This window comes from Haliotis rufescens, unplaced genomic scaffold (assembly GCF_023055435.1).
Source record: "Haliotis rufescens isolate VD_foot unplaced genomic scaffold, xgHalRufe1.0.p SCAF_5, whole genome shotgun sequence".
Taxonomy (NCBI): Eukaryota; Metazoa; Mollusca; class Gastropoda; order Lepetellida; family Haliotidae; genus Haliotis; species Haliotis rufescens.
In genome coordinates, this window is record NW_025964223.1 from 14727803 (window position 1) to 14799891 (window position 72089).

General features: G+C 42.5%; 4 protein-coding genes across 4 annotated transcripts; 3 read left to right on the forward strand and 1 right to left on the reverse strand.

Annotated features, from left to right (window-relative positions):
- Positions 1–9571: 9571 nt before the first annotated feature.
- On the reverse strand, positions 9572–18655 carry LOC124138332. The gene is made up of 4 exons (XM_046504923.2): positions 18550–18655; positions 12511–12625; positions 11714–11826; positions 9572–10179 (listed from the first exon to the last, which is right to left on the reverse strand). The coding sequence occupies exons 1-4, from the start codon at positions 18578–18580 to the stop codon at positions 10109–10111; spliced, it is 330 nt and encodes a 109-aa protein (XP_046360879.2). The 5' UTR covers positions 18581–18655; the 3' UTR covers positions 9572–10108.
- Positions 18656–27406: 8751 nt separating this feature from the next.
- LOC124138285 lies at positions 27407–41026 on the forward strand. The gene is made up of 3 exons (XM_046504871.1): positions 27407–27525; positions 37576–37664; positions 39295–41026. Exons 2-3 carry the CDS (start codon positions 37586–37588, stop codon positions 40764–40766), a joined length of 1551 nt encoding a protein of 516 aa, XP_046360827.1. The 5' UTR covers positions 27407–27525; positions 37576–37585; the 3' UTR covers positions 40767–41026.
- Positions 41027–48976: 7950 nt separating this feature from the next.
- Positions 48977–52891, forward strand: LOC125373043 (the record flags this gene model as incomplete). Its single annotated transcript, XM_048383852.1, has 2 exons — positions 48977–49024; positions 51941–52891. Coding segments are annotated over 2 exons (999 nt in total), but the record flags the coding sequence as incomplete, so codon positions are not given.
- A 6490-nt stretch (positions 52892–59381) lies between these two features.
- Positions 59382–60446, forward strand: LOC124138306 (ice-structuring glycoprotein-like). Its single transcript, XM_046504894.2, has one exon. It carries the CDS (start codon positions 59382–59384, stop codon positions 60444–60446), a length of 1065 nt encoding a protein of 354 aa, XP_046360850.2.
- Positions 60447–72089: the final 11643 nt, after the last annotated feature.

Sequence of the window (72089 nt, forward strand, 5' to 3'; positions counted from 1 at the left end):
TATGTTTATAGTGTTTGGACATATAAGGTTTCTCATATATCTATCCATGGTGACGTTTCTTTTGCGGTTCATTATAGTTGGCTGTTGTGTGAAACAACATTCACTCATTCACTCAAAAAGAGGTCTTACTCATCCACTGTCTACAGGACGGACGGGGGATTCATTTGTTTTCAGTGAATATATTGATTCGGGAGGATAGATCACGAATGAACCAAGTCCTTTGCGATTGCACTCACTCACTCACTCACATTGTCTTGTAATTTAAGAAAAGCTTTACAAACTTACAGATGCACTATCCGTTATATTCATCTAGCTGACTGTCCTGCGTCGCAAGGTTGGCGATACCGTCGAAATACGAACTTCTGTTTCATACTTCGCGGACCTGAGACGTATCACACTGCCGAGTCGTGGTGTGAGGAGAGAGGAGGGGGACTCGTTGTTGCGGACTCCAGTGAGAAACTTGACTACCTTCAGACAGTAGCTCCGAACAGAGGTAAGAAAAGGTCAATACGAAGCCCATTAGGACCATATTGGTATTTTGTTTTTTCTCTTTTAAAAGTCGTAATTACGAGAAATATTCGTAATTACGACTTTTCAAAACTTGTAATAACCAGAATAGAGTCGTAATTACGAAACGAAAAAATAGTTTATAATAAGATTATATTTATTGCTTTGTTATTATAATACGGTGAGTTTGTAATTGTAAAAGTCGTAATTACGACTTTGTGTCTTGTAAGTACGACTTTATTCTCGTAATTACGACTTTTAAAAGGGAAAAAAACAAAATACCAATATGGTCCTAAGTTGTAATTGAAATTGGATCATATGCTCAGTTCAGATAGAACATTGCTGTAACAAACAAAAAAGAGTAGTCGTAATGGTATTATGTATTCGAACTATTATCTTTCTTTTACAATTTGAAAATTGACCAAAACAGGTAATTGTGCTGCAATTATTTATAATTTTAAGGGGTAACATGCATAACAGAGTAGTATGTTTGGAAAAGTAGGAAATGAAAATTTGTAGATTTTTTTCCTTGAGGAGAGGCTACGACACGATAAGATCGCGAAAGACCAACGTATAAGGTCAATGTTAGTATGTTTGTGTATTTTGTTTATTTGCGATACATGCAAACACTTTTTAGTTTAAATATAGATTTATTTAACTCTGATCCAGTTGTTTTTTTTAAATTACTGTGGTGTATTTAACTTAGAATATTCTTCGCACTCTGGTAATGTCACTTTTATTATATATTACTTGCTTTTGTCGTATTATGGTTGTCATTGACAGCATGTCGTGAAGTGTAACTTATGATCACTCAATTCATTTAGCTAATTGAACATTTTAGGGGTAGTGTAAGATCAAACTAAAGATATGATCCACATTACAGTTAAATGGTCACGACACATTGGCATAATTGTGTTTTGTTATGGTAGCATTATCAATTACAATAATATGAACTAAAGTTAAAAACCATAGTGATAAAACGAAACACGTGTTGTTGGTATAAATGTTCTAAATGGACAATGCCATAATTTTCTAGATTTTTGGATTCGTCATCCTGATATTGGAAGCACGGATGGACAGTGTGAAATGATGTCCGGGTCAACTGGTCAGCATACAATCGAAAATTGCTTATCTGCTGCAGACTTCTTCTGTGAAAGAACCAACGATGGTGAACTGTTCTTACCTTGCTGAAAAGTGTACGGTTTAAGAAACTGGGTTGTTTTAATGAACATTTGTGTGGTGTTCATTCTTTATTCATCACCTTCAATTTTAGTTCAACTGACATAGAGTCACGTGAGCAAATGTCATGGACTGGTTGTCCGTCATCTGTATATCCTTCAGTAGTTGTTGTTTGTTGTTGAACGCCGCACTCAGCAATATTCCAGCTATATGACGGCGGTATGTAAATAATCGAGTCTGGACCAGACAATCCAGTGATTGACATCATGAGCATCGACCCACGCAATTTGGATCGATGACATGCATCAACCAAGTCGGCGAGCCTGACCACCCGATCCCGTTGGTCGCCTTTTACGACAAGCATAGTCTCCTTTTACGGCAAGCATGGGTTGCTGAAGACCTATTCTAACCCGGATCTTCACGGGTCCACGCCATTGGGATACGATGACATGCATCAACCAAGTCAGCGAGCCTGACCACCCGATCCCGTTAGTCGCCTCTTACGGCAAGCATAGTCGCCTTTTACGGCAAGCATGGGTTGCTGAAGAACTATCCCAACCCGGATCTTCACGGGTCATGTAAATGAGTACTTGTCTTGGGGCATCCAGGTAAAGGTCGTGATGGGGATGCTTCCGTTGTTGTAAATGAGTGGTGAGTGTGTGTGGTTTTACGCCTCTTTTAGCAATATTCCAGCAATATCACGGCGGGGGACACCAGAAATGGGCTTCACACATTGTACCCATGTCGGGAATCGAACCCGGGTCTCCGGCGTGGCGTGCCAACGCTCTAACCACTAGGCTACCCGACCGCCCCTGTTGTAAATGAGGTGAATGCAAACACCTTTTTTTAATTTCTGAAACATTTTATCAGATACAGTCTACTTTTTCCGATACTTTATCTGGACGCTTGTCACTATGGTAAAGTGTTCTTATTTCTGAAAGGCAAAACAAGAGTTTACACTTTTCATAAAGGAAATTGAACTGTTTGGCATTGCAACAATTTGATACAATATCACAATATACAATATGCAGAACGTATATTTGTCAGAAAAACATCGATAATTATTCTGACAATGTGATAATAGCAATAGTGAAAGCAGCTTTAAAGGTGCCTGATTGTATGACATTTTAAACTGCTATATGTCCAGGTGAGCTTCAGAACCACTGGCACCATGTCTGTAAACCTGAATTATTTTTTCAATTGAGTTTTGTCAGGTATTTTATTTCTCAGTATATGTACAGTGTATGCATGTAGATGTCTTAGATGAATCTGTCTCTTCTGTCCCTTCGCGATATGTCAACACATGTACGTGTATTCTGGTGTCTACCTTTTTAATATGTATGTGTAGAAAGAGTACGGTGTTCCAACAAACATATTTTGTCACCGTACAATTGTCAAATACTGCGGCTGCAGTATAATTCGAAAAACATGTTACCTGTTTTGGTGGTGACCTATGTGTGTGAAGAAACTGTTTCTATTACCTGTTTGGCGGATTTCCTAACCAAGCAATTGGGTCAGTGGTTGACAAGATTCCGTTTGGTTTATATGAGAATTTCACGTTGGATGAAATAAAGAAAGAATACATTTTGTATCATGTTAAGCTTGTCATTTTTTCATCATTTCAATTTTATTAAATCTTCCGGACTGTAATTTATTAAAAGAACACTATTCCATTTGAGGAAGCTACATTGTGTCGTCGAGTATGTAAACCATGTAATAAATGGAACCTTGTCATATTCATAGTTACAGTAAAGTACGGTTATAACGAACTCAACGGGACTACTAATTTTAGTTCGTTATAACCGTAGTTCGTTATAAGCATATATACAGCATAATTACAGCAAATAGTCGAGACCAAAAATTAAGTTCGTTATATCCGTCAGTTCGTTTTAAGCGTGTTCGTTATAACCGTAGTGAACAGAAGGATGACAAATCATTCAGAAACATTCGCGCGAACGCAACACTTGTTAAAGTGTGGTGTTCTGGACAGCACGTGGCGCACGGGCTGCATGCGCAAATGTGTGCGGCGGGGAACTCTGTCCCTAGCCTTGTCACTTTTACAGTCATGCTTGGTAGAGAGCAGCCACGTTGCCGGTGGCTGCCTCTGACAGTGTCAAATCAGGGCACAATGGTCGTAATTCTAAAGTCAAATGAGGACTTTAATAAAACCAAATAAGGTTTTTTTCATAGTCAAATAAGGACTGAAATAAAGTCAAATAAGGACTAAAACATTGTCAAATAAGGACAAATCGTGGTAAATAGTTATTTTAGAAATTGTTTCTGAAATCGTGGGTTAATTCAAATATGGTGTAAATTTGAGTTTTAGTTATTAAACAGACATTAACTTAAAGTTTTGTTGAGTTATATTTTAAGACTTCCACTGCGTATAACGTAGTATACTGTATTCATTTCCACATGGTTATTAAATAAACGAAATCGTACAACGGAGTCAGCATTTAGCTGGGCGCTCTCCTGATGATGATTAAAATTGTTGTGTCGCTTTTATCTTTTAACAAAACACTCGTGTGTATATTTCAACACGTCCTAAAACAGTGCTTGCAAAATAATATGCATTGAAGTACATCAAATCATTCAGCAAGATCTGGGGTTAGAATAGGTCTTCAGCAACCCATGCTTGTCGTAAAAAGGCGACTTTGCTTGTCGCAAGAGGCGACTAACGGGATCGGGTGGTCAGGCTTGCTGAGTCGATTAGTTACAGACCACCGTCATATAGCTGGAATATTGCTGAGTGCGGCGTTAAAAAACAAACCAACAACAACCAATATTTCAGCGTTTTTAGACACACAACTTGATATCAGACAGACCAATTGTTCTCTTTTGATTGTTTGATAAAACCTGTCCTTGATCATGCATTGTCACAGTTGGAAGTTTTCGACAATAGGCTCTGCTATCATAATATCTAGCTCAATACAATTTACTATACGGCCGATTGTTCAGCACTCTAGACCTACTGAACTAGCTGTGTTTGTAAAACCATGGAGCGCATGGTAAATAATCAGTTAGTTTGGTTTTTATAATTAGAAACCAATAATCTGATTAGTAACATCCAACGTGGTTTCCGTAAAAACAGAAGTACAATTGACCATTTGGTTCGTTTAGACTGTGTCTTGGTGCTTTTAGAACTTCTCCTGTTGACAGCCTCTATGTCGAGGCTAATGAACCCTCTTTGAAACAACGCCGTGTTAAATTCTCTTCAATATATCACTAAATTACATTCTAATACTTCTAATCCTGCTTATGACTCCGTTTTTCAACCCCTATATGAAGAGCTGTTTCAGAAAAAAACAAAGCTGATTCCACCACTTGGAATTCGGATGAAACCACATATTATTGCTGCAAATATAGATCTAGATATTATCTCACAATATCGTCTCTTGTCTACTCCTCCCTGGCAGCTGGTGAGGCCAGAAATAGACGTTTCTCTCACCCGTTTTATTAAATCTGACACAAATCAACTTATATATCAACAGTGAGTGAGTGAGTGAGTGAGTGAGTAAGTATGGTTTTACGCCGCTTTTAGCAATATTCCAGCAATATAACGGCGGGGGACACCAGAAATGGGCTTCACACATTGTACCCATGTCGGGATGCGAACCCGGGTCTTCGGCGTGACGAGCGAACGCTTTAACCACTAGGCTACCCGACCGCCCCTATATATCAACAGGAATATGTACAATTAAGAAATAAATATGCCACTCACCGTTCAGTGTTTACTGATGGATCCAAGGATGGTGGCAAGGTGACATGTGCCACTGTCGTTGGATCAAAACATATATCATCTAGAATACCAGATAATAGCTCTATTTTCACTGCTGAGGCCAATGCTATTCTTACAGCCTTAGTATACCTTCAAAAGCAGTCTACATTTATCATCTTTTCTGATTCTTTGTCTTGTCTTCAGGCACTAAAAACAGTCTCTTCTAATCATCCAATTATTTTAGATATTTTAGAACTTTATAATGATCTTTCAACTGGCCAATGCGACATCGTCTTTTGTTGGTTGCCCAGTCATGTGGGCATAAAAGGCAACACAATGGTCGATGCTGCAGCAAAAGCAGCACTCAACAAATCTGTGACACCACTTCTCATTCCACACAGTGATTGTAAACCTGTAATCAGATGTTACATCAAAGATCTTATGCAAAAGAAGTGGGACACCCAAGTTGGTATCAATAAATTGCATCAAATTAAGCCAACCATCGGTTACACCTACTTGGGTTGTCAGTCCAGATTTAAAGAGGTCATAATGCGACGATGTCGTATTGGCCATAGCAGATATACACATGAACATATACTGAAAGGTGAGGATCCTCCATTTTGCATCCCTTGTGATGAGAGAATCACAGACAAACATGTCCTGCTTGAGTGTATTGATTTTTCCATCACAAGGGATAAATATTTCAGTGCAACATCAATAATGGATCTTTTTAATAATGTTTCGTCTCATTTAATCATAAGCTTTTTAAAATAAATAGAACTTGCACATAAATTTTGATAAATGTGTTTTGTAATTAATAAATGGTCTTTTAATACTGGTCGAATAAATTGGATAACTAAGATTGTCAGTGGCTGTAGCTCGAAGGGGGTTGAAGTAGTGTAAAATGATTGTCCCCCGGAGATGGTACGTAAGTCCCCGTCATTCACAGTATATTTATTACTACCATGTTTTTTTAATCGCAGAATATGTTCTTTTAATTCGGCTAAATTGACAATAATCGCCAACCACTGAAGGGATGGTGTAAATCCTGCTGGGGTCCATGCAGGTAGCAAAAGAACTGTAAGTCCCCATGGACCCTAGTTGTTGGCGATCTATAGCCTGTTTTTATGTTGTATTGTCAAATGTTAATATATTTTTACATGCTATCTGATTAGTTTTATGTAAATCTGTGATATTCTAGTTATACTGCCCTTCGTCGGCAGAATTGTATACAGTTTAAAATATATTGTTAATGTCAAATTTTGTTTCGTCACGATATGGCTGAAATATTGCCGATGTGACGTTAAACTTTAACTCACTCACTCACTCTAGACATACTGCCTTCGTTACGATATTCCAGCTTATAGTTAAATAGTGTGGCAACGTTCATACAATACAAACGCTACACCAATGATGACGTAAAGAACGTTGCTTAAAACCAACTTGGAGGTGTTTCCGAAGAGCCGACTTAAAACATTACAAATCAACAATAACTAAATAACGTTTGAATAAAATATTTTGAAGGTAATGTGAGGATTTCGTAACGTTTACAACGTTATTGTGGTCTTCCGTCCTGAAATATTGTGGCAAAAATGACACAACAAAACGTCGAGTTTAAATCGTGTAGTCATCGTTGGACGTTAAAATAAATCTTATTGTTATCTTTGAAAAAGTCATCGCCTGTTTTTGTTGCTGTGTTTAGCGCTTTTAACATTTCATGTCAGGAAGAAAGGGGATACTTTTTATTGTTTGTTCGTTGTTTAACGCCGCACCCAGTAATATTCTAGCTATATGTCGTAGGTCTGTAAATAATCGAGTCTGGACCAGACAATCCGGTGATTGACATCATGAGCATCAATCCACGCAATTGGGATCGATGACATGCATCAACCAAGTCAGCGAGCCTGACCACCCGATCCCGTTAGTCGCCTTTTACGACAAGCATAGTCGCCTTTTACTGCAAGCATGGGTTGCTGAAGACCTATTCTACCCCGGATCTTCACGGGTCACTTTTTATTGTAAAATAAGAATAACCAATACGGGGCGTTCGGTTCAAAAGTCAATTTAGCGTTGTTAAATCTACAGCCAATTTAGCTCTCCATTGAACAATAAGTATGGTTATATCCTTTCTACCAAGACAAAGTTAAACGCGACTCCTTGATGTTAGCCAAGAGTGATTGAGTATGATTTTAGCAAGTGAGTGAGTGAGAATGGTTTCAGCAATATTCCAGCAATAGTTGAAGCATTCCTGTCTGAGTAGCATCGTTACATACCTAAAAGAAAGGCGAGGTGAGTTGAAATTGGGATTCACGTCGTGTTCAAGATTATTGCATATAGCGACGTGCATGCACGTGTGTGTGTGTGTGTGTGTGTGTGTGTGTGTGTGTGTGTGTGTGTGTGTGTGTGTGTGTGTGTGTGTGTGTGTGTGTGTGTGTGTGTGTGTGTGTGTGTGTGTGTGTGTGTGTGTGTGTGTGTGTGTGTGTGTGTGTGTGTGTGTGTGTGTGTGTGTGTGTCCGTGTCCGTGTCTGTGTTGTGTGTGTGAGCTTGTACTCGCCCGGACTAATGTCGATTGTATAGTGCATGAATACCCCACTCAGACACAGTACACTGACTCCGAACCGATCAGTACTTCTTTCAGTTCCATAATGCCGAGCGCCAGGCAAGGTAACAACAAGTACCATCTTTTAACGTCGTTTTGGATGACGCAGCGAACCCGACCTTCCGCACCCCGGACAGACGCTCTACCGTTAGACCACGGAGGCGGTCCTCAAAGAAAGAGTTATAAAACAAATAATTCACAATGTAAAACACGCCTGTGTAAAGTCTTTATTGTTTCACTATTCTTGTGTGTTTATAGCATTGTTGGCTTAGCCATTACGCCTGTTACCTACCTATACATGCATATAATTTCGAAAATTTGAAATGATAATAGCTGAAACGAAAGAGCCATGTCTCGCTCTAGTAGTATGCCAATATTGACAGAAAAACATATACGACGTCGCTGCTAAAGAATTCAATATTTCATGAAGAAATTCACTTCATGACCAGTACTAGACAGTGGGAGTATCTAAGTAAGACACTGCCTTTTGCAAAATCAGACATGTTTTACAAGTCCCCTTCTGTCATTACGTCATATCAAATCCATGGGGAGACCGGGTAACAACATCAGTCCCAGCAACGTCGGAAGAGGCGACTGAATGGATCGGGTGGTCGGGATCGATGACTTGGTTGATGCAAGTCATCGTATCCAAACTGGGTTATCACTGGGTTATCTGGACAAGACTCGAATATTTACAGACCGCCTTCATGTAGCTGTAATAGTGTCGAGAGCAGCAAACAAACAAACATGACCATGTGTGCATGAATAACTATCAAATACCATTACCTTAAGTTTGGAGTTTACATGTCTTTATACAACATAATACCATACTAACCAACACATCACCTAAATCTTTAATAGCCCAACCCCTCTGGCTAGTTAAATTCAAGAATCAAATGCAATAATACTCGAATGACATCACTTAAGGTTTGAAAAACACGTCCAGTCCTTGTGTTCGTTTCACGCCGCAGTATTCCAGCCATATGTGTATGTAATAAATCGAACCTGAACCAGATAATACACAAATTAACATGGACTCGTGCCTATTACAGAAGATAAACGATAACTAAAATCAGGACGTTGCTACACATGATATGTTTATGTTTTGACCCTAACACATATGTTTCTGGGGACCTCTGTTCTTATCCGGACGATGCTACACATGATATGTTTATGTTTTGACCCCAACACATATGTTTCTGGGGACCTCTGTTCTTATCCGGACGATGCTACACATTATATGTTTATGTTTTGACCCTAACACATATGTTGCTGGGTACCTCTGTTCTTACCCGGACACCCGGTTACACATGCATATGCCATACCGTATTCGACGTAATAAGCGTCCACGGCGATATTTGCTAATATATGGGCTAGTGAACAATCCCAATTAGCACGCTTTCCGATTGATCCATGTACACAAGACTTATTTATTCGCGTATAATACGCACTTGTGTTATATGCACCCTCAATTACGGGCAGTTAAACTCTGGAAAAATATATCTGTCGTATATAAACATGTCAGGCTGTCAGCATAAACCACGACATTTATCTTTCAACTCTGTTTTTTCACCAAAATAATATTCTATTAAGAGCCCCCTATTTCTAACTTTGAGAGCGCCCTGGGCGCTTATTACGTCGAATACGGTAGTCGGAATCGTACTATGGCTTTATACTATGGAAGTGCTTTGTGATTTTTAATTCATCAATATCGACAAAATATCACAAGTGCTAAGAGTACGCTTATAAAAATGTCCGCCCCTTCAGGCACTGTTGCAGCATATATTAGAGCCTTCACATTTGTAAGAAAAACTCTAAACCTGAATTATGCTTTTTGTGAGAAACAAAATGTAATGAAGTTCCATACTTGAACTTACTTTTTATATATATAATAAATCAGCATTAGATTTAGTATATAGAAAAGACGCAACAATTCATGTATGGCTCCAGTATATTCATCTTATTTAACAGCAAATATTTAAGCTTTGAATATATTAACACGATACCTACAGATTGTGACACATTGTTTACCTAAAGATATTGAAAAACATCACGAAACCACATTATACATCTGTAACAAGGCGTTCAGTGTGTTAGTTCCTTTGTCAGAGAAGGAGTGTGTTGATCGCTGTCAGGATAAACAGGCTGATTGTCGAGGTCAACTCCCCAGATGAACCTGTAACACATGGTTTCACGGCAACACATATAAACAGTTAATTATCAATGTATCATGGTTGTGTAGTGTTCGTTAGGTAAATACACTTTTTAGCTTCAACGTAGCTATGTTGTATTTGTTATATTGAAATGTACCTAATGCCACACGTACATATAAACATCATTAACATAGGGTATTCTTGTTTGTAAATATGTTAAATGGTGGCGACACATTCAAAACTTTAACACCAATTAGTGTTTGTGTGTTAGATCTGTTTTACGTGTACACAAATCAATCATGCAATTTTCTGACATAAAAACAGGTTCGGGTCATTATCAATCATTGTTGATTATTATATAGGACAACAGTATTAGTTATTTGTTTGTTTGTTTGTCTGATTGTTGTTTAACGCCGCACAATATTCCAGCTATATCACGGGGGTCTGTAAATAATCGAGTCTGGACCAGAAAATCCAGTGATTGACATCATGAGCCTCGATCCACGCCATTGGGATACGATGACATGCATCAACCAAGTCAGCGAGCCTGACCACCCGATCCCGTTAGTCGCCTCTTACGACAAGCATAGTCGCCTTTTATGGCAAGCATGGGTTGCTGAAGACCTATTCTACCCTGAATCTTCACGGGTCAGCACTTAGTGAGAGGGTTGGGTTTAATGCGTCAGTGTTCCGTGTAGCACGGCGTGTCAGATTTAGCCCACATTGATCCGGGTCTCAGACGTCGACCATTTTGATTAAACCCACGAGCACGGGTAAGGTGCTGACAACCTAGAAACATAATCGGGGCGAACAGGGATTTGAACCCACGATCAAGTGACGCAACTCTGCACAGCAAATTGCGGCGCCTTAGACGACTGGGCCACCAGTGAGAGTGACCCTTTGTGTCAACCTGGCTGGGCAGACTTGCATAATGGGCCACTGTCCCACAGCTGGAGTGACCGTGAGTTTAGCCGCATATGTGAAACATAAAATATCTTGTATGCGGCGGTCAGTTGGTGCATTCGCTATACTGAATTTACTTTAAGAACAGTCAGATTATTTTACCGATATAGGTTGATTGATATATATTATCTAATACGAATTTGGTGTTAGAAGAAAGCTATGACACAACCAAACACCAAGTAACAACTGTTAACGTGTGAACGTATCTTTACATAAAGAGACCGCCTCCGTGGTCTTGTGGTAGAGCGTCCGCCCGGAGAGCGGAAGGTCCAGGGTTCGATCCCGGGCCGCGTCATACAAAAAGACGTTAAAAGATTGTACTTGTTGTTACCCTGTCTGGCGCTCGGCATTAAGGGGCTAAAACAAGGACTGGTCGGCTCGGAGTCAGTATACTGTGTCTGAGTGGGGTATTCATGTTAAACTGCGGCATGGTATCTCAGTGAGCTAGCACTATAAATCGGCATCAGTCCGGACTAGTACAAGCAGCCACACACACACATACACGTGCATGCACGTCGCTATATAAGTGCAATAATCTTGGACGCGACGTTAAACCCAATTTCACCTCACCTTTACATAAAGAAAATGTCTTACCACACCCCATTTGTTCCATCTGGTATTTCGTTTCTGCGACGACGTTTACAATACGAGTTGTCCGACAATCTAGAGGAAGTTTATTCAAACAGCCGGTGTATGGCACTGCAACTCTGGAATAGTAAGTGACGACTTAATGTCGCGCGGAAACATCTAAGCCATACATTGATGAGAACATATTATTCATTCATTAAAATGATCTACAGTAAAACACAAATAAATACAAGTTCAGTAATTCCACATGAATTCAGATAGTGTAATAATTGTAACATACTTTATGTGGTTTTGTTCGTTATTATATAGGACAGCAGTATTAGTTATTTGTTTGTTTGTTGTTTAACGCCGCACTCAGCAATATTCCAGCTAAATGACGGCGGTCTGTAAATAATCGGGTCTGGGCGTGACAATCCAGTGATTAATATCATGAGCATCGACCCACGCAATTGGGATACGATGACATGCATCAACCAAGTCAGCGAGCCTGACCACCCAATCCCGTTAGTCGCCTCTTACGACAAGCACAGTCGCCTTTTTACGGCAAGCATGGGTTTCTGAAGACCTATAATATTCTACCCCGGATCTTCAAGGGTCTACTTTACGTGGTACATTTTAAGCTGGATATCATTATGAAACCTGATACGCCTTTTTATCAAGACAGGCAATAAGTTTGGTTTTTAAATTTGTACAATTACAAGTTAGACAAGTCAATGTGTCAAATATTCTGCCTGACATTTCAGTCAACTTGTAAACTGACTGAATTTTTCCAATTTCAATGTAACATATACAAGAGTACTCACTCGCACCAAAGACGGATGTGATCCTTATTATCCATGACTATGGCATCCATCCTGTTCTGCAGATTGTCGCATGGTGACGGGTAACAGGCACTTTGGACTCCAGGCAGGCAAACAACTGAAACACAATGCCCATACAGTGAACGAGTTGGTGAGTCAGTTTGGTTTTACGCCAGAAATGGGCTTCACACATTGTACCCATGTCGGGAATCGAACCCATGTCTCCGGCGTGACGAGCGAACGCTTTAACCACTAGGCTACCCGACCGCCACCATACAGTGAACGAGAACAAGTGGGTCGGTCCGAGACCAACACATGTTTGTGTGGTTCATTTCATTCAGATTTTCTCCCCTCACTTTCCCCACCCAACCCCAGCCTTCATCCCCGACGGGTGGATAAAACTATCACGTGCGCCCGTGTGCTGTCCAGATCCCATGCTGGGACCACTGACCAGACTATGTTTCAAACTATTTCTGCGTTTCAGTTTATTGATTATTGAATCTATTTAGTGTACACTCGACAAATTTAGAGGACATGACATGTACAGGTGACTATATTGTTTCGAAAAGTGAATGTTATATTTTATAAGTCCTAATTATGAGAGTGATCTCATTTTCCAAGACAAACTGAAACCCGCTATTTCCTCTCTCAGTGATTCTTTTCATATCAACAGATTATTTTAATAAAATGCAAACTGTGAAAGTTGGTGGATATGGTGATCGTGTGATTGTGCAATCATGAACACAGAATATAGCTCCAAGAGATACTTCTTACTGCATTTCAAGGTTGACATACATGGATGTCCATTCGCATTTTCTCTCCTTTGGTTAATCGGTAAAACACAAAACATACACTGAAGCAACATTATTCATCGTTATATCTCACTGAGTTAGCCTTAGGATACAAGATGGTCTGGTCTGATTAAGTCCAAACCACAGGTATACTCTGTCAGTGCACTATTAACCAGAACAAATAAATGGTCTACATCAGTTTGTTAAGAAAAACACACTAAAGGTTCACAATCCGCCACATGTTCTATTTATAGACCAGTGAAGATCCGGGATAGAATATAGGTCTTAAGCAACACATGCTTGCTGTAAAAGGCGACTTTGAAATGGTAATATCCGAAACGAAAGCACCGAGAGCCATGTCTCGCCCTAGTAGTATGCCAATATTGGTAGAAAAACATGGTTGTGAAGAATTCAATAACATTTCATGAAGAAAATCACTTCATGGCTAGTACTAGACTGTCTGAGTATCAGAAACTGCCCTGTCATCGCCGTCCCAGCGCAGCGTTCTGAACGGCGTACGCCCCGTGATGGTCATTATTATTTTACAATAAAAAGTGACTCGTGAAGATCCGGGGTAGAATAGGTCTTCAGCAACCCATGCTTGCCGTAAAAGGCGACTATGCTTCTCGGAAGAGGCGACTAAACGGATCGGGTGGTCGGGATCGATGACTTGGTTGATGCATGTCGTCGTATCCCAACTGCTCGGATCGATGCTCATGATGTCAATCACTGGATTTTCTGGTTCAGATTCGATTTTTACAGCCCGCCGCCGTGTGGCTGGAATAGTGCTGAGTGCGGCGTTAAACAACAAAGAAACAACCTATAACCAGAAAGTCCAACTTCCTGTTTCAGAAAACACATTTTCATGCATTAAAACCTTAAATCGGAAAGTCCCGAAGATCGATGCTCATGAGGCCAATCACTGGATTGTCTGGTCGTCTAATATCTTTTCGTTTTAGTTTATGTACTGCCAAAGGGAATTGAGAATAAGAACATCAACATATTTTGTTTATCACTGTCACAAGTACAGGTAACGGAGCGATATATTGTCATTCCTCATTCTTCCTTGAAAAACCCCCAATGTATTTGGGGTCAGCGACAATATTTAGTGATGCAGCATGGATTCAATAGGGTGTCGATTGAGGTTGAGGAATTATTGCCTTTAAAGTATAAGGCTGTACATGTGTGTGCACATACAATACTCGAATATATGAGAGGCACTGAAAGTGTATAGTACATGTATTAAATAAGCAATTATTAACTGGACATCATTTATTCATCTTTTTAAGCAAAGATTATTTGATAACCTTCAACAATCATGGTGTAGTTCTATCAATAGTATATCTGATACCTTTTATTATAAACATTTTAAATCCCTGTTAAATGTAGAAAAATATCTTAGACTCCCCATACCAGTACATCTGAGAATATGTATGACTCGTTTCAGATGTAGCAAGTTTAAACTTGCAATTGATTTGGGGAGATACACTCCCATACACTGAACGATTATGGAAATATTGTAGAGAAAATGGTATATCTTTTATTGAAGATGAATTTCATGTTTTACTTGTATGTGAGCGTTATTCAGCCCTAAGAAATATGTATCTTAAACAGTATATCAAGTTTCAAACTGTAACATCTTTTACTGAAATTATTTCATCAGAAAACTTTGATGTTGTATATAACACATGTTTATATCTATATAAAGTCCAACGGCTAAGAGAAACTTAAATCGACTACTTCCTTGGCATGCGTAGTTCATGCAATCAACCATTGTCTGTATTATGGGCCTATGGCCTTCTTACTGAATAAACTGTCTGTCTGTCTGACATCAATACAAAATGAAACAACGTTGCCGGGTTTGGTTCTACACCACACAGACCGCCTCCGTGGTCTAGTGGTACAGCGGCCGCCCGGAGAGCGGAAGGTCCGGGGTTCGATACCCGGCCGCGTCATACCAAAATACGTTAAAAGATGGTACTTGTTGTTACCCTGTCTGGCGCTCGGCATAAGGGGCTAAAACACACTGGTCGGCTCAGAGTCAGTATACTGTGTCTGAGTGGGGTATTCGTGTTAAACTGCGGCATGGTATCTCAGTGAGCTAGCGCTATAAATCGGCATTAGTCCGAACTAGTACAAGCAGCCACACACACACGTGCATGCACGTCGCTTTTTAAGTACAATAATCTTGGACGCGACGTTAAACCCAATTTCACCTCACCTCACCTCTAGACCACACACCACACACCACTGCTATTATTGTGTTGCAACATAATTATAGGACGGCAAATGGACAGTCAAAGATATATAACGCCAAATTCAAAGCTCTCTTTTTTCCCTAAAGTTTGAAATACATTCTCCTTGTTGGTTTCCTTTGTGAATCAGAGTTGTACAGAGTCCATGGCTTGTAAGGGTTCGCTCGTCACGTTTGTTCTGATCTGCCGTTTCATAGCATGCGTTCACAATTTCTTTTAATATCATTGATTAGGACGACACATGACGACCGACCGACACAACGAGTATAAAGTCACGAGGGGGCATGGGTGGCCCAGTCGTCTAAGGCGCCGCGATTCGCTGTGCAGAGTTGCGTCCCTTGGGCACGCCAGAAACCTATGATTGTGGGTTCGAATCCCGGTTCGCCCCAATTATGTTTCTAGGTTTGTCAGCACCATACCTGTGCTCGTGGGTTTCACCTAAGTGCATCACTTCGGGCTTTCATCCTACATTAATCGGACACGCCGTGATATAACTGGAATACTGTTAAAAGCGGCGTTAAACCCAACTCACTCACTCACTCACTCACTAAAGTCACGATATCCCTTTGTCCATGAAAGATGAAAAAACTGATAACAGTTTCACTATGACTCACCTAAAATAACCCCGTCCTGCCTTAACGATTTTTTCATTACGTTGATTGCCACAAACAAATACGTTAAGACGATGTGTTTATAACTTTATTGGTTTACGACTCATTGTTCTCTACTTTAACCAATGGACAGACAGGTTGACACTTTTACACACCTAGCCATAAATATTGAACGTCAGTGCCCGATAACAATCAGTCTCCATGATCTGACAAACATTTTCCAATGGGCGTTATAGGCAAAATAGCGATGAAAATTGCATGAATGGTGAGTTGAGGTGGGGTTTAACGTCGCGTCCAAGATTATTGCACTTATATAGCGACGTGCATGTACGTGTGTGTGTTTGTGTGGCTGCTTGTACTAGTTCGGACTGATGCCGATTTATAGTGCTAGCTCAATGGGATACCATGCTGCAGTTTAACATGAATACCCCACTCAGACACAGTATACTGACTCCGAGCCGACCAGTCCTTGTTTTAGCCCCTTAATGCCGAGCGCCAGACAGGGTAACAACAAGTACCATCTTTGAACGTCTTTCGGTATGACGCGGTCGGGGATCGAACCCCGGACCTTCCGCTCTCCGGGCGGACGCTCTACCACTAGATGACGGTGGTGGTCTTGAATGAATGGATCACTGAAAATCAGTAATATTCGTGAAAAGGGTAGGCATGTCCTGCCCTACACAGTTTGCATAAAAATGACATGAAGCTTTCGCCATGGACAGAAAATACATATTTTGCAAAATATTAGTCGCTTAACGACGAATAGTATTGTTTGTTTCTTTGTTGTTAAACATCGCAACCAACGGGATTTAATCCATCAAAACAAAAATGGTAACAACACAATCACAAAATTTCCGAAACATCGTTTGTTGGAAACATTTACAGCACAAGGGCTTCACACATTGTACCCATGTCGGGAATCGAACCCGGGTCTTTGGCGTGACGAGCGAACGCTTTAACCAGTAGGCTCCCCGACCGCCACACACACACACGTTGATGTGGGTCACGAGCATTGTTTGGTGCTGACAAAGAGACTACCCATACCCCTTTTCTGTTACGACAGGATGTTAGAAAAGCTTCTCTTTATAAGCAGCGATGCGAAATCCAGTTGATGCTTGGCGTAAGTTACACATAGCCAAGACAGACTATTACTAAACCTAATTCGGTGTGCTCCTTACCTTTCATCATTGCCCCTCGGGTTTATTTGGCCATAACAATGGGGTTTTTTCTGAGGCTATGCAATGTAAGATCGTTAAAAACTGTGTAAGATTATTTATATTATCAGCAATTATTCTCAATAATTATATCTAAGTCAAAAATATATTTATGTATCTTCCCGTAAAGTGTTCTGTTTTGTTCTAAAAACGTGAGCAAAATGCACATACAAATAAAAAGATCGTATCCAAGAGATAGAATAAGCTAGCGGAACGAAATATGATATTAATTGCCAATGCAAGAGAATATCTAGTGTAGATTATTCGCCGCAGCAAATTCAAATTGGCATAAAGGGCTTTGTTTGTTTGTTTGTTTGTCGCTTAACGCTGTACTCGTCAATATTTCAGCTATATGATGGAGGTCTGTAAATAATCGAGTCTGGACCAGATAATCCAGTGATTGACATCATGAGCATCGATCCACGCCATTGGGATACGATGACATGCATCAACCAAGTCAGCGAGCCTGACCACCCAATCCCGTTAGTCGCCTTTTACGACAAGCATAGTCGTCCTTTACGGCAAGCATGGGTTGCTGAAGACCTATTCTACCCCGAATCTTCACGGGTCTCCATAGCTGTGAAAATTATATGAATTGACCCCTGAAAATCAGAGAGGACACCAGGTGTTCGTGAAAAGGGTATGCATGTCTAAACCAGTTACGGCTGCATGTTTTGTAAAACGCCACAATCTGCAATATTCCAGCATTAAGAACGCGTGCAAATAACCCCGATGTTGCGCTGGACGACGTACGTTGCTCATAATATCAATCACTGGTTTCCACTTTAAATCAGTGATGCAACGTCGACATCCCACAACACTATCACAACATCACCGAGCTGATCAACCGTGCTGTTACGCCCCTGTTACATCTTGCTGGGAACAGGGGCGGTCGGGTAGTCTAGTGGTTAAAGCGTTCGCTCGTCACGCCGAAGACCCGGGTTCGATTCCTGACATGGGTACAATGTGTGAAGCCCATTTCTGGTGTCCCCCGCCATGATATTGCTGGAATATTGCTAAAAGCGGCGTAAAACCTCACTCACTCACTCACTCACTTGCAGGGAACAAAGGCTAAACCTGCTTCGTGTGGACTTCGAGTTCTCGGGGGCGCAGCACAGGCGTAGACACAAAGTTTATAAGATCGAGCATAGATATACAATTTGTAACTTACGTGCAAACACAAAACCCCAAGACAGCATCATTGCTTCCGTGAATGAGCACTGCACCTGTTTCCACCATGAAGGAATCACAAGTGACCTGAACGTGTTGACGGTGGGGTGTTGTTATATCAGTGAACAGCAATAAATCTTATCCACTAGAGACTCGGAGCAATAGACATGCAAAGGTTCGCCATGTGGTGTCTTATCTGGTTTTGGGGCGGTCGGGTAGCCTAGTGGTTAAAGCGTTTGCACGCCACGCCGAAGACCCGGGTTCAATTCCCGACATGGGTACAATGTGTGAAGCCCATTTCTGGTGTCCCCCGCCGTGATATTGCTGGAATATTGCTAAGAGCGGCGTAAAACCATACTCACTCACTCCCTTATCTGGTTATAAATGTGAGTGAATGAATAGGTTAGACTCAGGGCCGTATTTATATTTGGCGTATTAATTAGAAAGTTGTTTGTTGTATGTGTACATAATCGTGTCTGGATCCGACGGCCAGTGGTCGATATTGTGAGCAACGATCCACGCCTTCGGGGTGCGATGAAACGCAGTGAGCCAATTCATCGAGCCTAGTACCCGATCCATTCCCTTCTTACGACCTGTGTATCTTGTCGGCCACCTTATTCTAACCCTGAGAATTATTGTCCCCCTGAGAGGGTATGTAAGACCACCTCTTTCATTGTATATTTATATCTACCTCTATTTTAACTGCAGAATATTTGTTGATTTTAATCTCTGGCTAAACTTGCAACAATCACCGGTAACTTGGGTAATGGTGTAAATCCTGCTGGGGAACCATGCAGGTAGCAGAGGTACAGTAAGTCCCCTAGTGTGGTGACCTTAACCTTGTTGCTGGTGCTCTATAGCCCCATTTTTATATTGTGTCGTATCCAACTGTTCAAATAGTTTTAATGTTCTACAACTAGTTTTCAGTCAATCTGTGATATATTGCTAGTTATTCTACTGTCCTTCGTCGACAGCTTTTTATTAATCTTGTCCAACTCTTTCAAGTCACATTATGGCTGAAATATTGCCGACGTGACTTTAATTAAACTCACTCACTCACTAACCCTGAGATCTCAGCCAACCACAGGGGTCTATGGGTGTTGGTTGGTTGGTTTGTTGTTTTATGCCGCACGCAGCAATATTCCAGCTATATGACGGCGGTCTGTAAATAATCGAGTTTAGACCAGACAATCCAGTGATTGACATCATGAACATTGATCCACGCAATTGGGATCGATGACATGCATCAACCAAGTCAGCGAGCCTGACCACCCGATCCCGATATTTGGACATGTTGTAGAAATTTACGTCAGTGTCCACATCGTCCACTATCCTGGAAGGTGTATCTTGCCACATATGTTAGCGGGTGGAGACAACAAAATAAAGACATGACACATGTGTATGCATACAAGTTGGAATAATATGGACAGTTTACAATCCTAGACACATTCCACAGTAAGCCATGTTAGATCATGTTTTCACTGCTGTTTTATGTATGGGAACACAAGAAAGTACGGATTTGTCAGTCATTCAAATCTCGGGTTCAGCAAAAGTTTTCGTATCTATTTTTAGTATACATCGTTAGGAGTTTTGCGATCAGGGTGTTAGTTGTCAATTTTAGGTGCTTAAAATGCACTTTAATGAATCCTTGGAGTCTGTAACCTTGAGAAACGTTGTAATGTTATCAATACAAAAATCAGTAAAAAGAAAAAGCAGTAAAGCATATATTATGTTCGACGTAAAGATTACGTTTTGTGTACCATCAAAAGCATGACAGTGATGACATTTCTTCAAAACATGACAAAATCCCTATCAGCCACAACATGAGAGATATTTACCACGAATGTGTGTACCGAACTCTCGAACCTTTTCTCCGATCACGACCGCCTCACCATAAAAATACATATAGATTTGGACCTGTGAAGATCAGGGTTAGAACAGATCTTCAGCAACCAATGCTTGCATTAAAAGGTGACTATGGTTGTCGTTAGCGGCGACTAACGGGATCGGGTTGGTTGTCAGGCTATGGCCAGGCTATGAATTGGTTGATTGGACGAATGTCATCTCATCCCATTTGTGTTGAATGATGCTCGTGATGTCAATCACTGGATTGTCAGGTCAAGACTTGATTATTTGCATGGCCTCCGTCATATAGCTGGCATATTGCTGAGTGTGGCGTTAAATAAAAAAAACAACTAACAAAACATATAAATTTAACCGCTTATTTCAAATTCGAGATAAAAATACTTAGCGCCATCTCGGTCCCAACCCGACTTTACAATAGAACTGTGTACCATGATATCGAAGTTTGAATTTGCCACCGTGACAGCTTTAAGAAATCTTAATTAGAATTTTACTTAACTGTAAACAACTCTCCTCGATACAGGTACAGGAATCCGTAATGAAGTCAAAGAAAGTCATTATTTGCAACATTGTCAAACTTAGTTTCATCAACAGAAACCACGAAACATTTTCGCAAAACCAAAATTCAACTCAATCAGCTGTTGCCAATTTTTCACTTGTTCTGTCACAATGTTTATTGATTATAACCTGTAAAGTACATTTCAATAAGTCATCGAGATACATTTCAATTAGCCTCACCTAACACCTGTTGTATTCTGAATTGATCGTCTATGCAATCGTATTTCTATGGATCTATAATACAGTCTGTTACTCATTTTATTTCGCTTATTGACTATTTTACATGCAAAAAACATGTTTATTCAGACAGGAAAAAACAATTACATCATAGGGGTTTGTGAACACACAGATAATCATCTATACAAACACTTCTACCTTAAAAAACATATAAATTAGCACACACAAATGGCTTTTACAAACAATAGTTGATTTTATGCTTCCAAACAAACCACACGAAAGCTGTTGTTGAATTTTCAAATATATCCAAGGTAAATGTATCCAATAAAATCGTATTTCATCACAAATATCGTGAACTAACCATTTCAGTGCATTTCAACATGGACAAAACTGTTGGAGAAGTCCAATGAGTGAATGTTTATTTAATGAAATAAAAACGTTTTGGTAATTACATGTAGCTGTACATCTTATAGATGTTCCAAGAGAAAATAATATAATATCTAATAGAGGAAAAAGGGCTTCACTTTGAGCACCTTGTTTTCTTTAAGTACCGCGATCAGAAGTGGTATATAGGTAGATATAATACTGGTCTATAGATGTGAATCTATTTCATGATACATATGTGAGGTTTGATTTGATTTTCACAGCCCGGGCCTAGTCGGACCGAACACTTGTGTAACTGTTGAGAGTATAGGGGGAAGACGTCTACTTTAACCAACGTGTCTGCTTTAAATACGATGAACAGTGACATTATAAAGTGGTATTTTCTTAGATATAGTACTTTATCATATAGTGGGTAGGTTTCTCGGCAAGAAAAGCCAACGGATAAAAACGATATCCGTTGGGGTCATATGCGGACAGAGATGCAAATATCAAAGGTCAAGTGGGGACTACTTTCAATGTTTATAAACATACATGGCGTCGCCCTCGTCATTCGGCGATCGAGTCAAAATTTACAATCGGGAATCTGGATAAACTACAGGGATAATTGCTATCATTATCAAAAGAACAGTCTAAAATAGTGAAAATCAGTGTCTAACTGTGACGTAGCTAAGGCATTTTATAAGTTTTGGCAACTTTGGAGATATAATTTATAAATTTCGAAACAATTTTGCGAGGGCACTAGGCTTAGCCAAGTGGGATTAGTAGCCAGGTCTGTGCTTGTAGACCTCTGCGGCTTGAAACCTTCTCCACAAATTAAAATAGTTGGCTTTGGCCGAAATATGTTTGAATTGTTACCTTGTTTCGTTATGTCACTGTGTGTAAATCTGACTACACTTCATTACACAACGAGTTGACAATTGTTTTAGGTATGCCGGTTTGCACCAAGACGGAACCCGGTCGCAAAAAATGGCCGCGAGAGGGGCACGAGTCGCTATTCGGCTTGTCCCGGAATAACACGAGTTGGTCACGAATGCGACTGACACATCAATTCCCTGTGACGTAATAAATATTAACGCGCGCATTCCTGGAAAACTTGCAATGTTTCGGTAATGTTTGTGAGAGAGGGAAAGCGATTTTGAAGCACAGAATTAAAGAATGACATTATATGATAAAGAGGTTATCACGCTTGTGTGTTTGGGGATGGTAAATATCCTACATTAGGAATAAACACTATGTATTTAGCTCGCCAAGGCTCGCTAAATACAATGTTTATTCCTAATGCAGGATATTTACCATCCCCTAACACACTCGCGTTATAACCTCGATATCCTATAATTATAAACGCTATGCCGACAGATGGAAATTGGTTTCGCTATAGCTAGAAGTATTTAATACGTTTCAAATCTTATTTCGTTTAACGATTGCTCTTTCACATGTTACCTCGATCAGCGACGCTTACACACAGCTCCACTTTCTGGTTTTCAAGCGATTTACTCCGAATTACTTAATTATGGTGCACGTTTTTGGTTGGTGATTGTTTAATAATGTCATGTGTGTATGTTGCATCGATAATATGTAGGTATGGTCACCGATAACGATGTAATTAGCCAATAACACTTTGGCCCGTCTTGGCCCGGCCGGCCCGACTTTTAGGCAATGGCCTGTCTATCTCATCCGCAAATAAATAAAGCGTTTGGGGTGGTTCAAGAGATCACATGGTGTTCAATAGACATAAGCACATCGAGAAAGAAACTGTTGCATCGGAATAAAAACAAATATTTTGTCACGGTCAGAGGTAAAAGTGAGTGAAAAGTTTGCAATATTGCAGCCACATAGCGATGATACAAAAATAATAATGAACACATTTAGAATATTTTTTTAATATATAGAAACTGTCGACAATTGACAGTAAAACAACTAGATTATCACAGTTTTGTATTGTTCCGGTCGGCTAAAAGGCAAAATGGCGTAATTCGATATGCTTAGTTGTATTCCTTAGGTCCTACTAAATACGTGCCCTACTGAATACGGTGCACCGGTGCACCCGAGTACACCGAATTAGGTTTAGTAATATTCTACCTTGTCTATGAGTAACCTACACCAAGAGGGACACGGGTGGCCCACGCGTCTAAGGCACCGCGATTCGCTGTGCAGAGTTGCGTCCCTTGGGCACACCAGAAAGCTATGATTGTGGGTTTGAATCCCGGTTCGCCCCAATTATGTTTCTAGGTTTGTCAGCACCATACCCGTGCTCGTGGGTTTCACCGAAGTGGTAAACGTCTAAGACCTGCATCAACTTCGGGCTTTCCTCCCACATTAAGCTGACACGCCGTGATATAACTGTAACACTGGTAAAAGCGGCGTTAAACCGCTCACTCATTCACTCCTACTGAATCCAAGATTTTCCGTGAGTGCCATTGTTTCGGTGAACTTATGTTGGAGTGTTGACAACACTCGCACAACACATCACGTGCATCTTACATCTCTCTACGCTGTGTTGGAAGTTGATGAGTTTTACGACGACCACGTTGCTGATGACGATGCCGTAGGTCATAATGTTATTGCTATTGGATGAGGATGCTGTGCCCTGGGTGGAGTTTTTGGGTTACTGGATCGCTCTGAAAGTTCTACAGATGCAAAGAGTTGGGAAACACTGGCGGGAAACGTGTCCCAAAAGATGCCAGTGTCTGCAGGCTGCTTGGCAAGTCATTCAATGTGTTGCAATAACCGAAATTCAAGCTCAATGTACGCGATAACGTTTGAAACTCAAGAACGGCGTTTCTTGTAGCATTTTTCAGCAATGACATCGATATGGCTATTTTTGCTTTTACGTTTGTTTGTTTGTTGTTTAACGCCGCACTCAGCAATGTTCCAGCTATATGATGGCGGTCTGTAAAATAATCGAGTCTGGACCAGACAATCCAGTGATCGACATTATGAGCATCGATCCACGCAATTGGGATCGATGACATGCATCAACCAAGTCAGCGAGCCTGACCTCCGATCCCGTTAGTCGCCTTTTGCTTTTACGTGGTTGATGGCGTGACAACGTCCTCTACGGCGTGGATCGCAGCTCATAATATCAGTCACTGCATTGTCTGTTTGACACTCTCTTTTTTTCTCTTTTGTTGTTGTTTAACGCCGCACTCAGCAATTTTCCCGCTTAATGACGGCGGTCTGTAAATAATCAAGTCTGGACCAGAATGTCCAGTGACATCATGAGCATCGATCTTCGCAACTGGGATACGATGATATGCATCAACCAAGTCAGCGAGCCTGACCACCCGATCCCGTTAGTCGCCTGTTACGGCAAGCATGGGTTGCTGAAGACCTATCCTCACCCGAATCTTCACGGGTCCTTTTCTAGGTTTGTCAGCACCATACCCGTGCTCGTAGGTTTCACCTAAGTGGTAAACGTTTGTGACCTACATCACTTCGGGCTTTCCTCCCACATGAAACCGACACGCCGTGATATGAAGCGACGTTAAACCCAACTCATTCGCACACCCACTTCGTTATTACGGGGTACACTGGCTCTGTCGTCTGTTTTATTTGTATAAAAAAGTATGCGTTTGTCTGTTGGCTGACGTAGCACAGAATTACACCTGTCGTGCAACGTCGGTAACGAAGATAACTTTCCAAAACAATTCTTATGTGAATATAATTGATAGGGATAAAATCGATGATATCTGTTTTGGAGTGAGTGAGTGAGTTATTTTTTAGCCATATGGGCACTATTTCAGCCATATCGTGACTATCAAAGGTTTACGATTATAAATACTTTGAAAACGTATAAAAAACCTGCCAACGATGGGCAGTAACATAACTAGACTTATCACAGAGAAATATTTAAAACTAGTATGGAATCATAAAATTGATATTACGATACATAACAATACATTATAAAAACAGGCTATGATGTCCAACAACTGAAGGTAGATCACCATACTAGGGACCATACTGGGGACCATGGGGACTTTTGCTACCTGCATGGACCCCAGCTGGATTTACATCATCCCTTCAGCTGTTGGCGATTATGAACACAGTTAGCCATATTAAAACAACATATATTCTACGGTTAAAGGATATGGTAAGAATAAATCTACTTTGAATGACGTGGTCTTACATACCCTCTCCAGGTGACTAAAATTTTACACTACTTCAACCCCCTTCGAGGATACAGCCACTATCAATCTCAGTTATCACATTTATTCTGCTAATTATAAAAAAACTATATTATATACACAACATATTAATCAAAATTTATGGAACAATTCAATTTCTTTTAAAAAAACTAACTGAGAACTGATATTAAAAAGATCCTTCATAGATGTAACCCTTGTGATGGAAAAATCAACACAGTCAAGCAGGACATGCTTGACCGTGATTCTCTCATCACAAGGGATGCACATCGAGGGATCCTCATCTTTCAACAAATATTCGTTTGTGTTACGAGAATGGCCAATACGACATCGTCTTAATACGACCTCTTCAAATCTGGACTGACAACCCAAGTAGGTGTAACCAATAGTGGGTTTAATTTCATGTAATTTATTGTCTACCCGGGTGTCCCACTTCTTCTGCATTAGATCTCGGATGTAACGTCTAATAACAGCTTTATTCTCTCTATAGGGTATAAGAAGTGGTGTCACAGATTTGTTGAGTGCTGCTTTTGCAGCAGCATCGGCCATTGTGTTCCCAGTAATACCAACATGGCTGGGTAACCAACAAAAAACGATGTCGCATTGGCCAGTAGCAAGAACATTTAATAATTCAATGATTTCAATTAAAAGTGGATGTTTACAAGACTGATTTTTAATTGCCTGAAGACAAGAAAGAGAATCTGAAAATATGCTATATTGCTTATGTTTGGATTGTTTACTTATGCCAGGGTATGAAACTCCCAAAAATTTCAGCCAGACCACAGGACTGGCTAGCTGAAATACTTGCCAGCCCTGACCAAAACTTGCTTGCCCACTATAATCATATGTTTCTTAACGGGGTTTCTTTTTGGTTACATTTTATCATTCATCTTTACATGTGAATTAATGCTTATCATCGGGAAATATTTTGAATATTTTCACATATGAAATATAACCCGACCGTCGGGCAGGGGGATTTGAAAATCTGGCAGCCCGAGTTGAAATCAACCCGTCTCGGACGGTCGGGCAGGCAGGTATTTCGAACACTGCTTATGTACTCTGATGCTGTTAATGTGGTCTTGGATTCGGCCGTAAAAATGGAACAGTTATCTGGAAGTCTGGAAGATATAGTCCTGGATCCAATGAGTATCTGTTTTGGAAGATTAATGTGCACAAGAATGATGATAATAATGAGTCATTCCTATGTTGGAATGTAAATGGTCTTTCTTAAGACCTCATTTAAATCTAGCAATGTTATGTAATACATATGAAGTACTTGCTTGGATAGAGACCCGTGCAAAAACACGAGGCTACGCCTGCTTTCAATGTGTCCTAGCCTTCTCATAACACCGACTTTCTGTTTGGCACATATCTGTAAATTAATATAAATATTCTCAAGATTAATGTAATGCATTAACTGGCCGCCGCAAACCAGATATTTCATACTCCACATGTGTGGCTGAACATACTGTCACTCCAGCTGTGAGGGCGGGACCCAATGTGGAGGTCTCCCTAACACCCAGGCTGACACAGAGGATCACTCCTTCGGGGAGTCGGTGATTGGTGTATTAAATTAACGTTACAGAGTCGGCACATATGGGCAGTCCGACTGTGAGATAAGGGTAAGTCAGGCAAGATAACAACCTACTTGAATGTATTTTAAATAAAGACAGTTATCCATAGTTACTCGATACACCCCTGACATGTAGGATGTGGTGAAATATATAGGACTTCGTCATCTTTAATTATGTTAATGAAGGCCTTGGTTGTATAAATAGGGCTATTGATGGGAGCTACTTCACTCTGCCTCCGGTGATCAAACGCGAACGCAGCAGACTTCTCCGGTTTTCAAGGTAAGAAACCATTTCACTTTCGAGTTAATATTCTGCAAGCTGCGATCAAAATACTTCAGGTTTAAGTGAGATGTATTTAGACTATAGCCCCGTTCCACAAAGTGATCGTAGCGCTACGACTGTCATAAGCCTATGTTAAAGAATGGGAGTTACGATCATCTTAGTGCTAAGATCGCTTTGTAAAACGGGACCCTGCTCTCTACCCGGATCTCGATACACCCCTGACAAGTAGGATGTGGTGAAATATATAGGACTTCGTAATCTTTAGTTATGTAAGTTAATGCAGGACTGTGTTGTATCCATACAGCTGTCGGTGATAGCTACGTCACTCTTCAGCCTTCTCCGATTTTCAAGGTAAGAAACCATTTCACTTTCGAGTTAATATTCTGCAAGCTGCGATCAAAATACTTCAGGTTTAAGTGAGATGTATTTAGACTATATAGTTGCGTTGTGACAATAATCGTTGAGAAAATACCTTGTTGACAATACTCCCTCTTGTGAACATACTCTAAATGTATTATATTATCTGGGTCTGTGCCTACGTCAAAAACTTGTACGTTCCCACATTCAGTAACACATGATCATAACAAAGGTTTGCCTGTTTGTTGGTTGTTTAAAGTCGCACTCAGCGATATTCCAGCTATATGACGGGGGTCTGTCAATAATCGAGTTTGGACCAGACAATCCAGTGATTGATATCATGAACATCTATCCACGAAATTTGGATGCGATGATATGCATCAACCAAGTCAGCGAGCCTGACCACCCGGTCTCGTTAGTCCTCTTACGGCAGCATTGGGCCTGTTCCTCAAAGCGATCTTAGCGCTATGGTGATCGTAAGTCCCATACTTTAACACAGGCTTACGATCATCGTAGCGCTACGACTGTCATAAGCCTATGTTAAAGAATGGGAGTTACGATCATCTTAGTGCTAAGATCGCTTTGTGAAACGGGACCCTGCTCTCTACTCGGATCTTCTCGGGTAGTTAACGTTCTTTACTTTGATAAGTCAATCGTCAGGATCAGTGAAATAGGTATGATGTACTTGCTTTAATAGAGATATTTGTTACTTCTGGAGTCAATTGCAAATAGTTGTGTAGGAACCTGATGATTTGAATTTTAACCGATTTGGTGAGGTGAGGTGAAATGGGGTTTAACGTCGCGTCCAAGATTATTGCACTTATGTAGCGACGTGCATGTACGTGTGTGTGTTTGTGTGGCTGCTTGTACTAGTCCGGACTGATGCCGATTTATAGTGCTAGCCCACTGAGATACCATGCCGCAGTTTAACATGAATATCCCACTCAGACACAGTATACTGACTCCGAGCCGACCAGTCCTTGTTTTAGCCCCGTAATGCCGAGCGCCAGACAGGGTAACAACAAGTACCATCTTTAAACGTCTTTTGGTATGACGCGGCCGGGGATCGAATGTTTGCCCCCACTAAAAGATACTGTGACGTAAATGCACGTGTCACAAAGGACTTGAGAGTAACAGCTGACCGCAGCAAAATAGTAACTGTTCTCCACAACGTATCATGGACAACGTTTCTTCTCGCCATCACCCTCCGGAAGGTTATATAACCCTCTTAGAAATGTCGTCAGAAACGGTTTATCCCCAATTCATGATTCTAGGTCTAGCACCATACCCATGCTCATGGGTTTCACCAAAGTGGTAAACGTCTAAGACCTCCATCACTTTGGGCTTTCCTCTCACATTAAGCTGCCACGCCGCGATATAACTGGAATACTGTTAAAAGCGGCGTTAAACCCAACTCACTCACTCACTCACTGATACAAAGGGCATACTGTGCAGTTCAAAGCGGCGTTGGGGAGTTGCGTCCCTTGGGCACGCCAGAAACCTATAATTGTGGGTTCGAATCCCGGTTCGCCATGATTATGTTTCTATGTTTGTCAGCACCATACCCGTGTTTCACGAAAGTGGTAGACGTCTGAGACCTGCATCACTTCGGGCTTTCATCTCACATTAAGCTGACACGCCGTGATATAACTGGAATACTGTTAAAAGCGGCTTTGATCCCAACTCACTCACTCACTCAAAGCGGCGTTATTCACAAGTCACATACTCACTCCTTTGAAATTTGAAGAAAAGTCATGAATAGTATCTTTCAGCTGACACAATGCAAATCCTGGTTTCGGTAATCGTACAGCCAGATGTATTTTCAAAGACACCATACCCATTCGAATCTGAGCAATGTTCATTGGTTAATGGATCCGCCGACCCTAATGTCAACAGTGTTGAAACAGAATTGATAAAATTTAAATTAACCACTGAGCCTCATAAGTTTCTACCCTGAGGAGTATGTGGCATTGAAAGGGAAAAGCTTTAATACTTGTCAAATTCTCCCTCTACTCACGCCATTGTCTTAAAAATAGCAAAACGGCTCTTATATTGTTTTAATTTTATTTCGACCACCCCTAAGGTTTTAAGAAAGGAATCCTAAGAAACAACGAACAGATAAACATATCACAATAGGATTATCTAAACATGCACAGCTCTTTGTCCTAGGTGTCGTATATCCATTTACACGTAACGGACCCATAGAATATTGATCGTGAACAATATATGTATTAACGCACTCATCACCCCTGTGACAATATGATATGCCATGACACCATGTAGCTAATATCTCGCCTACCAATCAGAACGCTTGACACCAACATTATTCAACATCTGCAGCATACAACTGGATGTCATAACTTGTATCCACATATCAAATACGGACAATGCACCTGTACGTACTGATGAAATATTATACTACTGGCAGAAATTAAAAGTCGAGCTTGCGAGTGATTCTTTGGTGACTGGATAGGTTTACATCCCATTAGTAAGACATCCCATTAGTAAGACATCCCATTAGTAAGACATCCCAGTAGTGAGACACCCATTGTTAGACAGTGGAGTAGGTGGGATTAATTAAACAAACACAGACAGTCTACCCACTTAACAATGATTTTAACTTTAACTGAACTCTAAGTGGCGAATACGTTAAAACAATGGATTTAAGGGATGGATGAATTAAAATGTTGAATGAAATGAAGTAAAAGAGGGTATCAAGCATCTTGAGTCATTTCTTTTGTCTATAATAAGACACGTCCATTTTCGTGATAGGGGTTAATTACCTGATTAACATGTGCAACCAGGTATGACATTGTTGTTTTAAGGTGTCTCACAACTGGGCTGTCTTACTAATGGGGGGAGACCACTGGATATTTATCATTCCGAATTCAATCCATCACTGTTTATTGTTTCAAGGCCAAATGACACTGACATCATATCACCTCGAATGTTTAAGGCACTTAAATATTTTCCTCACATGACCTAAATGTTACTAATAATGACATCAAACAGGGTACAGCCTGTATGTATATAAATGATCACAGGAGTTCGTAATTCTTCATATAGTGGTCAATGAAAAATAATGTTTAGCATCTTTAATGACATTACACAATCAACAATTTGCCTCGATATCTTCAATTCCGAATTGTGATACATAGAGAAAGTAATATTAAAAAAATAAATGCACGTTAGAATACACATGCACGCACGCACGCACGCACGCACGCACGCACGCACGCGCGCACACACACACACACGCGCGCAGGCACGTACGCACACCGAACCATGGCCACAATGTTTGAAGCCATTATGCCAGCGTATCAATGACTAAATATTACAACATAATACGTCCATGGACCAAAGGTTAATATAAACATATTTTGAAATCTCTATTCAAAGACTTAAACTCTTCGATGAATCCGGACATTTGATAAGGGTTCGATATCTAGTTGATCAGTGAGTGTATGTTTTGTTTAATTTTGTTTATTATAGCTATATGGAGGTGGTCTATAAATAATCGAATCTGGAGCAAACAAACCCAGTGATCAATGTTATGAGCAGCTATCCACGGGGTATAGTGACACGTAATCAACAGTCACCAAGCCTGACCACCTAATCCATTAATTTGACGGGGGCACGGAGGGCTCAGTTGTCTGAGGCGCCGCGATTCGCTGTGCAGAGTTGTGTCCCTAAGGCACGCCAGAAACCTATGATTGTGGGTTCGAATCCCGGTTCGCCCCGATTATGTTTCTAGGTTTGTCAGCACCATACCCGTGCTTGTGGGTTTCACCGAAGTGGTAAACGTCTAAGACCTGCATCACTTCGGGCTTTCCTTCCACATTAAGCTGACACGCCGTGATATAACTTGAATATTGTTAAAAGCGGCGTTTAACCCAACTCACTCACTCACTTACTCATTAATTTGACTATTACACCCAGCATAAGTTGCTAGGGACGTATACGGAGCGTGATGCTGACAGAAATGTGGCTTTCGAACTCACAATTGTTAAGGGCGTCACTGCTTGTCCCAGGCACGTGCAGGGCGATAGCATGGCGATGACGTGAGGAACTTAAACAACATCCAATTCGGGAACAATTCTTACGGTTAGTAAACACAGATCAGATTCAACTTTGAAAGACAGTCAAGTAGATCTATATCGCGAATTTTATCAATTATAAAGCGGCACGGGTGGTCGTCTAAGGTGCCGCGATGGGCTGTGCAGAGTTGCGTCCCTTTCAACGGTATTCCAGTTACATCACGGCGTGTCAGCTTACTGTTGAAGGAAAGCCCATTGTGATGCATGTTTCAGACGTTTACCACTTCGGTGAAACCCACAAGCACGGGTATGGTGCTGACAAACCAAGAAACGCAATCGGGGCGCACCGGGATTCGAACCCACAATCATAGGTTTCTGGCGTGTCCAAGGGACGCAACTCCGCACAGAGAAATGCGGCGCCTTAGACGACTGGACAACCCGTGCCCCCTCGACGGCATAAACACACTACTGATTCTTGAATCAACTGACAGTGTACAGTGTTCAAAGAAATATCATTTTTTTCAAGGGGCGGTGGGGTAGCCTAGTGGTTAAAGGGTTCGCTCGTCACGCCGAAGACCCGAGTTCGAATCCCGACATGGGTACCATGTGTGAAGCCCATTTCTGGTGTCCCCCGCCGTGATATTGCTTGAATATTGCTAAAAGCGGCGTAAAACCATACTCGCTCACTCATTTTTTTCAAAATTGTAGCTTGTATTTGTCATTGCTGCTGGTTTACGAATTCTCTTTTTGTCAATTACTCCTACACTGATCCAGTAAACCAGTTTGTGTTGAACGTGACCGTCAGAGTCGTGCCCATGTCATTCCCAGCTGTTTCAGGGACGTGGTACGTGGTTTTCCGGAACCGTAGAGAATGTGTGAACGTGATTTACAGTATATGAGCGCTGTGTGAAACAAATGCGTTACGCCTGTAAACCAATATGTATATATATAATAGACGGCTTTCTCCAGTTGAAGTTCCGGCTCATACTCGGGGCAGACGATTGTTTAACCGTGAGTAATACGTGTATCATTTTATCAGTTTGTTTTGCTCGTTGTCTAACGCTACACTAGGCAATATTCCAGCTACGTGACGGCGGTCTGTAAATAATCGAGTTTGGCCCAGACAATACAGTGACTCTTGATATCAATCTATGCAATTGGGATACAATAACATGCATCAACCAAGTCAGCGAGCCTGACCACCGATCCCGTTAGTCGCCTCTTAAGACAAGCATTTGATTTGCCCGTAAATCAGTACTAATGAAAGACGAGTCGGCTCCCTTCTGATTATATTCTAAAAGATGTTTTGTCATTACTATATGTTTGTATATTGTGTGACTGTATACCATTCTATGGACAGGATTCTAGTGTTAATCGGCAATTATAAAACTATCTGTTCATCCCTAGAGTACCATGTGTTGTACAACTACAATATATATTTAATTCATTATCGGTTGTGTACCATTTATATCCTTGTGATGATTGTGTGTGCGTGTCAGGGAGCCTGAATCCCAGATTCCGGCACTGGCCTCTTACGACAAGCATGGGATGCGGAAGATCAAATCTAACCCGGAAAAAAGCTCCCAATGTCAACAAAATGCCCCAACAGCGTGGGCCTCCAATAGCCCCCGACAGCCAAGTCCGACTCCTGGCCTTCATGTGGCAAAGGGGGCGGTCGGGTAGCCTAGTGGGTAAAGTGTTCGCTCGTTACGCCGAAGACCCGGGTTCGACTCCCGACATGGGTACAATGTGTGAAGCCCATTTCTGGTACCCCGCCGTGATATTGCTGGAATATTGCTAAAAGCGGCGTAAAACCATACTCACTCACTCATGCGGCAAAAGTGTTCTCTCTAACAGGAGACGGTTCGAAAGGTGCTATCTGTCGCCTTAAAACTGGACGCCTCGGACAGAGGTGGCTCGTCAGCCTTGGTTGGCTGCTCTTCTAGAAGAAAAACTCTCATTCCAAACATCCGCTGCCTTCTAAGCTCCCACAACAAATCCCGGGTCGGTGTCCTTCAGGCAGTTGTCTTCAACACCCTTCCGTCAGTTCCTGCAACATCTCCAATACCTTTTTTCACCGCGGAGGAGGGTTGGGTGGCATGGCTGCTGACTTGGGCAACCCTGTTCCTACAGCGCCGATTTTGTTGGCTCGGCCACGTCTGTCGCATGGAGGACGGGATGATCCTATACGGCGTCCTCAAAAGGGCACCTAACGTGCTCCATCCCCGCTTTAAAAACTGCTGCAAGCGGGTCTTGACGGCGACAGGCATGGACCTTTCGAGGTGGCAGGAACTTGCCGCCGACCGTGGAGAATGGAGCCTAGCAGAAGACTCATGGGAGGCGAGGTTAAGCTGCAGCAATCGGCTTTGGGAAGAGCGGAATCGGCCGAACAGCAACCAGAGTACAACTCCTGTAGACTCCATGAAGAAGCGCAGCCACTGCAACAGGGACTACCGTTCCCAAGTAGGCCTGTACAGTCACAAGAGGCGCTGCTTTGCCAATGGCAACTGACTGTCCTTCCACCAGGCCGCAGATCCAGTTAGTTTCTAAGGCGCTGTTACGTACATATTTTCCAACTATTATGATAATTTTATTTGATCTCAGTTGCCAATCACCTTATGGTTCCACTACTTTCTTGTATAAACTTGTCTATACCAACTCCGATAACTACAAAGTATGATACAATAAGTTTAGCCAACTGACTCACGTGTCATAATGACTCGCTGCTCTAACATGACATCCTATTGAAATGTTATTATTCCGCTGTGGACTGACTATAAATGAATATCATCAATATGTTTGCAGCTCGAGCATCCAAATAATGTGACCTGACCCCCTAGTGTAAATCCTTGTGGATATTGCATCCGACAGCTAGATTATTGTTAATATGTTTTATGTGTTTAAGCCAGAATCATTGGGGGCGGTCGGGTAGCCTAGTGGTTAAAGCGTTCGCTCGTCACGCCGAAGACCCGGGTTCGATTCCCGACATGGGAACAATATGTGAAGGCAATTTCTGGTGTCGCTGCCGTGATGTTACATGAATATTGCTAAAAGTGGCGTAAAACCATACTCACTCACTCACTCATAATTCTTGCTTAATTATTACGTTACCTGTTCTTTTCCCAACCTAATGATTATTACCAATAAACGTCTAGAGTGACTGATATATTCCTAAAAACACGGTCCCGTATCTCCTTTCACGTTCTATATACTGAGAATTGTACTTGCTGGTGTGTTTGACCGCTAACGTTTCTATTCATTCACTATGTGGTTTCAAGGATGGAGATTAATTATCTCCCTTGGCCCACCTTGAGTCAAATGTTGATAAACGCACCACGACGATACAGATCAAGCTGGTCAGTGGAATTAACTCCATTACCAGATGATGTACATGTGTGTTAATTCAAACGCACACTTGACATTTCGTTCATTTCAAATTAAAATGAAACAGGAACGAGTTTGTTCGGAGAGCTGACATTTCGCCCTTCAGGTTGAGGAATTCCTCTTTACCCGCCGGCTCCGGGTGCTGTCAAATGCCAGATCGGTTCAGGAGTTCACACGTTGTTTGAAACAACCTGTCTTACCTGGGTCATCACAATCATAGCGTAGAGACATGACCAGAAGGAGTTATAGTCGATTCGTTTTCAGGTATGTTTATACATTACCATTACTTTAGAAACTGTAACCACAGATATTTCTTTTTAATAACCATACATCCTTTATGTTTGTGGGCCATGCGATATATACTTAAGGATTGACTATGGGTTTTTTTCAGTTGAGGCATTAATCGAAAAGCTGATGTGCACACTGTATGAATCCGCGTAGGAATCAATGCTTATAGTTGAATTCGACGACGAAAACATATAATAGTTTAACCCAAAACAGTTCTTTATATCAAAGCAGACAAAAATGGCGAGACTGATAAACATTCCAGGTGTAGGAATACACGCTGTGGCGTGACATGAATCAGGTGATTGTTTAATTTATGCACATAACTTGACACGCCACAAGGTCAGTAGCCAATCAACGGAGAGTAGGATTAAAACAAAGTTTAATAGGACCTGTCAATCAAGGCAAGAGGCGAGAAGAACTGCAACCGTCAGACGAGCCGGAACAAATATATCCGGGAGAAGGCGGCTGTTTCAAATGACATAGTCAGTTACCGCCAGATTCGAACATTAGTTCCCTAAGAACGGGAAGACCCAGTTGGAAAATTGCTAGTTAGAATTGAAACCCGAAGACATGAAAGTTGTGGAACCGAGGCGAGCGGGACAAAAAAAAGACGAGCGAACCTGCACTAAGCTGTTTCGTTCCTTCTCGGCCTTCAGTCTCAAGGGTTGTATGAACAAGGACTATGCATGAATTTCGCTAAATGCCCAGTGCATGGCGATACACGTGAGCAGAAAGGGAATTTCCTCGCATGTGATATTAGGATTCCCCGACATTCCATAGTAATAAAACCCCGTGAGGATTCCGAGGTAGAATAGGTCTTCAGCAGCCCGTGCTTGCCGTAAAAGGTGACTATGCTTGTCGTAAGAGGCGACTGACGGGATCGGGTGGCCAGGCTTGCTGACTTGGTTGATACATGTCATCGATCCCAATTGCGTGGATCGATGCTCATGATATCAATCACTGGATTGTCTGGTCCAGACTCGATTATCTACAAACCGCCGTCATATAGCTGGAATATTGCCGAGTGCGGCGTAAAACAACAAACCAACCAACAACCGTAGTAATAAAGGTAGTCCGCTTCGGTGGGCGCGGCTTATTTTTTTTACATTCATTGGGAAATGAATGCAATAACACGTAACCAATTCAACTAAACAGAATGCAGCCATTTCAATGATCATAACAAATTATAACAGTTGAAAGTGTAATACATACACACATTATATATATGTGTGTGTGTGTGTGTGTGTGTGTGCGTGCGTGCGAATCAGTGTGTAAAATGCTATTCACTTGGGTAATTTTTATAAAATACCTTAAGAGTTCAGTCATTTGACAAATTAACTGATACACCTGTCCATTTATTGGACAAATTGACTAAAATTATTAAGAACTTCAAAAGGGCTTAGAAACACCACCACAATGTTTGGGAATTGTTATCCTGATAAGATATATAGACAGCTTTGTCAGTCAATTTGTGAAATGACTGAAATATTTAAGCGATATTCAAAAGTGAATTGCATTTTACACACTGACTCTCACATATATATATATATATATATATATATATATAATATATATATATATATATATATATATATATATATATACATGTGAATTACGTGCATGCACTTCGCTATGTAGAAGTGCAATAATATTGGACGCTTTGTTAAATCCCATTTCACCTCACCTCAAATGACAATTAATACTAACCTTATTATATCACACAATAGTCATGTATGGGTCGCATACAGGTTCATTCTTTTCTTTGTCGTAAGAGGCGACTAACGGGATCGGGTGCATGGTCAGGCTCGCTGACTTGGTTGATGCATGTCATCGTATCCCAATTGCGTGCATTGATGCTCATGATTTCAGTCACTGGATTGTCTGGTCCAGACTCGATTATTTACAGTCCTCCGTCATATAGCTGAAATAGTGAGTGCGGCGTTAAACAGCAAACAAACAAATCCATGTATTTTCATTGCAGGAAACAAGCTATGAAGTATACCATCCTATTGCCTCTGTTACTGTTGATGTCAGCGGATCATCTCCATGGATTTGACGAGCATGATGAATGTAAGTAAAGATGAGCCCTGTAGATTGGGGGAAATAGTATCAATGATTCTTTATATACATTATCTGTTTTGCTTAGTGCTGATTGGCTGGTTCGTTTCAATTGATCCACTGGTTTCATTGTTTTTCCACTTACTGAAATCGAAAAACCTCCATTTTTGTACATTTTCCAAGAACAAAGACTGTGGTTAATATAAAGAATTCTCGGAATTCTGGATAATGTGCCCATCGTTCATAACGTTAAAAGTTACTCGTCAATGCTCGGAAATTACAGAACGAATTCACTTGGAAAAAAATCCGTAATTCCTCGAAGATCGTATGCTTTTCTGTAATTGGGCCAACCGATGAATTACTGACGCAGTGTACATTCACTTTTCAAGGTTTCAATATGAGTGAGTGAGTGAGTGAGTGAGTGAATGAGATTGGTTTTATCGCCGCTTTTAACAGTATTCCAGTTATACCACGGCGTATTTGATTAACGTGGGAGGAAAACCCGAAGTGATGCAGGTCTCAGACGTTTACCACTTTGGTGAATCCCTAGAGCACGGGTATGTTGCTGACAAACCTTGAATCATAATCGGGGCGAACCGGGATTCGAACCCCCGAACATATGTTCCTGGCGTGCCCCAGGAACAGCGATTTGCGAGGACTTAGACGACTTAGACAACCGTGCCCCAGTTTAAAGATGAACAGGACTGATTATTTGACGAACAGGTATTCTGGTTATTCTAGCTAGAACACAATTAAAAAGTATTCTTCGAAATGGTACCACAAGTAAAAGCATTGTGGAAATATGGTTTATGTGGAATGACAGTGGGTGTTATGGTGTTGATGTGACCTCTCACAATTAGATTGATACAACATTCTGAACGAGTTTTTAATAAATACCCACATTCCCTTTCAAACAAAGTTTATTTTAAAGAAAGATAGAAATAATACAGATATAAGTGTTGGGTACATTTTGATTAGTATTTAAATAACACTCAGGCACACTATTAGACACTACTAGTTGAAATGTGTTTTTACTATTCCAAAGAATAATCACAATATCCACAATTATCCATACGTAAATATCTAAGACCTAAACAATCACACATTCGATTTCAACTTCGTCAAATATGTTTAAATTTCCTTTCCTGCGAAATATGTTTGTCGTATTAATGACATGGCTTACGTTTGATAAATCAACTTATTTGATAGTGCTTCGTCTACCATGTATCTATATATTGTTTCCAGAAGATAACTGTGACAGATAGCAATAGTTACTGTTCCAATTCGATAGACAGGATTGTTTGTTGTTTAACGCCGCACTCAGCAATATTCCAGCTGTATAACGACGGCCCGTAAATAATCAAGTCTGGACCAGACAATCCAGTGATTGACATCATGAGCATCGATCCACGCAGTTGGGATACGATTACATGCATCAACCAGGTCAGCGAACCTGACCACCCGATCCCGTTAGCCGCCTCTTACGACAAGCATAGTCGCCTTTTACGGCAAGCATGGGTTGCTAAAGGCCTATTCTACCCCGGATCTTCACAGGTACTTTGGTTAGAAATAAATAAACCCATGGCTTGTAAACAATCTGTTTGTATCATCAGTAAAAGAAGGTTCTGTTGTATCGTTGTAGGTTTACACGACAACAAGGAATGGGTGAAAGTTCTAGAAACTGCCAAAGATGGGGCCGTGGTTTCTGGAAGAAAAGAGGCTTTACAGGAGTCGGTAAAGCACGGCGCAAGGATAAAATTTGGCACTAACGATTACTTTGCCGAAGTTGACAACTGTCGGAACATAAACGGTGATGTATGCTGCCAGGCACTAATGCATATCAGCAAATCTGGATGGAATGCATTTCAAGGAAATGCCTATTGGTGGATGAGCAATATTTGCACGACAGGCAACTGGCACATGATCAGATATAATGTCGGAAGCACCAACCTGTCTGAGTCACGGCTCACGTCTGCCTTTAAGTGGTTTGTTTTGAAAACGAACTACCAACAACCTGTTTACTCTACCTTTGCAAATGGAACTTTTAAGTTGGGTAGTGTAGACACGCTTCTTTCAGCTGTTCTGCAAGGAAAGTCGATTTCTGTGTCGCAACAGCAGAATGTTGTATTTCATGTACAAAATATTGAGATCTTCAACACAGGGTCTGATGGGAAAGCCACGGTAAGCGCTGAACATATCTGGAGCGTCAGTCAGAGTGTCGCAGGAAACCATCTGGAGTTTCAAGGCAATGCCTACTGGTGGTTCTTGATCCTCAACACAGCTGGTACTCGGGATATGTCCAGGTGGAGTGTGGGCTCTCACACACCAAGAGGCCAGTCTCGGGATAATGTGGACACTAACTGGTTTGTGGATCCTTGTTGGGTTCCAGTTCATACCTATAGCGGTCTGGGCTCAGATTCATTGTGGACGAGGTACATCCTGAAACTTCTCATCGAAGCTGGACACAATGTTCGTGTGAAGTTCGGTGATACGATCGTTGGAGCAGAGAGCATACGGCTCACAGAGACGCACGTGGCAGTCCAAAGCATATCTGCATTGGCTAGAGCTGACTCCAAAACGTTCGAAAGTGACTTGAACTGGGAGTTTAGAGTTCTGGGAACGACTGGAGCTGTTCGAACATATCGCCCCCTCGTCGGATCATCTTCAGCAAGCCCACTAGGCTACACAATTGACAGACAGGAGATGACTTGGTACGTTGACACTAGGAAATGGCGTTTATTGTTTCACTTGTTGACGGATGGCACAGTCGTTAAAGGGTCGGCCTTGGATGTCAGAAATGCTGTCGAAGACGGAGCGGACATCAGAGTAGCGTTCAAACTGCCCGACGATCCCGGATTCCGGTATCACAAAGCAGACAATCTTGCCTTGGGACCCACTCCAAATGTTGCAGCACAGATTGTTCGGGCACTGCGAGATAACCAGACATCCTGTGATGAGTTTGAGTTTGACCAATCACCACAATGGTCCTTCAAGCTGATCACTACAACTGGGTTTGTTCTCAATTCAAACTGGGTTGTTGGAGAACACGTCAACAAAGGTCGCACGAGTGAACGCGCTGAAATGCAGTGGTTTGCAAGTGTTAAAGGAGCCTAACCACCTCCCAGAAAGAAAAACCAACAAAAAAAACCGCCCGAAAGCACACAAGAAAAAGAAAAACCTCTTCACTGCAGTTTAACGTCGATATTGTTTATTCTTTCCTTTGACTCCAAGAACTGTCCAAGAAATATCCACATTAGATATGTTACATGTAAATTTCTGAAATGTTTACATTTGGTGACTGTGTATTAAAATCACGTTGTATAATCTAACTGTATATGGCTAGCCGTTCCTCGATGAATAAATAATTGCTTGGGCTCTATGTTGCGTCTCCATGGTGATATAGTTATAGTTTAGTCTATCGCTGACGAAGTAGTGAGGAGTGTCAGCTTTTCATGACTCGGCTTAGTATAAAGCTACAAGAAATACTAACCATGATATACATTCATCCATAACAAACGTGATACTTTCTTGGTAAAGTACAGATTCTCGTACTTTTTGTGGTTGAGTCCCGTCCGGGATTCGAACCCACACTGCCAGGGTGAGGCACCTAATCGCCAGGACACAAAGTCAGTGATCTAACCCAATCGGCCACCGGTGCTTCCATAAAAATGAAATTCCGTCAACTGGGAGTCTAGATCTCGTACTTTGTGTACCCCTCTGACAAGTGTAAATTGGCCAGACTCCCTCTTTTCATATTGCCAGGTGTGTGGAGGTGCACCCATATAAGCTTTGGCCACGGCTGAAAGAATGGGGTCATATTCCTAACCAACATTTGTTTCCTTTTCACAATTTACAACCTTGGTAGAACCCACAAACATGGGGTACAACCAAAGGAGCGCATGAGGGATTCTGACACTTAATGGAAGTAACTCTCAACAACAAGTTGCGACGTCTTAGACCAGGGGGCCGTCTGTGCATCCGGCATCTGGCAGTTTGGGGCATCAGAATACCTCAGACAGAACACTATCTTAATTTATACCTTAACATCAGAGATGGTGAACCTTACTTATTTTGAATGGATTTTAGGGTATAACAGTGCAGCGGCAACCATAATACTAACATGTATTGCAACAGGATATACACAAAGAAAACGGTTAAGAACACCCTAATATATTTCATTATTGTTTGGTCCCAGTATTTGTAACTGTCATGAAAGATATACTGAACAGCATTGAAATTGCACCAGCAATAAATCTTGAAATATTACAAAAACAACTTGAGCAATGACCGATTTTGATTAGAACAGACATAGACGGATTATTAAGAAAGACGACAAAGGAAACTGGAATACCACACAGTAATTACAATTATGTCATCAGTGTAAGGAAGACAAATAGGGTTAAAATGAAAAGTCAATATCTGGTATGTCCGCAATTGACAGCAACACAGGCCATGCAACGTCTTCTCATTGATCGAATAAGTTTGCGAATAGCGTTCTGGGGTATTCCACTCTTGACGTAGTGTATCTTCAAGTTCTCTCAGGTTCTGTACTTGACCCAGGTAATCCCATAGATGTTCAATTGGCGATAGATCAGGTGACAGGGCTGACCGCAAGGTACTGTGTTGAAACACGTGCTGTGTGCGCTCTTGCATTATCTTGCTGGAAGGTGTGCATATCCTGGTGCTGATGAAAGAATGGGATGACGTGATTTGCCAATATCATATTCCTGTAGTAAAGGGCATTAACTCTTCCACGACAATCATGGAGCTCTGTTCGATGGTTATGACTGATGCCGCCCCACACCATGACACTCCCTCCCCCCCCCCCCCCCCCCCCCCCCACACACACACACACCATCGATCTGTCTGTACAACGCAATCATTGTGGTAACGTTCTCCACGTCGGCGACACACTCGCAGTTGACCGTCAGCATTCCGTAAATGAGAACGGTATTCTTCAGAGAACAGCACACCATGCCACTGCCGCAATCTCCAATGACGATACCTTTTGGCCCAACGCAGACGTTCATTTCGATGTCGATCAGTGAGTATGGGTCCAACATATGGACGTCGAGCACGTAGCCCTGCTGAGCGGTTCCAAACTGATGAAGAGTTCCAAACACGTAACTGTTCCATTTTTGCATTCTCTCTTTAATGACATTTTCAACAAAAGTATATTTCCGTCAACTTGGTCAAAATCTATCATTGTTCCCCTATTTAAGAAGGGTGATACAAGCGATCCTGATAATTATAGAGCAATTTCATTGACAAGTATTTTAGGTAAAGTTTTTGCTATAGTTTTAAACAACCGTTTAACGCTCTGGTCTAATGTTTATGATAAAATTCCAGAAAATCAGGCAGGCTTCAGACGATCATATTCACCTATCGACCATATTTTTACACTTGATTCTATTGTACAAAAATATCTTGGATGCCGGAAGCGAAAACTGTATGTTGCATTTGTGGACTTCAAAAAAGCTTTTGATAGTGTTAATCGATGTAAACTTTGGGATTGTTTGAGAAAAAAGGGGAGTTGGGGGTAAAATGTATAAAATGTTAAAATCTATATATGCAAATGTCAAATCATGTGTTCGTCACAAAAATGGTGTCACTGATTACTTTGATTGCCCTATCGGTGTGAAACAAGGCTGCATTTTAAGCCCTCTCTTTTTCTGTTTCTTTGTGAACGAATTGTCCCTTGAAATCCAACAAAACGTAAAACACGGTGTCCAACTTTATCCAGATATGTATGAATTGCTAATATTACTTTTCGCAGACGATGTTATACTAATTTCTTATACTGTTAATGGGCTTCAAATTTAAAAAGACATATTGTTTCAGTATACCATCTCCGGAAACTGACTGTTAATACAGATAAAACGAAAATTGTTTTAGAAAGGGGGGTCCTCTTGCATCCAGGGAAAAATGGTATTTAAATGGGCAACAAATTAATGTTGAAAAAACTTATAAATACCTTGGTGTCATTTTTCCTTTTAATCTGAAACTAAATCACCTCGTCAACGATCTTGCGCTACGTGCTAAGAGAGCCCTCATTACTTTATTTGTTGTTCTTGATAAACTCGGTGTGTCTTCCCCGTCTGTTTTCTTCAAACTTTTTTATTCTCAAGTTAAACCAATTCTGTTATATGGTTCAGAGAGTTGGGGTCTCGAAAAATATCACATCTTGGAAATAATTCACTTAACTGCAGGTAAACGATTCTTGAATGTTGGCAAATCTACCCAAAATTGTATTGTGTATGGTGAATGTGGAAGACATCCCTTATATATCTGTTCTTATGTACGCGGTCTAAACTATTGGTTAAAGATAACAGAAATGTCACCTGATCGTATTCCACGTAAATGTTATGAAATGATGAAATACCGCGACAATGTTGGTTATATAACATGGGTCACTAAGATCAGACAACTTTTATTTCTTCATGGATTTGGATATGTTTGGATTTACCAAAGTGTTGGAGATAAGACAGCATTTCTTAGTGTATTTAAACAAGTTGCATCTGATATGTTTATCCAAGAATGGAGAGCTACATTGAAAAATAGTTCAAGATACGACCTTTATAAAACATTTAAATCCTGCTTATCTCCAGAACAGTACTTAACAGAAATAACACAGAAAACTAAGAGTGTGTTTTACACGTTTTAGATTAGGTTTGAACAATTTAGTATGTAATATGGGTCGCCGCAATCTCCAATGACGATACCTTTTGGCCCAACGCAGACGTTCATTTCGATGTCGATCAGTGAGTATGGGTCCAACATATGGACGTCGAGCACGTAGCCCTGCTGAGCGGTTCCAAACTGATGAAGAGTTCCAAACACGTAACTGTTCCATTTTTGCATTCTCTCTTTAACGACATTTTCAACAAAAGTATATTTCCGTCAACTTGGTCAAAATCTATCATTGTTCCCCTATTTAAGAAGGGTGATACAAGCGATCCTGATAATTATAGAGCAATTTCATTGACAAGTATTTTAGGTAAAGTTTTTGCTATAGTTTTAAACAACCGTTTAACGCTCTGGTCTAATGTTTATGATAAAATTCCAGAAAATCAGGCAGGCTTCAGACGATCATATTCACCTATCGACCATATTTTTACACTTGATTCTATTGTACAAAAATATCTTGGATGCCGGAAGCGAAAACTGTATGTTGCATTTGTGGACTTCAAAAAAGCTTTTGATAGTGTTAATCGATGTAAACTTTGGGATTGTTTGAGAAAAAAGGGGAGTTGGGGGTAAAATGTATAAAATGTTAAAATCTATATATGCAAATGTCAAATCATGTGTTCGTCACAAAAATGGTGTCACTGATTACTTTGATTGCCCTATCGGTGTGAAACAAGGCTGCATTTTAAGCCCTCTCTTTTTCTGTTTCTTTGTGAACGAATTGTCCCTTGAAATCCAACAAAACGTAAAACACGGTGTCCAACTTTATCCAGATATGTATGAATTGCTAATATTACTTCTGTGTCGTTTTTCCTCAGTTTTCCTCAGTTTAAAAAGATATGCGTTTTTGTCCTTTTTGTCCCACATTTATTGAAAACGAATACCATTTTATGCTTATCTGTCCATGTTATGAATCGCTCAGAACAAAATATTTCCAAGGTTTACCCCAAAACATCAATACACTAATCAAGCTCCTCCGTAATGAAATATCTAACGAGCAACAAAAGAATACTATCCTATACATTAATTATGGTTTACGACTTCGCAAATGTACAAATGATGTTTAATTATTCTTGAGGTTATTTGCCTTTATTAATCAAATGCTTTCATCTCCTCTTGTTGTGATGCGATTTATTTTTCACAAAATTGTACACGTGCACATCTCTGTGCATATGCCTGCATGTTTCTACTTGTACAAAATTGTATATATATAATATTATTGTATGTATATCGGCCTATGGCCTGAATACAATCAATGATGATGATGATGATGATGATGATGATGAGCGGAGATGTCGACGCACGGTGGCAGCACTGATCAATTCCGTCGGCCTTGTACGGTTGCTGCAGTCCTGGTAGCCGGAAGTGTACGATCACGAAGATGCCGACGAACAATATGGCGATCCTGACGTGATGTAGTTACACGACGTTGACCCGGACGTGGTCGTTCTCTGGTGGTTCTTGTCTGCTGGTATCTGCTCAGTAGCCTGAGGACTGTTGAATGATGGCATTGAAACCGTTGTGCAACGACTCTACTTGACGTGCCAACTTGAAGTATGCCCAAGGCACGTTCACGTTGGTCTGCTGTTAATCTTGGCATTTCTTGTGTCAGTACCTTTTACGTCTGCAGCAACAAGTGATGTGGCTTTTAAAAGTCTGTCTTTTATAGCCCTATTCTGCATGCTTCCCGTGAAACAAAACACGTTTTCCATGATGTGCACGCATTTGTTGCGTTTTGGCGATTTCGCTCACAAAAAAATTTAGAATGTGTTTTGACGAGCTGTTCTTCTTCATGCTTCGTCCAGAACGTCGTATATTACTCATTCACTTATATATTTTAATATGACTTAAGCCCGGATAAAAATACACCCATTTTCATGGTGGTGCGTTTTCAATGCTGTTCAGTATATAATTACGTGAAGAATTATGTTTTCTCGAGATGATGTAATCAGTCATGCGTGACGAAAGCTCACGTGCCATGCCTGGTATACCCGTGCAACATGCTACCCTCGAGTATCTCTAAAAGCAGTATATCTAAATGTTAAAATTGCTTTCTTAAGCTCGGTTTTAAACAGTTATTCCATGACATCGTGTGACCATGTCACGAAGGTGATTATCAAACGCCACAAGATGGCAAATAATCAGCATACATAACGCAGGAATGTCTTGTAATGTCATTGGTCGGAATTTGGGGTATACTCACACTGTCGTAAACCGTTTAGTCGAGAAACATGCTCAGCCCGGTGATGTACAGGACCGCCCAAGATCCGGAAGACGACCTGTGACGACATATCGCGAAGACAGGCACCTTCTTCGTCTCATGCGCCAAGAACCCTTATAACAACTACTCGTCTGAAACAGCTGTGGTTGCCCAATCGTCGTTTCAGCATGGGAGCCGTCAGGAACCGGCTGAAAGCAGCAGGACTGAGGGCTGGTCACAAAGCTGCTCGTTTGGCATAGTATATTGCGCGAACTGGAATCTGAGAACTTGGATCCATTGGTCAGACGAAAGTCGCTTTCTGCTCCACGTCACTGATGGAAGAACGAGAGTTTGGAGGCACCGGTACACGGCCTACACCCCCAGGTACATTATACTGACTGTTGTATACGGCGGGGGCTCGGTAATGGTTTGGGGCTGTATCTCTCATGATTGCAGGTTTGATTTGGTCACCATAAGGGGCAACTTAACAGGAGCTCAGTACATCCGGGATACAGGGATGACAATGCCAGGCCTCATCGTTCGCATGCAGTCGTTGATTACACGAGGGCCAATGCATTAACGACTCTACCCTAGCCAGCAATGAGCCCGGTTTTGAACCCCCTTGAACATGTTTGTGATATTCAGGGGCGGCGCATACAGGCACGAGATCCTCCTGTACAAGATTTACGCCAATCGGAAGCAGCATTGCATCAGGAGTGGTTGTTGTTGACCCATCAACAGATCCAACGTCTGACTGGTGGCATGAGACGTAGGATGGAATATGTCATCCGGGCACTGATACATTTTTTAGATATTGGCTAAGGTCAAAAACAGTACCTGTGTTGCCATGATGTTTTTGTCAGTAAATTTTAATCACAACTCACCAATATCTTCTTTATTTGTTGTCAAATTTTTGTTCTATCCGATGACATTGGTATCGCCGAGCTCTTTGGGTCAGTCATCCCATGCCATGATTTTAGCCATTTGTCATGGTTCAGAAATAGGAGTGTGCTTAACTTACACAAACGGTGTACCTGCATCTTCTGTGGAATTCAGAGCGCCGTTCTTGAAGTTTTATCTGATGCTCATCAGCAGGCCTATATACATATCAGTGAATCCCCTATGAAATAGAGATAGGCCGCGTCCAAGAAGCCTGCAGGTCTCTTCAGACGCCTCTTGTGGAGAGCATCTTGGGTCACGTGTCCTCCACGTGGAGTACCCGGCATGAATGGACAGACGAAGGTCCCAGCAGTTAGGACAGCGACACAGGTCCTCAGTGACATTCGTACATCTAAAGTTGAAACAACAAGGGTGGTCCCAGAATTGCTACACATGGCGCGAATAAAAGGAATGACCTACGAATAACCCTTGCTGCCACATTTACCATCTGGTCTCTGTGGGCATCTGAAGAGCCAGGACACAAAAGTCTTCTCTGACTTCCGTTTCTCTGCCAGAGTCAAAGGTCGGCTAATCCACTGCCCTTGTGTCATGTTATCTAATACACTCGGGCATGTGTTGTTAACTACTGCTGCAGGTGCTCGCGGTTTGATCTTCATTGTTGGAAGAATTGTGGAGCATGGTATAAACTAACAATGGATATTAGAATGACTGCAATAATAAGAACATCTCGATTTGATAAATGTGTAGACTGGAAGACCATACTCAGAAGATAGTGATGTGGGATGCCACGGCAGTGCTTGCAGATACTGAAGACTTCACTGGACACCTCGCCCTGTACGTCATTTGTGTGTGTGTGTGTGTGTGTGTGTGTGTGTGTGTGTGTGTGTGTGTGTGTGTGTGTGTGTGTGTGTGTGTGTGTGTGTATGTGTGTGTGTGTGTGTGAGTGTGTGTGTGTATGTTCTTGTGTGTAAAGGCAATGATTTTAGGGCATGGATATTTCACTGAATACGTCTTCTTGTAGGTCTTCCATGTTTATATGTCTCTGTGGAAAGGCAGTGTTTGTGAGTCACAGGAGATTTTTTGTACGTGTTCCGTATGCGTATATATACTGAACCGCAAAAGAAACGTCGGGCCAAGTAACATTGCATGAAAAATTGGATATTTTTGTTCAAAGTTTCTAAAAACTAATATTCCCTTGTCCGGAAAAATATAATTTCATAATAAATAACAAAGCAGATGACAATAAAACCGATCGCCCAAACGCATCATGGCAACGGTCATGGTAACCCGATGCACGTGAGTTCCATGCAAATTGAAATGCATTTCTTGTCCTATCCACCCAGATCGGATAACATTCATTCGTTATTGAATTGCTACTACATGCCAAGATTGACAAGAAATCAGCTACACCAAGTCCTTGGACGATTGCAAGCTACACAAACCGCCCGGCAAGTTGCCAATGCATTTCAAGTCAACGTAAGGACCATATACAGGCTCCAGCGACGGTACCAGACCACCAACACTACAGATGACTGACAACGTAGTGGAAGACCAAGGGTCACCACCCGACGTCAGGTCGTCAGATTGTGCGACAGCAACTTCAAGATCGCTTTGTTACTGCTGCGGAAACTGCTCGACAGACCATGGGGACACACCAGCGACACATTAGAGTGGACATCGTGCGTCGACGATTGACGAGCAGACAACTCCACTATCACAGGCCACACCGAGGACCCATTCTGACACCACGTCATCGCCGGGACCGTCTTCAGAGGGCAACACAGCACCAGCATTGGCGCTACCAGCAGTGGAGAAGAGTCCTCTTCTCAGACGAGAGCTGGTACTGTATCTCAACAGCAGATGGCACAGAGAGAGTCTGGCAAAGCCGTGGGGAACGTTATTCGGATGCTTGTGTTGTTGAGAGAGACTCGTGGGGTGGTCCGAGTATCATGGTGTGGGTAGGAATTGGTCTTGCACAGAGAGTCGGCCCTGTGGTCTTCCAGAACATCGGTCCAGGGAGAGCTAATGGTCTCACAGCAGCTCGGTACATTGATCAAGTCTTGAGACCACGCGCCATACCTCATTTGGCATACCACGAGTTTCAGCATGATAACGCCCGTGCCCACACTGCGAGAGCAACAAGAGACTTCTTCCAGCAAAATGGCATCAGAACCATGCAGTGGCCTGCCCTCAGTCCCGATTTAAATCCCATTGAGAACATGTGGGACGAGATTCAAAGACGGCTGAATGACGTCCGACCAAGGCCGTCAACTGCAGCTGAACTGCGTCAGGCGTTCCTCAGAGTGTGGGCTCAAGTGCCTATGGCCTTCATCAAATGCCTCATTCATTCCATGTATCGACGTTGCACGGCAGTCATCAATGCACATGGCGGGCACACGAGACACTGACTTGTGATGACATTTTCTCACAGACTAGTGTTGTGTCTTTCACTTTAAGAACATTTGACACTTTAATTTCAACCTTCTCATTCTCATATACTATCCAAAAAAAGAAACGCATAGGTGTTACTGATATGTCAAAACGAAAATAGTACCTATTGTATTCATATTGGGCTTGTATGGACAAGGACTATGCATGAATTTCGCTAAATGCCTTGTGGATGGCGATACACGTGAGCAGAAAGGGAATTTCCACGCATGTAATATTAGGATTCCCCGACATTCCGTAGTAATAAAACCCCATGACGATTCCGGGGTAGAATAGGTCTTCAGTAACCCATGCTTGCCGTAAAAGGCGTCTGTGCTTGTCGTAAAAGGCGACTAACGAGATCGGGTGGTCAGGTTCGCTGACTTGGTTGATACATGTCGTCGATCCAAATTGCGTGGATCGATGCTCATGATGTCAATCGCTGGATTGTCTGGTCCACTTACTGAAATCGAAAAACCTCTATTTTTGTACATTTTCCCACAACAGAGACTGTGGTTAATATAAAGAATTCTCGGAATTCTGGATAATGTGCCCATCGTTCATAACGTTAAAAGTTACTCGTCAATGCTCGGAAATTACAGAACGAATTCACTTGGAAAAAAATCCGTAATTCCTCGAAGATCGTATGCTATTCTGTTATTGGGCCAACCGATGAATTACTGACGCAGTGTACATTCACTTTTCAAGGTTTCGATATGAGTGAGTGAGTGAAATGGGTTATCGCCGCTTTTAACAGTATTCCAGTTATACCACGGCGTATTTGATTAACGTGGGAGGAAAACCCGAAGTGATGCAGGTCTCAGTCGTTTACCACTTTGGTGAATCCCACGAGCACGGGTGTGGTGCTGACAAACCTTGGTTCATAATTGGGGCGAACCGGGATTCGAACCCACGAACATGTGTTCCTGGCGAGCCCTAGGAACAGCGATTTGCGGCGACGTAGACAACTTAGACACCCCTGCCCCAGTTTAAAGATGAACAGGACTGATTATTTTACGTACAGGTATTTTGGTTATTCTAGCTAGAATACAATTGAAAGTATTTTTCGAAATGGTACCACAAGTAAAAGCATTGTGGAAATATGGTTTATGTGGAATGACAGTGGGTGTTATTGTGATTGATTGACAACATTCTGAACGAGTTTTTAATAAATACCCACATTCCCTTTCAAACAAAGTTTATTTTAAAGAAAGATAGAAATAATACAGATATAAGGGTACATTGGGTACATTTTGATAAGTATTTAAATAACACTCAGGCACACTATTAGACTATATTTGTTGAAATGTGTGTTTACTATGCCAAAGAATAATTATAATATCCACAATAATCTATACTTAAATATCTAAGACCTAAACAATCACACATTCGATTTCAACTTCGTCAAATATGTTTTCCTTTCCTGCGAAATATGTTTGTCGTATTCATGACATGGCTTACGTTTGATTAATTTATTTGATAGTGCTTCGTCTACCATGAATCTAATTATTGTTTCCAGAAGTTGACTGTGACAGATAGCAATAGTTACTGTTCCAATTCGATAGCCAGGTTTGTTTGTTGTTTAACGCCGCACTCAGCAATATTCCAGCTGTAAAACGGCGGCCCGTAAATAATCAAGTCTGGACTATATAATCCAGTGATTGACATCATGAGCATCAGATCTACGCAGTTGGGATACGATTATATGCATCAACCAAGTCAGCGAACCTGACCACCCGATCCCGTTAGCCGCCTCTTACGACAAGCATAGTCACCTTTTACGGCAAGCATGGGTTGCTGAAGACCTATTCTACCCCGGAATCGTCATGGGGTTTTATTACTACGGAATGTCGGGGAATCCTAATATTACATGCGAGGAAATTCCCTTTCTGCTCACGTGTATCGCCATCCACAAGGCATTTAGCGAAATTCATGCATAGCCCTTGTCCCGTTAGCCGCCTCTTACGACAAGCATAGTTGCCTTTTACGGCAAGCATGGGTTGCTGAAGACCTATCCTCAGCCGGATCTTCACAGGTACTTTGGTTAGATGGTATACACATGTATGCAGTTTAGCATAAATCCAAAACGTGGAAGGATGCAATAAATAAACCAATGGCTTGTAAACAATCTGTCTGTATCATCGGTGAAAGAAGATTCTGTTGTATCGTTGTAGGTTTACACGACAACAAGGAATGGGTGAAAGTTCTAGAAACTGCCAAAGATGGGGCCGTGGTTTCTGGAAGAAAAGAGGCTTTACAGGAGTCGGTAAAGCCCGGCGCAAGGATAAAATTTGACACTAACGATTACTTTGCCGAAGTTGACAACTGTCAGAACATAAATGGTGATGTATGCTGCCAGGCACTAATGCATATCAGCAATTCTGGATGGAATGGATTTCAAGGAAATGCCTATTGGTGGATGAGCAATATTTGCACGACAGGCAACTGGCACACGATCAGATATTACGTCGGAAGCACCTTCCTGTCTGGGTCACGGCTCACGTCTGCCATTAAGTGGTTCGTTTTGAAAACGAACTACCAACAACCTGTTTACTCTACCTTTGCAAATAGAACTGTTAAGTTGGGTAGTGTAGACACGTTTCTTTTAGCTGTTCTGCAAGGAAAGTCGATTTCTGTGTCTCAACAGCAGAAAGTTGTATTTCCTGTGGAAAATATTGAGATCTTCAACACAGGGTCTGATGGGAAAGCCATGGTAAGCGCTGAACATTTCTGGAGCTTCAGTCAGAGAGTCGCAGGAAACCATCTGGAGTTTCAAGGCAATGCCTACTGGTGGTTCTTGATCCTCAACACAGCTGGTACTCGGGATATGTCCAGGTGGAGTGTGGGCTCTCACGCACCAAGAGGCCAGTCTCAGGATAAAGTGGACACTGCCTGGTTTGTGGATCCTTGTTGGGTTCCAGTTCATACCTATAGCGGTCTGGGCTCAGATTCATTGTGGACGAGGTACATCCTGAAACTTCTCATCGAAGCACGTGGCGGTCCAAAGTATATCTGCATTGGCTAGAGCTGACTCCAAAACGTTCGAAAGTGACTTGAACTGGGAGTTTAGAGTTCTGGGAACGACTGGAGCTGTTCGAACATATCGCCCCCTCGTCGGATCATCTACAGCAAGCCCACTAGGCTATACAATTGACAGACAGGAGATGACTTGGTACGTTGACACTAGGAAATGGCGTTTATTGTTTCACTTGTTGACGGATGGCAAAGTCGTTAAAGGGTCGGCCTTGGATGTCAGAAATGCTGTCGAAGACGGAGCGGACATCAGAGTAGCGTTCAAACTGCCCGACGATCCCGGATTCCGGTATCACAAAGCAGACAATCTTGCCTTGGGACCCACTCCAAATGTTGTAGCACAGATTGTTCGGGCACTGAGAGATAACCAGACATCCTGTGATGAGTTTGAATTTGACTAATCACCACAATGGTCCTTCAAGCTGATCACTACAACTGGGTTTGTTCTCACTTCAAACTGGGTTGTTGGAGAACACGTCAACAAGGGTCGCACGAGTGAACGGGCTGAAATGCAGTGGTTTGCAAGTGTTTAAAGAGCCTCCACCACCCCCACCCCCTCTCCAAACCATAAAAATGCACAACCAAAAAAATCTTCTCTGCAGTGTAACGTCGTTCCATCCTTCGACTCCAAGAACTGTCCAAGAACTATCCACAGTAAATATGTTACATGTAATTTTAATTTTCGGAAATGTTAATTGTTAGTGTATCTGAATCACGTTGTATAATCTAATCTGACTATGCAATTGATGTTTATGAATGAATAAATATTTGAATGCGCTCAATGTTGCGTCTCTATGGTCATATAGTTATCGTTAAGTTTATTGATGACCGAGTAGTGAGGAGTGTCAGTTAAAAGCTGCAAGAAATGCCAATCATGATATACGGTAAAAACACGATTAGGATACTAAATTGATTTAAAGTGGTATATGCTTTTAGTCATGCTATTACAGCTACGATTTATGCAGCTCCGTAGGGACCCGGGTAAGCGCAGGCCCTCGCAGTGGCTCGAACCCTTTTGCTTGTTAGTGTCGATTAAAATTGGATCAGGTGGTCAAGCACGGCAACTTGAAGGACTGCGTGTAAAGTTAACGTACCCGATGATGTGGGATATTACTCATATCAACCACTGGTGTGCGTTGCCGGGATAATTCGATAATTAACAACCCTCCATGATAAAGCTGGAAAAGTGCCGACTGTGGCGTGAAACATCCACATGGATAAATATGACAAATCCATTAAAGTCATCCATCCGAGATTTATATGACGCATTTCTGTTTTATCCTCGGTTATGTAGCAGAGTCCTGGTCCATTTGTGGCCTGCTGGACGATGCGCACACATGTTTGTGTGTTGTTGTTTTTGCTTAAAGCCGCCTTCATCAATATTACAGCTATATGACGGAGGTCTGTAAATAATCGAATCTGGATCAGACAGTTCAGTGATTGACATCATGAGCATCGATCTACACATTTGGTATAAGATGACATGCATCAACCAAGTCAGCGAGCCTGACCACCCGATCCTGTTAGTCGTCTCTTACGACGAACATAGGTTGCTGAAGACCAATTCTGATCCGGAATCTTCACGGTAGGCGCGCATATGTAATTTGAATATTTGTTTTAATCAGGAATGACGACGTAATTTATTATGCCTTTTCTTGCAGCATCCACCCCAAGCCGTGGGGATTAGCATCCGCGTGTCCTATGCTTCACCGACATTATAACGCAATAAAAATGATTAGGAATTGGCTGGGTGTATTTTATGAGTAAGTGAGTGAGTATGGTTTTGCGCCGCTTTTAGCAATATTCCAATAATATCACGGCGGGGGACACCAGATATGGGCTTCACACATTGTACTCATGTCGGAATCGAACCCTGGTATTCGGCGTGACGAGCGAACGCTTTAAACACTAGGCTACCCGACCGCCCCGGTGTATTTTATGGGTTCCTTAACACCTGTGAACTGTGCCTGGTAAAACCCATTTATTCAGGATTGTTATTCTATCATTTACGATAAGCATTTGATTTGCCTGTAAATCAGTACTAATGAAAGACGAGTCGGCTCCCTTCTGATTATATTCTAAAAGATGTTTTCAATTGTCATTACTATCTGTTTGTGAGATTATTGTGTGACTGAATACCACTTTATTGACAGGATTCTCGTGTTAATCGGCAATTATATAACTATCTGTTCTTCACTTGAGTACCATGTATTGTACAACTACAATATATAATTAATTCTTTTTCGATTGTATACCATTTATTTCCTTGTGATGACGGTGTGTGCGTGTCAGGGAGCCTGGATCTGAATCACGGTACTGGCCTCTTACGACAAACATTGGTTGCGGAAGATCAACTCTAACCCGGGAAAATCTCCCAATGTCAACAAAATGCCCCAACAGCGTCGGCCTCCAATAGCCCCTGACAGTCAAGTCCAACTCCTGGCCTTCATGTAGCAAAACTGTTCTCTCTGACAGGAAAGGTCCGAAAGGTGGCTATCTGTCGCCTTAACACTGGACGCCTCGGACAGAGGTGGCTCGTCAGCCTTGGTTGGCTGCTCTTCTAGAAGAAAAACTCTCATTCCAAACATCCGCTGCCTTCTAAACTCCCACAACAAATCCCGGGTCGGTGTCCTTCAGGCGGTTGTCTTCAACACCCTTCCGTCAGTTCCTGCAACATCTCCAATACCTATGGATTTTTTCACCCGAATGAGTGTTGGGTGGCATGGCTGCTTAATTGGGCAACCCTGTTCCTACAGCGCCGATTTTGGTGGCTCGGCCACGTCTGTCGCATGGAGGACGGGATGATCCCAGACGGCTAGTCCTGAAAAGGGCACATAACGTACCCCACCTCCGCTTTAAAAAACGTCTGCAAGCGGGCCTTGACGGCGACAAGCATGGACCTTTCGAGGTGGGTGGAACTTGCCGCGCACCGTGGACTTCTGGCTCCTGATTGGTCGGTTGGTCTGATGACCTCATTTCCGGTTTCGGTTTGGTCACGTGACTGCGCATGCGCGCAGGGCATGATAGTGTATGCGCATCCAACATGGCGGCACATCCGTTTCCGGTCGCGCGCGCATCCTTCGCTCTCCAAGAGGGCGTCATATCCGTTTCCGGGGAGGAGGGGGAAAACCCGGAGAAGCGCTCGTAAAAGATGAACAGGATCGACATTGAAAGAAGCGCGTCTAAAATCTTCTCTTTTTGTGTTCTTTTTGTGTTTTGGCGGCGGCGGCGGCGGCGGCGGAGGGGAAGGGAGGAGGAGGAGGGGGGGGGGGGGAGTAAGGCTGGAAGGGAGTCGGGTCCTTTATTCATCAAAGTTATCATACATAGTCGATAACCCAGCCACTTTGTTGCTAGGTTGACACCACATCGGCGAAAGATATTGCTACAACAGTCCACAAATGACGTCATCGACTATGATGATGTGATTGTAAACTTTGAGATGTAAGGTTTTGTTCCACAAGGCGGTCGTATTGTAGCACAAGGACAATCGTTCGTTTGAGTGGGTGAGTGGCGATCACCTCAGCACTACGAGCATGGTGTGGAATTCTAAAGGTGTTGCCTGAATTTCTTAACGTGAATCGACAGGCACAGACATGTAGGAATGCAGGGAGCGATCGAAATGGTCCCTGTTTTGATTGGTCCAACACGCTGCGCGCTGATTGGTCCGTTCCGGCGCCTGACTTTCACCTCGGTTTTCCAAACTGGCCCGACCCTTGTGTTTCTTTTTCATAGGGAAAGTGATGACCAGAGAGTGTCTATCCTATTTAAGACACTGTCACCCTGTTTCCTGATTGGACAACAACCCAAGCTTCTGATGGGTAACCATTTTTTATCCTGTTTTTTTCTCCCTGGGGTGAGCATGCTGATTTCTCAATCCTAAAAACACAACACAATTCATTTTTTCAACTTTTAGAGTGGATCGAAAGGGCTCCTGTTTTGATGGCTCCAAAACGCGACACGCCGATGGATCCGTTTTGATGCCTGGACTGAGCCTCAGTTTTCCAAATTGGTCCGACCGTTGTGTGCAAGAAGGAGCCTTGTTTGACTTACACGTAGAACTTTTAGCCTACTGCCAGAGCGATGTGGACATTTTGAGACGAGGATGCGCTAACTTCCGACAGAATGCCATCAGCTCGGTTCGCAGGGATCCCTTTGTAGAGGTGATGACAGCTGCTGCAGCCGCGTCCGAAAACACGACCTGAAACCCAATACCATCGCCATTCTTCCACCTCAAGGTTACCAACCCAAGAGAAATTATTCCCAGGCCTGTATGCACTGGCTGAATTATCTGATGGAAACGGACCCCCATCTGCACCTCCAGCACGCCAGGAATGGAGGTGAAAAAGAGTTAATGTGTGGAGAGGGTCAACATCGGTACAGTGTGGATGGCTACGATCCAGCGACAGGCACCATCTACGAAATCCTGGGATGGTTCTGGCATGGGTGCCAGACATGTTACAAGACCCAACCTCATCCCGTCCTTGGCACGTCGTTGGGAGCACGTTATACCGACACCCGCTACCGCCTGAGTCTCTTGAGCCAACACCCTGAGGTGAAACGAATTGTCACCCTGTTGGAGCACTAGTTTACAAAAATGCGACAGGAGGACTCCGCTCTGCGTGCTTTCTTGCAGGGACCCCACTGTATCCACGTCACTGGACCACTCAACCCTCGCGACGCCTTCTATGGAGGACGCACCAATGCCACGCGATTATTCTACGAAGCCCTAGAAGGTGAAACCACCAAGTACATCGATATTTGTTCCCTTTATCCTTACATTTGTAAGACCGGAGCGTATCCCACGGGACACCCGACCCTTCTCCATCAACCACCTGTGGACCAATGTCGTGTTCTACCCCTGAAACGACTCTACCATCCGCTACTGCCCTACAGATCGGGTGGCAAAATGCTCTATCCTTTGTGAAGTATGTGTGCCGATACCCGGCCAGACTCCCCCTGCAAGCACGCGGACGAAGAGAGGTCATGAGTGGGTACGTACGCCACCGTGGAACTCCAGGAAGCCGTGAAGAAGTATGACTACCAGGTGCTTTAGATCTACGACGTTTGGCATTTTGACACCTTTGCACAGCATGACCCCGACACCCAGCAAGAAGGACTCTTTGACACTTATATCTATCGTCATTTCAAGGAGAAGCTCGAAGACAGCAGATACCCCGAGGGATGTACGGATCACAACGCTTACATCCAGGAGATCTATGACAAAGAAGGCATTGGGTTGGACAAGGGCCGCATCGAAAAAAACCCAGGACGTCGCATGATTGCCAAGATGCAAATGAATTCGCTCTGGGGCAAGTTTGGACAACGGTTAGACTACAGTCAGAATATCTATATGAACGATCCTGTACAGTACTTTGCCTTGTGGAGGGATGAACGCAATACCATCGAGGATGTCACTGTTGTCAACGAACATGTGGTTGAAGTGACCTATACCCACAAGGAAGAATTCCAAACCCCTCATTCTCATTTCAATGTTGCCATCGCTGCCTGGGTCACCGCCCAAGCACGTCTCAAGCTGTACGAGACCCTTGCCCTGGTGGGTCGAAGGGTCTTGTACTTTGACACGGACAGCGTCATTTACATTCATCGACCCCATGACACGAATCCAGAGCTGGGTCATTCGTTGGGTGAGTTTACAGATGAACTGGACGGAAACACCATCAAGACATTTGTGTCAGGAGGTCCCAAAAAGTATGGCTATGAGTTAATGAACCCCAGACCCGATGGAACGCGCACGACCTGCAAAGTGCGAGGGTTCACTTTGAATTACAGAAACCAACAACATCTCAACTTTGACACCATGAAAGGACTGATACTGGGACAACGACCTGGGAACGAGGGGGAGAAAATCAGCTTGGATTACCCTCATCAAATCAGTCGAAAAGGACCTCGGCATGAAAACGCTCTTGTGACCCGACCCACCCGAAAAGAGTATCGTACCATGTACAACAAGCGACGTCTCGTCTGCGACGAAACCACAGGGCTGCCTGTAGACACGCTCCCCTTTGGCTACAGAGACGACTAGATCATTTTTTAATTTTTTTATTTCATCACAAAGGATCGAAACTGAATCGACATGGACACTTACAGAAAAACCGGATCGAAATCTGACCAATCAGAAGCTTGGGTTGTCGACCCATCAAAGGACCACCTTTGCCTTGGTCGGCCCTCTGATGGGTCGAAACGAGGTTGTGCTTTCTCTCTCACGCTACAAGCCTGACCCTATGGAAAAGAAACACAAGGGTCGGTCCATTTTGGAAAAATTGAGACTCAGACCAGTCACCGGAACGGACCAATCAGAAAGCAGGACATCAGTGCCTTCCGTCGTGCAATGGCTGACATCCTGGAGGTGCGGTTAGTTCTACATTGGGAGATGATGAGAACAAGTGCCTTGTACAAAGCTTCACATGACTGCATGTATGAGAAGTAAAAGAGTGTTGTGGACACATTTCTGCCTCCAGGGTATGGCATCTGCATCCCCAGGATGGAACTCTACGTGGAAAAGTCAACCCCAACACCTGAAGCTGCAGCACTCCATACTCAAAGCAGCCCAAAAAGCAGCACCACCACACGTCGCAGCAGTTACGGCAGTGGTAGTAGAGGGAACGTTAAAAGAAACAGACGTACTCCTCTCAGCACTCACTGCAGCGTCAGCAGTGGCAGAAGCAGCACCCATACTAACAACAAAACCCTCAGAAGCAGTGAAAGCAGCACAACAACTCGACTCAGCACTATGGACAGTGATACTAGCATCAGCCGCAGCAACACCTGCAGCCATAGAAGCAGTAGCACTCGTTGAAATAGTAACTTCACATGCACCATTGCTGCAACAGTACTCATCGCAGACAACACCAACAAACACACCCGTAGCAGCAGCAGAAGCAGCCACCACACAGGCAGAAGAAGATGCAGCTGCAGACGCAGCAACAACACCCTCACTAAAAGTATTCATCAATGCACTACAGATGGTGCAATGCGCGGCAGGTGTAAGGGCATCGAAGGGGACACCCCGAGAAGCAGCAGCAACAGAAAAATTCGCCTCAGCACTATCCTGGGCGGCAGCAACAGACACAGCCGCCACACCCACAGCAGAAGAAGCAGCAACAGCTGCACTCGTCGCCGTAGTAACAGGAGTAAATTCAGCGCAGTCATCACCACCACCACCTTCACCATCACCGATGGACACCTCAGATGCTGCAGCACCCACACCAAAACCAGTGGCAGTCACCACAGCACCCTCATCAACAGCACCAACACCAAAACCAGTGGCAGCAGCAGTGGCACCAGCAGTGGCAGCCACCACCCCCACAGTAATAGAAGCACCAGTAGCAACACCCTCACTAACAGAACTCTTCGACGCGCTCCACGCAGCAGCAACAACACCCTCACCAGCAGCAGCAGCAGCAGCACCAGAACTCATCTCAGCACTATATAGAGCGGCAGTAGCAGCCGCAGCAGCAACACCTTCACCAACAGAAGCAGCAGCCACAGCAGCACTCATTGCAACATTGAGCAGGCTACCTGTGTGATGACGATGACGAAGGTTGTCATCCACTTTTTCACATTATTCGCATTGTTTCACATTGTTTCGCATTGTTTGCCCTGTATCTAAGTTGAAGTGTGTTAGGTGTCATCATTAAACAGGGATAAATGGAACTGACTCTTTGTGTCTTGATTGATCTCAACACCAACAGGATGCTGAACCGAGGGTAGAGGCTGAGTTGAGATGTCGTCTACGTTGTCTGTCTGTCTGTCATGTCAGTGCACGTGCTCGTTGTAAAAGTTGAGAATAAAAAAATAGATAAAAGAAAAAGGTCATGCTTGAAAGATCAGATGCCTGGTGTCCACATGGTGTTCAGACTAATCGACACCCACCCTGCTTGCTTTGCCAACACAAAAAACAACAATCCAAAAGAACCCACACCCTCCCCTTCGTCCTCTTGGAGGCACACGCCTACGCGTGACACCACAATTGTACGTCTCAAAATAATAAAATAAAATAGATATGTTGGTATGTATGGTGGTGTACACGAGTGAAAGACCACGTGTGCCTGGAGACACGAGTCAAACACCACGTCTCTCTCTCTCTCTCTCTCTCTCTCTCTCTCTCTCTCTCTCTCTCTCTCCTTAAAAATACTAAATATGATAAATAATCCTTTGGATCAACGTGTGTTTGAAGACACGCATGACACCACGTTTGCATGGCAACATGAAGTACATCACGTGTGCATGGAAACACACGAAGTACATGACGTTTGCATGGAGACACGAGTGACAGTACGCAGGTCAACCTACACGAGTGCCGACTCCTCAGCGTGGATGAACGAATGACAACGTCATCATCCTATGGATCAACGTGCGTTTGTCGTCACGCATAGCACCATGTTTGCATGGAGACACGAAATACATCACGTAAGCATATACCTACATCACGTTCATGTCTGTGCGTGTCGATTCACCATTAGAATTCAGCCGACACCTTTAGAATTCCACACCATGATCGTAGCGCTAAGGTGATCGCCACTCACCGACTTTAACTTAGACGAACAACTGTCATAGTGGGCTACAATACACGATCGCCTTGTGGAACGAGACCTTGCACCTCAAAGTTTACAAACATATCACCATACCCGATGACATGATTTGTGACATGTTGTTGCAAAATCCTTCGCCGATATGACGTCAACCTAGCAACAAAGTGGCAGAGTCGTCGACTGTGTATAATAACTTTGATAAGCTCGTCTCAGTGAGCTATCAGCTCCACATGCCATCGCCACACACCCACCAAAACAAAACAAAACAAAGAACCCGACTCCCTTCCCGCCTTCCTCCTTCCCCCTCCTCCTCCTCCCGCTCCCTCCTTCTTCTCCTCCTCCTCCCTCCCTCCTCCCTCCTCCTCCTACTCCTCCCTTCCCCTCCGCCGCCTTCGCCGCCACCACCACTTCTATTTTTAGAACAAGAAAAAAGAGATTTTAGTCGCGCTACTTTCAATGTCGATCCTGTTCGCCTTTTACGAGCGCTTCTCCGGGTTTTCCCCTCCTCCCCGGTAACGGATGTGACGCCCTCTTGGAGGTGCGCATGTCACCGGAAACGGATGTGCCTACATCTTGGATGCGCACGCAGGACCCATCATGCTCTGCGCGCATGCGCAGTCACGTGACCAAACCAAAACCGGAAGTGACGTCATCAGACCAACCGACTAATCAGACTGACTGACTGATTTTACACATTGACTTCAAACTAATAAGGATGGTGGTTTTCGGCCGTACTCACTCATAGCCAGTTGACAGGCCAGGCGAGTCAAGTTTTGCAACATGTTCTTATATGCGGATAGATATGCAAATATCAAAGGTCAAGTAGGGACTACTTTCACTGCTTATCAACAAACATGGCGTCGCCCTTGTCATTCGGCGATCCAGTCAGAATTTACCATCGGGAATCTGGAGAAACTACTGGAATTATTGCTATCATTATGAAAAGTATAGTCTAATATACTGAAAATCAGTGTCCGACTGTAACGAAGCTAAGGCATTTTACATGTTTGGGCAACTTTGGAGATATAAATTGCGAAACAATTTAGCGAGGGCACTAGCCAAGCGGGATCACTTTCCATAGCTGTGCTAGTAGACATCTGCCGCTTGGAACATTTTCCACAAATTAAAACATTTGGATTTGGTCGAAATATGTTCGAATTGTTACCTTGTTTCGTTTTGTTGCTGTGTGTACATCTGACTGCACATCTTAACGTTACGACAAGACAGGCCGTCTTACTGTGGCCGTGACGTTTCAGAGGCCAGGATTAGAGTAGCTTCCCTTTGATAAAGTATAGTTACTCTATCAGACAGGCCGATGGATTACCGCGAAAGGGAAGAAAAAACAATTTGTGCAGGCAATTGTTGTTTTGCATATATGTAGTTACGTCACTGTATAAGAAATAGGTATCAGTTGGAACTGTATTGGCTCCTGTCACTGTCCGACTGACATATCACGCACACTCCGACGTAATATATAATAATTCGCACATTCCATGAAAAATTGTAATGTTTAGGTAGTGTTTGTGAGAGATGGCAAGAGATTTTCGAGCACAGAATTGAAGAATGACATTTATATGATAAAGAGGTTATCACGCTTTTGTGTTTGGGGATGGTAAATATCAAAGGCTCGCTAAATACAATATTTATTCCTTATACAGGACTCGCGTGATAACCTCTATATATTGTCCAAGGACACCCACATCATAATTGGGATCGGATGGCCAGGTTCGCTGACTTGGTTGATGCATGTCATCGTATCCCAATTGCGTGGGACCCGTGAAAATCCGGGGTAGAATAGGTCTTCAGCAACCAGAGTTTATCGTAAAAGCGACTATGCTTGTCGTAAGAGGCGACTAACGGGATTGGGTGACCAGGTTCGCTGACTTGGTTGATGCATGTTATAGTATTCCAATTGCGTGGGACCCGTGAAAATCCGGAGTAGAATAGGTCTTCAGCAACCAGAGTTTATCGTAAAAGGCGGCTATGCTTGTTGTAAGAGGCGACTAACGGGATTGGGTGACCAGGTTCGCTGACTTGGTTGATGCATGTCATCGTATCCAAACTGCGTGGATCGATGCTCATCGTGTCAATCACTGGATTGTCTGGTCCAAACTCGATTACTTACAGACCACCGTCATATAGCTGGAGTATTGCTGAGTGATGTGTTAAACAAACAAACAAACAAACACTAGATTCTCAGTGATTTAGTTGCGTTGCTTCTTCAAAAGTATAAACGAATATAATCTTCAAGCTTCATAGAAACCTATGATTATGGGTTCGAATCCCGGTTCGCCCCGATTATGTTTCTAGGGTTTCAGCACCATACCCGTGCTCGTGGGTTTCACCGAAGTGGTAAACGCCTGAGACCTGCATCACTTCGGGCTTTCCTCCCACATTAAGCTGACACGCCGTGATATGCCTGGACTACTTTTAAAAGCGGCGTTAGGCCCAACTCACTCACTGTACTTGGTGGGGTCCAGCTATGAACTTTCAAAGTTTAGGTTATTGGTTGTTTAAGTAAGGATAAGAATGTATGGATGAACAACTTCTTTATTACTTCATAAGAGCGACGTTTTGGTGTATGTTCTAACACCATTATCAAGCAAGTGATGTTCAGAGAATGGTTGAGTATATTATATACAGGTAGGAGGCAGTGTTATACAGTAGAGTAGATATCAGATGTAGTTATACCGGAGTGGAGAAGCCTGGTATGTACACACAATCATCGTTGAAGTCAGTGGCATAAACAAAGAATGAAGTCAGATATATACTGTCGTCCAAAAGAAACTTTACCAGAGTTTGAAATCACTCTTGCTCAAAAACAACAAAACATACATGCACGAAGTAAAGTGTATTGAGAAGATCAATATATCAACATTATCAACACTGAAAATGACAATCATACCGCGACCGACAATGACGTCAGAGCCCCCCAAAGTTAGGTGTGGTACAAAACTCGAGCTTTCAGAATCATAGACAATAGGCAGAGTACATAAACAATCGCTCACGTTCAATAACAAGTCATTAGTAGCCACGGCAGGGCGTTGACGTTGTTGGCTGCGAGGAAGTTGTCTTCTATCAGCCCTAAACATACAGAATCGACTTTCGTCAGTGAAGACAACCCTCTGCCAGTCACGTCGTTGCCAACGTCGTACAGTCCGGGCCCATCTCAATTGCAGACGACGATGTTGCGCTGTCAATAGCTGTCCTCTGTATGGTCTAAAAGCCCTGATTCCATGAGCCCTGAGTCTCCTGGCCGCTGTCTGTCGACTAACCATGTGACCTAAGGCATTTGTCGCCGATGACGTCACTGTCTGGAAGCGATTTCGGAGGTGCAAGGTACGCAAGTACCGGTCATCATGGGGCGTGGTCACCCTGGGTCTGCCTGTTCTTGGCCTGTCGGAGGTCCGCCCTGTCTGTCTGTAACGTTGCATCAAGATGGTAACGGCAACACGGGAGCAACCGAAGGTTCGTGCAATATGGGCGTGGGTGGCTCCCATCTGTACCATACCCAAGGCTCGTTCACGTTGTTCGTCTGTGAGTCGTGGCATTTCTTTTGTGTTTTTTTTATCACTGTGGATGTCTGACTTGCCGTTGCAATCGTTTTTTACCCTTACCCGCAAGTGCATTTGCAGTTGTCCGTGGTGCACGTGTTTTTCACTTTTTCGCGTGTTATCTCGCAAACATGTAACAGACGATTAACGTTTTCTGCATACACTATTGTTGTATTTGGGCGATGTGTTTTAGATAGACTTCATCGAAAAAGAATTATACTTTGTCTGAAATTTATATTATCAGTTGGTAAAGTTTCTTTTGGACGTCAGTTTATAAACAACGGGATTATGGCTGATTGGGGTCTTTGATCAGTTGATGGTACGCCGGGGGTACATAATAGCCTTGGTCACGGTTGATTGACGGTTTGAGTCTTTTCATGTTGATGGCTTCCTGTAGTTTTCTGATTTTGAAGTCTTTGCGGTTGGTGGTGAGGGGTTTGACTTTATCCCACTGAATGCTGTGGCTTGGGTTGTCACTGATGTGGTCCGATAGAGCTGATTTAAAGTCATCTTTGGAGACTGACCTTTGATGTTCTTTAATTCACGTGCTCAGAGCCAGTTTGGCCATTGTGATAATCATTGAAGAGACAACTCAGTGCCTTCCACACATATATACAGTGACAGTGGTCCAGTCGTTTAGGGCGCGGCAAGTCGCCGTGCAGAGTTGTGTCCTTTGGACATGCCAAAACCTATGTGGGTTTAGTTTGTTGTGTTTGTTGTTTAAACCGCACTCAGCAATATTCCAGCTATATGACGGCGGTCGGTAAATAAGTCTGCACCAGACAATCCAGTGATTGACATCATGAGCATCGATCTTCGCAATTTGGATACGACGACATGCATCAACCAAGTCAGCGAGCCTGACCACCCGATCCCGTTAGTCGCCTGTTACGACAAGCATAGTCACCTGTTACGGCAAGCATGGGTTGCTGAAGACTATAGCACCGCAATTCGCTGTGTAGAGTTGCGTCCCTTGGACACACCAGAATCCAATTATTGTGGGTTCAGATTCCGGTTTCTAGGTTTCTTAGCACCATACTCGTGCTCGAAGGTTTCACCAAAGTGGTTAACTTCTGAGACCTACGGCGTTAAATTGGACGCATTCGCACACCCACTTTATCATTACGGGGTACGAGTGGCCCTGTCGTCTAATAAGGCGCCGGAATTCGCTGTTTTAAGATACTGTCACTCCAGCTGTGAGCCAGAAACGCAATATGCCAGTCTACCTATACCACCTCGCCAGGCTGACACAAGGGTCGCTCCTTCGGGGAGTCGGTGATTAGAGTATTAAATTAACGTTACAGAGTCGGCACATAATGACACTCCGACTGTGAGATAAGCTACGCAGTTGGGCAAGATAACAACCTACTTGAATGTATTTTAAATGATTACTCGATACACCCCTGACAAGTAGAATGTGGTGATATATATAGGACTTCGTAATCTTTAGTTATGTAAGTTAATGAAGGCCTGGGTTGTATACATACAGCTGTCGGTGATAGCTACGTCACTCTGCCTCCGGCCATCAAACGCCAACACAGCAGCCTTCTCCGATTTTCAAGGTAAGGAACAATTTCACTTACAAGTTAATATTCTGTTAGCTGCGATCAAAATACGTTAGGTTTAAGTTAGATATATTTGGACTATATAGTTGCGTTGTGAAAATAATCGTTGAGAAAATACCTTGTTGACAGTGATATAACTCCAATACTGTTAAAAGCGGCGTTAAACCCAACTCACTCACTAACTCACTAACTCACACACTATAAATTATAATTACCAAAGGTAATCTTGGCCTGAAGGTATATTGAACAGTCCTCGAATTTGGACGCTGCAGACGCAGTTTTTCTGAACCACGAGACTATGACAGATGTCAGAGACTTCTGTCATTGAAAACATGTAAACCCGCGGTTGAGTGAGTGAGTGAGTGAGTGAGTTGGGCCTAACGCCGCTATGAACAGATTCCAGTTATATCACGGTGTGCCAGCTTGATGTGGGAGGAAAGACCGAAGTGATGCAGGACTCACCACTTTGGTGAAACCCAAGAGCAAGGGTATGGTGCTGACAAACCTAGAAACACAATCCGGTTGAACCTGCATTCGACTGGGCCCACTCATGCTGAATATTTTTGACATGTGATAGGAATATGAAGGCAATAACATCGAATTTGGAGGCTGCAGACGCAGTTTTTCTGAACCACGAGACTATGACAGATGTCAGAGACTTCATACTTGATAACATGTAAACCCGCGGTTGAGTGAGTGAGTGAGTGAGTGAGTTGGGCCTAACGCTGCTATGAACAGATTCCAGTTATATCACGGCATGCCAGCTTGATGTGGGAGGAAAGACCGAAGTGATGCAGGACTCAGACGTCTACCACCTTGGTGAAAAACCAAGAAACACAATCCGGTCGAACCTGGATGCCACCCATGTTGAATATGTTTGACATGTGATAGGAATATGTAGGCAAGAACACGTATTTGTGACGGCAAGAGATCTTGATCATTTCCGATTATAATTCTCATGCGCCCAATTATAAAATTTTGTTCTGAGATAAACGACTGTGCTTTTATATCGTGTCGTAATCCCAACCACATAAAAATGCAATATTCATCGACGGCATTAACACACTACTGATTCTTGAATCAAGTGACAGTGTACAGTGTTCAAATAAATAACAATTTCTTCAAAATTGTAGCTTGTATTTGTCATTGTTGCTGGCTTACGAGTATTTGTTACAATGATTCTACGAATTCTCTTTTTGTCAATTACTCTTCTTACGCCCCGGGACATGCATTTCATACCCAAATCGGCAAAGTGCGAGGTGCACGTGCGAAAGGCTCGGGGAACACATTTCACGTGCTTCACACAGGGCCGACTCACACATTGTTCTCACAGTTGAGCATAAAGTTCTGGAATACCTTTCAAAATACCTTTAACAAAACAATGCTTTTAATCTTTTTAGGTGCTATAAATGTTGGACATGGTTTAAGTATGTATGCCCCCAGTGTCTAATCGTTGAAATGGTTAATTAAACCGCCTCGTGGTTTCTCTAATTGAAGTTCCGACACATAGTCGGGGCAGACGATTGTGTAACAGTGAGTAATACGTGTGCATGTCCGTGTGTGTATTTCATTTATTCCTGTTCCATTTCATCGGTTTTCTTGTTTGTAATCTGGCATTATGGTGTATTACGACATGTAATGTATTGGTTGGTATGTTGTTTAACGCCGCACTCAGCAATATTCCAGCTACATTCCAGCTACAAAATGATATGATTGTGTATGCTGCCATGACTTCCACAAAAATAAGGGTCATCGGCACTGGAGCCTGTCTTGGGATGATGACTAATACCACCAGGTTGCCAGTATTTATCTATTCAAAGGATATGACCTTCACCTTTTTGCCCTACTTATAGGGTAATTCTTGCAAAGGATGCATTGACCAACTGAATGACATCAGTGAACTTAAATGTATCGTTGCAGTGAAACCAGCTGAGTTCACAGTGAGAATAATATACTAAACATTTGCTAAGGACCAAATAGTTGTCTTTAGTTTGTTTGTTTTTTGTTTAACGCCGCACTCGGCAATATTCCAGCTACATTCCAGCTACAAAATGATATGATTGTGTATGCTGCCATGACTTCCACAAAAATAAGGGTCATCGGCACTGGAGCCTGTCTTGGGATGATGACTAATACCACCAGGTTGCCAGTATTTATCTATTCAAAGGATATGACCTTCACCTTTTTGCCCTACTTATAGGGTAATTCTTGCAAAGGATGCATTGACCAACTGAATGACATCAGTGAACTTAAATGTATCGTTGCAGTGAAACCAGCTGAGTTTACAGTGAGAATAATATAGTAAACATTTGCTAAGGACCAAAAGAGTTGTCTTTAGTTTGTTTGTTTTTTGTTTAACGCCGCACTCGGCAATATTCCAGCTATATGACGTCGGTCTGTAAATAATCGAGTCTGGACCAGACAATCCAGTGATTAATATCATGAGCATCGATCCACGCAATTTGGATCAATGTCATGCATCAACCAAGTCAGCGAGCCTGACCACCCTATCCCGTTAGTCGCCTCCTACAACAAGCGGCTTCCCCCCTAGATCTCATGTCTATAAATTAAGGATTGTACTTGCTAGTGTGTTTGCGCGCTAAAGTTTCTATTCATTCACTATGTGGTTTCAATGATTGGGATTAATTATCTCCCTTATCACCCTGAGTCAAATGTTGATGATGCAACACGAAGATACAGATGAAGCTGGTCAGAGTAATTAACTCCATTACCAGATGATGTACATGTGTGTTAGTTCAAACGCACACTTGACATTTCGTTTATTTTAAATTAAAATAAAACAGGAACGAGTTTGTTCGGAGAGCTGACATTTCTCCCTTCAGGTTGAAGAATTCCACTTTACCCGCCGGCTCCGGGTGCTGTCAAATGCCAGATCGGTCACGTTAAGTTTGGTTCAGGAGTTCACACGTTGTTTTGTAACAACCTGTCTTACCTGGGTCATTACAGTCATAGCGTAGAGACATGACCAGAAGGAGTTAGAGTCTAATCGTTATCAGGTATATTTATAACTTACCATTACTTTAGAAACTGTAACCACATATACAACAAAATAGTTGAAAGGGTAACACATACACACACAGACTATATATATATATGTGTGTGTGTGTGTGTGTGTGTGTGTGTGTGTGCGTGCGTGCGTGCGTACATGCGTGCGCGCGCGATGCAGAGTGTAAAATGTAACTTTGGTATAAAAAAATTAAATTAAATGCCTTAATATATAGTTGAGTCACTTGACAAACTAACTGAAACATCTGTCCATTTATTTGACAAATTGACTAAAATTATTAAGAGCTTCAAAAGGGCTTAGAAACACCACCATAGACTAATGATATATAATATATACTTTGAATTGGTTTTTTATCCTAATATTTCTAGTTACTGGTTGGTGAAATTCATCATCAAAATGTTCGGTATCATGATAAGATATATAGACAGATTTGTCAGTCAATTTGTGAAATGACATTTTTTTTAATATGTGAATATATACGTGAATTGCCTTAGTGGCAATTTCAGTTATTTTACACTGTCTGATTTTACACATTAAGGTTTGTTATCGGCCGCACTCACTCATAGCCAGTCTTGCACCATGTTCTTATATGCGGATAGATATTCAAATATCAAAGGTCAAGTAGAGACTACTTTCACTGCTTATCAACAAACATGGCCTCGCCCTTGTACTTCGGCGATCCAGTCAGAATTAACCATCGGGAATCTGGAGAAACTACTGGAATAATTTTTTATCATTATGAAAAGTATAGTCTAATATACTGAAAATCAGTGTCTAACTGTGACGTAGCTAAGGCGTTTTACAAGTTTTGGCAACTTTGGAAACATAAATTGCGAAACAATTTAGCGAGGGAACTAGCCAAGCGGGATCACTTTCCATAGCTGTGCTTGTAGACCTCTGGGGCTTGGAACATTTTCCACAATTTAAAACAGTTGGATTTGTTCAAAGTATATATATACACGTGAATTGCCTTTGTGACAATTTCAGTTAGTTTACACATTGACTACAAACTAATAAGGATGTTTATTATCGGCCGCACTCGCCCACAGCCATTTGACAGACCAGACAAGCCAAGTCTCGCAACATGTTCTTATCATGTGCCCTGTCCCATATTGTTGGGTACCACGACACGCAACCAAGGACCCAATTTTATCACCCGATCCATTTAGTGTTCCTTATGACCAGCATATGTTGGTGAGGACTAGCTACTTCTATCCTGGAATCACCAACCATATTAGATAAAAAGGAGCATATAATTGCTTCATGTTGTTATTGTAGGAGAGAAGGTAATAATTGTATTTGTTTGTTTGTTAGTTTGTTGTTTAACGCCGCACTCGGAAATATTCCCACTATATGACGGCGATCTGTAAAATAATCGAGTCTGGACCAGACAATCCAGTGATTGACATCATGAGCATCGATCCACGTAATTGGGATCGATGACATGTATCAACCAAGTCAGCGAGTCTGACCACCCTATCCCGTTAGTTGCCTTTTACGGCAAGTATGGGTTTGCTGAAGACATATTCTACCCTGGAATCTTCACGGGTCTGATAATTGTATGATATCAAATGCCAGCGTGACCAAAAGACTGTAAAAGAGTGAGTGAGTGAGTGAGTTGGGTTTTACGCCGCTTTTAACAGTATTCCAGTTATATCACGGCGTGTCAGCTTAATGTGGGAGGAAAGCCCGAAGTGATGCAGGTCTCAGACGTTTACCACTTCGGTGAAACCCACGAGCACGGGTATGGTGCTGACAAACCTAGAAACATAATCGGGGCGAACCGGGATTCGAACCCACAATCATAGGTTTCTGGCGTGCCCAAGGGACGCAACTCTGCACAGCGAATCGCGGCGCCTTAGACGACTGGGCCACCCGTGCCCCCCTGTAAAAGATGGTACTTGTTGTTACCTTGCCTTGCGCTCGGCGTAAATGGGCTAAAACAAAGACTGGTCGGCTCGGAGTCAGTGTACTGTTTCTGAGTGGGATATTCATGTTAAAATGCTGCATGGTATCTAAGTGGGCTAGCACTGTAAAATCTGACTTTATCTGGATTAGTACAAGTATCTACACACATATACAGACACACGTGCATGCACTTCGCTATATAGAAGTGCAATACTATTGGACGCTTTGTTAAACCCCATTTCACCTCGCCTCTAATGACAATTAATACTAACCATATTATATCACACAATAGTCATGTATGGGTCGCATACATGTACATTCTTTTCTTTGTCGTGAGAGGTGACTAACGGGATCGGGTGGTCAGGCTCGCTGACTTGGTTGATGCATGTCATCGTATCCCAATTGCGTGGATTGATGCTCATGATTTCAGTGATCTGGATTAGCTGGTCCAGACTCGATTATTTACAGTCCTCCGTCATATAGCTGAAATAGTGAGTGCGGCGTTAAACAACAAACAAACAAATCCATGTATTTTCATTGCAGAAAACAAGCTATGAAGTATACCATCCTATTGCCTCTGTTA

Bases quoted from the DNA above. Each gene is read 5' to 3' on its own strand.
- LOC124138332 (XM_046504923.2), bottom strand. From the start codon at position 18,580: ATGATGCTGTCTTGGGGTTTTGTGTTTGCAC. The intron at 11,827-12,510 runs GTGAGTACTCTT...TTACTATTCCAG, and splicing joins CACATCCGTCTTTGGTGCGA to AGTTGCAGTGCCATACACCG. The intron at 10,180-11,713 runs GTAAGACATTTT...CATGTGTTACAG, and splicing joins GATGGAACAAATGGGGTGTG to GTTCATCTGGGGAGTTGACC.
- LOC124138285 (XM_046504871.1), top strand. From the start codon at position 37,586: ATGAAGTATACCATCCTATTGCCTCTGTTACTGTTGATGTCAGCGGAT. The intron at 37,665-39,294 runs GTAAGTAAAGAT...GTATCGTTGTAG, and splicing joins ATTTGACGAGCATGATGAAT to GTTTACACGACAACAAGGAA.
- LOC124138306 (XM_046504894.2), top strand. From the start codon at position 59,382: ATGGCATCTGCATCCCCAGGATGGAACTCTACGTGGAAAAGTCAACCC.